This window comes from Amborella trichopoda, chromosome 3 (assembly GCF_054954075.1).
Source record: "Amborella trichopoda isolate Santa Cruz 75 chromosome 3, AtrichopodaSantaCruz75HAP2 v2.0, whole genome shotgun sequence".
Lineage (NCBI taxonomy): Eukaryota > Viridiplantae > Streptophyta > Magnoliopsida > Amborellales > Amborellaceae > Amborella > Amborella trichopoda.
The window spans coordinates 43,212,006-43,275,925 of NC_142338.1; the positions used below are offsets into that span (position 1 = coordinate 43,212,006).

General features: G+C 34.9%; 2 protein-coding genes and 2 long non-coding RNA genes across 8 annotated transcripts; 3 read left to right on the forward strand and 1 right to left on the reverse strand.

The window, feature by feature from the left end:
- The first annotated feature begins 4,158 nt into the window (after positions 1-4,158).
- On the forward strand, positions 4,159-5,452 carry LOC18422682 (late embryogenesis abundant protein). The gene has a single exon (XM_006878573.4). It carries the CDS (start codon positions 4,563-4,565, stop codon positions 5,289-5,291), a length of 729 nt encoding a protein of 242 aa, XP_006878635.3. The 5' UTR covers positions 4,159-4,562; the 3' UTR covers positions 5,292-5,452.
- An 8,626-nt stretch (positions 5,453-14,078) lies between these two features.
- Positions 14,079-18,627, forward strand: LOC105420760 (uncharacterized). The gene is made up of 3 exons (XR_016051130.1): positions 14,079-14,219; positions 14,736-14,855; positions 18,488-18,627. It is a non-coding gene; the product is annotated as an uncharacterized LOC105420760 (long non-coding RNA).
- Positions 18,628-20,545: 1,918 nt separating this feature from the next.
- Positions 20,546-23,808, reverse strand: LOC110007360 (uncharacterized). 2 transcript variants are annotated; one of them, XR_016051131.1, is made up of 5 exons: positions 23,280-23,808; positions 22,858-23,174; positions 21,637-21,699; positions 21,471-21,548; positions 20,546-20,826 (listed from the first exon to the last, which is right to left on the reverse strand). It is a non-coding gene; the product is annotated as an uncharacterized LOC110007360 (long non-coding RNA). The 2 variants fall into 2 exon arrangements; XR_002281101.2 differs by having other exon boundaries at positions 20,546-20,899.
- A 5,407-nt stretch (positions 23,809-29,215) lies between these two features.
- Positions 29,216-45,163, forward strand: LOC18422683 (coiled-coil protein). 4 transcript variants are annotated; one of them, XM_088860642.1, is made up of 4 exons: positions 29,216-29,475; positions 32,079-32,258; positions 44,530-44,590; positions 44,715-45,163. In XM_088860642.1, exons 1-4 carry the CDS (start codon positions 29,230-29,232, stop codon positions 44,732-44,734), a joined length of 507 nt encoding a protein of 168 aa, XP_088716768.1. In that variant the 5' UTR covers positions 29,216-29,229; the 3' UTR covers positions 44,735-45,163. The 4 variants fall into 4 exon arrangements, with proteins under 4 accessions (XP_088716768.1, XP_088716767.1, XP_011624416.1 ...); XM_088860641.1 differs by having other exon boundaries at positions 44,530-44,856; XM_011626114.3 differs by lacking the exons at positions 44,530-44,590; positions 44,715-45,163 and adding an exon at positions 36,362-37,469.
- The last annotated feature ends 18,757 nt before the right edge of the window (positions 45,164-63,920 follow it).

Sequence of the window (63,920 nt, forward strand, 5' to 3'; positions counted from 1 at the left end):
GTGTCAGCGATAGAAATGGATACCACGATGTGGTAATTGGGTGTGGGGATGCTACCATCACGATCCCCGCCGCTTTCCTAAATTTTTTACCAGTCTGTTGGATGCAGCAGATAACTTGCCGCCCCAAACTGCTCCACTTGGGATCAGGGTAAAACGACCTTTTGCAGTTCCACCCTTAAACCGAAAAGCAGTGTTTTATAGACATGTGTGGTCGAGCGTAGCTGTGCCTACAACTAAGGGTGGGTAAGGGGTCCTGTCGACTTGGGTCCTGATCAGGGTCTAGAAGTAGTGACCCCACATCAAGGCTTGTTGGTCCTGGGTCTAGTTGATCCAACTTGATCGGATATTTTAGATATTCTATTTATTTTACTATTTATTTTAGGGTGTGGTTTTTGTAAGGTTGCAACCTTAAACAATCCAATTAAGGTGCAGCTCCAAACTTTTTCATAACATGTATTTTGTATTTTCATATTTAATTATAAAAGTTTAAATTCAAAAAATGGTTAAAATCAGGTAGATCTATAAACATATGAAAATCTTGAAAATAGATATTCTAGATAATGTGTTGTAGGATGTATTATTTTTATGACTCAAAATCTTTCATTTTTTTTTTTTTTTCCTTTTTTTTTTTTTCATCATATATCTTGATGTCGAGATGATCAATTAAAGGGTTTTTCAATATTGAAACAACCTTTTCTGATGGATTTTTTAGGTTGATCTCTAGTTCTACATTTTAAGGTTGCAACTTTATATAAACATTTCCCTTTATTTTATTGCAATAAATTTGTATATTTACAATAATATTATATATTATATAAGAAAATTGTTTCATATTTTTATATATGCGGTCCAAAAGTGTAAAGTATCCATCTTAAAGATGGACACAAGTAGGTGTTTCATCTAAAAACAATGGAAACTAACAGTCCAAACATTTACCCCAAAAAAAAAACTAATAGTCCAAATGTTTTTTTACTAGAATTATTATTCTTAATTTTTAAAATTTATTTATTTTTTCATATTCATGATCTCCATGTTAGAGATTACATGCCCTTAAAAAGTAACTCTTAAAATCCATCTCAAAAATAGATTTGTTAAGAGGCGCACATTTCTACATATGTGGGCTTGGCCGCATAGAAACGGGTTTCTATTATATAAAGGTGCGGTTTGTATAGAACCGAGGCTCTAAACAATCAAAGTAAAGCGCGCCTTCAAATAGTGTCGAGAAATGCGGTTTTAATATTGGAAATCTTTGTGATAGTCTTAAAATATATTTTCATCGTAAATTATGAAATTTAAAGCTTAAAAAATAGTGTAGATTGAGCAGATATTTGAAAACTTCAAAATTGACGGTCCAAAAATGCATTACAAGATGCACTATTTCCGAAACTTGAAATCCATTTTTTCTCATATCCATGCATCTTGATGTCGAAATGATCAATTTTATAATATTTGAATATCAAAACAACCTCTTCTATCGAAATTTTTGATGTGGGCTCTAATTGGATTGTTTAGAGCCTCAATTTTATATAAACTTTTTCCATTATATAATCTATTGTTATTTTATTATATTTTTATACACTATGTGACATTACTTTTAATATAGTGTATTATATGTGTGGTTTGTACTGAGCTTAATCTCTTAACAATCAAATTAGAGCTTACCTTCAAATAGTGTAAAGAAATGTGGTTTCAATATTGGAAATCTTTGTGATAGCCTTAAAATATATTTTTATATTTATTTGTAAAGTTTAAAGTTTCAAAAATAGTGTAGATCGACATGAAAACTTGAAAATCTTGTAATTAACGGACGATCCAAAATGCATTACAAAATACATTATTTTAAAACTTGCAATCCATTTTTTTCTCATGTTCAGGCATCTTGATGTCGAGATGATCAATTTGAAGATATTTGGGCCTCAAAACAGCATCTTTTAATGAAAATTTTGAGATAGGCTCAAATTTGATTGTTTAGAGCCTTGGCTCAGTATAAACTTTTCTTTTATATAATAATTTATATCTAGAAGTTTAAAGGGACTCTTAAAGAGAAAGTTTCTCTTTCTTTGGACTAGTTTTTTCATTGTTAAGAATTAGAGGCATAAATAAGGAGAGAGAGAGAGATTAAAAATAAACAATGCTTAGTTCAACAAGATCCAGGTTGGGTTTGGGTACAATTGACTTTGACTGAGTCCGCGTCTAGCTTGAATCATAATGGGTCGGGTGGGTCGGACCTTACCCAATGGGTGGGTGGGTCTAGGTTCAATTGACTTGTACCAGAACCGGGTTTGTGTCTAACTTAGACTTAGTCAGGTCGGGGTCCGACCTGACCGGTTCCCACCCCTACCTACAGCTCCTCAACAAACCCGAATAGAATGGGCTCACATGTACGAAGTAATGGTGCCATGTGCCATCGCTATCCTTGGATATTATATCAAGCATAATTACCAAGCCAGCGTTTAAAACGTGATTTTTTAAAAAATACTGATTTTTTTTCAAAATCGTATAAAACTGCAACTTTTTGAAAAGATCGGAAAAAATATGTATTTTTTCATATAAACGTTTAAAATGCGTCTTATTGATATTTATAAAAAAATCAGTCCAAAAAAACTTTGCCTTTTTACCTGCATTTTTTTTCTTTTAAATGATGAAAACTCTTTTCCTGTTTTATGTAATTGTTATTTCCATGCTTTTTAAAAAAGTATATTATTTCCATACAAAAAAAAAATACTTCCCTAAAAAATAAATTTTTATCCCCAAGTATATTGTTAGGGTTTATTATCTTAGGGTCTCAAATCCATTGAATCAAACTAGAATAAAATACCATAAAAACCATTAAATAAAAAATCCTCAAATTTCGACTTGGCGAAATTCCACCAAAAAGCATCCAAATTAGGGTTGAAAGACCCAGATTATCACAATTTGTACATTTTAAACCCCTAAAACAAAAGCTTAAAAAAAAAAAAAAAAAAAAAAAAAAGACCAATCCCCAAACCAAATTCATGATTGAAAATCTTGGATTAATAAATCCATAAAAAAAAAAGGTTAAAAAAAAATATATTAGGGCTCAATCCTCAAATCTAATTCATTACTGAAAATCTTGGATTGGGGTTTATGTCCATCGTGTTCTTCATCTTCTCTGAAATTTTATGTTCATCTTGTTTCTATGTGCCTATGCATGCTCTCTCTCTCTCACTCTGAGTTTCTTTATGGAAGATTTTGTGTTTGCTTCTCTCTCACTTTGCATAATGCTCGTCTTCTTGTTCTGTGTTTCTTGGTGGTCTACTGTGTTTGTTGCTCGTCTAACCAAAAAATGTATACATCTTCCCATTGCTTAACTATGGTTATAAACGGACGGTCACCATACAGAGAGAGAAATGAATATATCAAACTCAATTCTACTTATCTCACATTGCCTTTTTTTTTTTTTGCATTATGTACTAAGTATATGTGATGTTTGTTAACGTATTTAATGAGAAAATTCATATCGTGTTTTTGTCAACAACTTATTATGTTATTTTTTTATTTCAACTTATTTTTTCTTTAGTTTCTACTTAATTTTATTTTAAACATGTTTGTTTTTTTCACTCCGATTTTTAGAGCCTAGTCCGATATATTTGAGATATTTTTACATAAAGTATTTTTGCCGATCCATATTATTGACTCGATTTTTTCATTCGACTTTTTAAAATAAAAATGATTTATTTCTGATTTTATGGTGAGCCGATATATTAATCTTCCTCGACTTGCTAACTATGTATGAAGCACGGATCAAGAAGATTAACCAGGAATATGATGGGGCTAGTTGTGCAAGAACTGTTTGCGAAATAAAGTTAAATGGAGTTCTTGAGAGTAAATCAATGCAGAAAACAATCCCAAAGCCTCTAACATGATATTGTTTCCGTTGCCACTTATTAGCAGAAGAGAAGTTAATGAAACCTTGAATTTGAAGGTTCGAACAAAGGGTAAAGGAAAGTATGTATAGCCTTATGTAAAATTTGAAAATCTTGTCCAATGGGGGGGGGGGGGGGGGGGGGTGGTGGTACATCACCACCCAACTTGAGGGTTTGAATGCATTGTAAAGGCAGGCATACCAGTCGAATGGAACAATTGAAGTCATTGCCCAATGGTGCTAGCCCGGCCATTGTCCCCATAGGGCTGAAGCGGGCCGGTCTGGGCGAGGCCGGCACCGGCCATCGGGCCACAATTTGTGATCGGTGCCCTACTCTTTTTGGGCGGGGCTGTATGCCAATTGCCAGCCCAGCCCAACAGGGTCATCACTGTAGAATGGGGACCTACTGGTACCCGACATGAACCGAACAGAAGATTCCCGAGAAAACAAGACTTGAACTTAACAGGGTCCTAGAAGCTTTTGTTTGTTGGGTAACATAGGTTTTGTAAATGGTATTGACAGAGAGGCATATTCGACCAGGAGCCTAGCCTTCTCCTTTGGTTTAGTATGGAATAGAATTGGCTTGGCACATGAGCAAAGAAGATACCTAACCTTATGATAACCTCACCATGTTACCTCTTTCCCTTGCATTGGTATAATTTCACCCAAGCAAACTATGCTCCCTCCTCCCCTCTCTAAAGCCCCACCACCATTCTTCTATGATGATGTTTCTCTCTCTCTCTCTCTCTCTCTCTCTCTCTCTCTCTCTCTCTCTCTCTCCATGCCTTACGAAGAGAACCCCAAGAAACCCTTTTACATTCCAAAAAAGGCCACCAACCCCTTCTTCTGGCTTGCTGCCATAGCTTGCAGCATACTTGCAAGCGCAGTGATCATAACATGCCTTGTTGTCTTCATAGGCTACATGGTCTACAAGCCTCGAATCCCGAGCATCGCGGTCACATACGCGCACCTGGATCGACTAGACTATGATCAATACAGCCAACTCCAAACCCAAATCACCCTAATTGTCACAGCTGAGAACGACAATCGTAGGGCCCATGCCAGATTCTCAGACTTAAGGTTTCTTCTCTACTTTCAGGGGCTTCCCATAGCCGATTTGAGGGCAGCTTCTTTTGATGTGCCAAAGAATAGTAGCCTTCCATTGCACTATGTAGTCCAATCTGCCCCAGTTCCATTAGGAGGAGGAGCAATGGAGGAAATCAACAGTGGTTTGCAAAACAACAAAATTCCTTTCACCTTGAAGGGATCGGTACGTACCAGATGGAGATTGGGGGGAGTGGGGTCGGTCAAGTTCACCTCGCACTTATATTGTTACCTCGAATTCTTTCCTCCATTTATCAATGGGAGTAGCATTTCAAAAGCTTGTGGCACCAAGTCTCAGTGATTAAGGGAAGCAGGTAGTCATAAGCCTTCGACATTTTTCTTTGCCGGTGGGGAGACCCAACGAATTTTCAATAACATATTATGTACATTTATTGCTAAATTTTTACATATATCCATAGATACTACATAATTTTAGATTCAAGTGGAGTGATATTGATGGATGAATCTTCATAGTTTCATTCACTGAGTATGAATGAATGCATACATAGTGATGAATGGCATTCATGTACTTCTTCTTGCTTTTATTTTTTTTCTTTTTTTGGGGCATTTGCAGGAAAGGTTCAAATCTAAGAGTTCGCATTTCGAACCGGGTGTCCCACCGGCATGGTTTCTATTCATGTAAATTCAACAGAGATATTTTGCAAAAACATATGGGTGGACATGGATCGCTTCCTTGAGAGCAAATCATACACTTTCTTGACCAGCAAGAACACACCTATTGAACGAGAATTCATTTTTATCTCAAAATTTCAAAAATATCTTTGATTTAGTGGATGGAAAAAATTAGAAAAGTAAAATGAAATTTGATTTTGAGTTCTTAAAAGTATATATCTAAATAAAATCTATCGAATGTCGGGTTTGGGTTCACTGTTGGAGCAAAATTCATTCAGACCAATTTTAAGCTACGATTTCTTTCTTTTCTCTTTTATTTACCATTCACAGTTGAGATGCAAAGGTCAAACAAATCTCTTACAATACGCTCCTGCAAGAATGCAAAACATATTCCCTGATCACATTAGGGACATGTACGATTTGATGGGTGCGAAAAGCTTCAACATAGGGTAGGATATGGAGTCGATTATTCACCTCCAATCCAATGTATATAGTTGAGAGCAACACAAAATGAGTGTGAGTGGCCTAGACTACTTATCCAAATAGTCATTTGGGCATATTGAGGTGTGGGCAAGCTTTCTATGTTTTCCCTACAACATAAAATTTATATATTTCCCCTTGTCCAACTATCCGTTCTGAATGGAGGGCTAAGATTGCTCCAATCACAATGTCACATCTCTATACTATTTTATTTTTAATTATTTTTCTATAAACCATCTTAAAACCAAAATTTGTACGTTCAATCCTCTATTAAACTCGCACTAGTGAAAAATATAAAAAAAAATATTTCTGACAAAAAAATAACCAAAATACCCCTAAAAAGTTTTAGGGGTATTTTGGTCATTAAATTTTATCAAAATATTTTTTTTAATATTGTTTATAGGTGCACCCCAATGAGAAGATGGCACGTACCAAATTTCATATTCATATAATTTGTATAAAAAATATTAAAAAAAAAATACTTTGAGACGTCAAATCTAATATCACACGATAAGTGGCTCTTTTGATGAAAATTGGACGGCTGGATGGTAGGGGAAGCATAAAAACCTTTTCCTTGAGGTATTGTGTGTCTGTTGTTTTAGTTTACAAGGAAATAAGTAAGTACCTTGAGGATAGGAGAGTGTAAGTTAATTAAAAATAGGAGAATGGGGCATATTTTTGAGATGCTAACTACTCCAGCAGGAGCATATTGTGCAGTTAGTTGTGTTTGCTCCCTCAAATAAACTCAAGCTTGGATCAAATTATTTTATTTTATTTATTATTTATTTATTTATTATTTTTAATTTTGGGGTGTAACCTCTAGAACTTAAAAACTAATCACAAAGAAAAAGGACACATATCGTATTCTTTATGTGCGTCAAAAAAAAAAAAATAGTGTCCCAAGATTGATCAAGAACCGTCCAATATTTGGTGGACAAGATATAGGTGATCAAGAAATCAAACAGTCAAACTCAATTTTTTCGTAAAAATGATCATTTGATATCTAGATCGATCTAAATATTTGGATAAAAATTCCTCCCATGTAGCTCTTTGCCCGAGGGAATTGTTGTATAGTATGCTCCCATAAGAGCATGCTATATGCGCCTGAGAGATATGTTTGGAAAGCAAATATTATTTTATAATACTTAAGGTCCCGTTTGGGTCATTGGATTCAAATTTATCGGAGTCACTCTTCTTGGAAAAGTTAGGCCTATCGTGTTTGGTTTGCTTAGAATTGACATTTCCGTCGGAATTGAGATTTCAGTGGGATTCCTGAATGGACATTTTAAGCCTAAATTTGGAAATATCAATTCCACAAAAAATGACCTATTTTGTTGTTAAAGAACATAAAAATATCAATATTTTAGAGAGGGAAACTATATCAAATTTTAGAAGGAGAAAACATATTAAAATTCTAGAGAGGAAAACTATATCAAATTTTAGAAAGAAAGTATACAAAATTTTTTAGAGAGAGAAAATATATGATTTTTTTAGAGAGAGAAACTATCTTAAATTTTTAGAGAAAAAAACTCTATCAAATCTTAAGTTTTAGAGATAGAAAGTATCATAAAATTTTAGAGAGAGAAACTACATTAAGTTTTTGAGAAGTGAACTGCTTCAAATTTTTTAGAGAGAAACATCGCAAAACATTTAGGGAGGGAAATTATCTCAAATTTTAAGTTTTAGAGACGGAGCATATTAAAATTTTAAAGATTAGAAACTACATCAAATTTTAGATAGAGAAACTACCTGAAAATTTTTGATAGAGAAACTATATCAAATTTTAAGTTTTAAAGAGAAAAAATATCTTAAAACTTTAGAGAAACAAACTATATCAAATTTTAGATAGAGAAAGTACTTAGAATTTTTAGAGGGAGAAACTATTTAAAAAACAATTTAGATATAGAAACTATCTCAAATTTTAAGTTTTAGAGAGAGAAAGTATATTAAAATTTTAGAGAGAGAAGCTACATGAAAAATTTAAAGAGATGAAGTATCTCAAAATTTAAGCTCTAGATAGAGAAAGTACCTTAAAATTTTAGAGAGAGAATCTATATCATATTTTAGAGAGAGAAACTATCTGAAATTATTTAGAGAGAGAATCTATTTGAAATTATTTAAAGAGAGAAACTATATAAAATTATTTAGAGAGAGAAACTATCTCAAAATTTTTATAGAGAGAAACTATTTGAAATTTTAAGTTTTAGAGAGAGAAGTATCTCAAAATTTTAGAGAGAAAAGTATATCAAAATTTAGAGAGAGAGAGTATATAAAATTTTTAGAGATAAAAACTATCTCAAAATAGAGACTATTTCAAATTTTAAGTTTTTGAAAGACTGTATTAAAATTTTAGAGAGAAAAACCGTCTCAAAATTTTTAGAGAGGAAGAGATAAAGGATTTGAATATCCAAAAAAAAGATATTCCAGGCAATCCAAATAGAGAGTTTGTATTTTCTTGATTTCTATCGGATGAGATCCAAACAGCATATACAATATTTCAGAAAATGTTAACCCTAGTAAATCTCACTTCCAAGATTGATTTTTCCCGGGGCTGAAAAACCTATGGATCCGCCCTAACGATTTTTGGAGAGAGGTTCTAGAAATCATTGGTTTTAGTTTGGAAGTCAAGTGACATGCAAGCCAGGAAGCCTTGATGTTGTTGGGCTTGGAGTTTGGTAGAGGAGATGCCAGACATTAGACAGGTGATTTAGGGAGTGACATTAACAACACATGAGAAAGAGAGATGTTAGTTTTAAATGGTTTTAAAGTTAGATTGTATAATGTTTTAAGCCAACTTAAACAATGTATTTTTTTTATTTTTTTGGCGTTTAGGTTCTTAAACAATGTTGTTCAATGATGTGGTTGTATCATTATAGATGAATGTTTGAATGCATCTTCTTGGTAACTAAACAATAAGTAGCTGCTAGTTAGAACTGTTTAAAGGAAAAATTTTGCACCTAAAATTCACTGGGTATTGTTAGAACGACCAAAATGTCGCTAACAAGTTGCGGTTAAGAATGAGCTTGCGCAGATTCGCATGGTTTGCTCTAGTTTTGTTTTTTTTTGTTTGGTAATTTAGTGGGAAAGAGGGGGAACTACCCATTTTTTCATATAGATTAGGGAATTAGCTTTTTTTGAAAGTGTCAATAGGTGTTGTCTTGAAAACACAACATCGTAACTAAGTATGGGGTGCTACCACCACAACTCAGGCCCTTTCCTAGGTTTGTTGTGGTCGTGCTCTTAATCTCCAAACTACTTTTAGTTCCTTGAAATATCGCATTATCCTTTCCAATCGCTCTTACTTGCTCCATCATAGCTACAGTAAAGGGAGAATGAACTCTGATATCTACTATTGGTAGAAAAACGGGCGATCTAACCACTAACCGCCCGGTTAGATCGTAACTAGCCAGTGGCTGGTTCTGGTTTTGAGTGATTTTGGTGATCGACTGGTATTTAAAATAAAAAAAATAAAAAAACATATATATAAGTTTTTAATAATAAGGAATTTGGTTTGTAATGCATCTTTTAATATTCTTTACATTATGGTAAAGATGAAAAATTATTTTTGTCGTTAATACTCACTTTAATTCAAAAATTGATTTGAGAAAATCTATTTTTTTTCATTAATTTTGATTGTTGTTTTTCATATTTTACTTCTTTTTTTTTTGTATCTTTTTTATTTTTTCAATACTTTTTTGACCGCCCAGGACTTGTCCGATTAGAACGGTCGAAACGGCAGGTTTACCAGTTAGGCCAATTAAACCGCTTCCTAGCCCAAGTCTGATTAACCGTTCCGGTTCGATTTTACGAACACTGATATCTACAAATAACTCATTTTTCATATTGAAGATATCATGAAAATTTACTTTCAGTATTCGTTGGATTTTTTAGGAAGGCGTTTTTTTACAATATAAGGTTGCAACATGTATGAGCTTTTCCTAAAGAAAAATATTCATAATCATATAAACCCTCATATATTATAAAGTTTTAACATATAATATTGAATTAGAAGCCGTTGTTTCACATCTTACATGCAGATACTTTTTTTTTTTTGTCAAACTAATCCCAATCGGGTACTTGAAGTACTAGATCCCATGTAAGACTTTCTCTTTCAAAACTCGATCTGGCACTCGAAGATTGGATTGCCTCTACAGTATTGTTTGTCAAACACTTCTAGTACTAGACCAAAATTTTCTATCTTTCAAGCTAGTCTGGCACTCCAAGTACCAAACTAGCTTCTAACCAAAAATATAGCAAGGTTGGTACTTCTAGTATCAAACTGTAATTTTTACCCACTAGCTTATCATTCTCGTTTGGTACTTCAAGCACCAGACCCAGTTTTGGAAGAAAATATCTTACATGTGGTCTGGTAGATCAAGCACCAGACCAAGGTTACTTTGGAGAAATTGTAAAAAAGACAAAAAAAGGAAATTATGCATTTTACCTGAAATAGATTCAAACAATTGAACAACCATCAAACTGAATAACATTTGTCATCTCATGGGCGCTAAAAAAAATCCCGGGGAAAAAAAGAGGTATGCGAGTAAAAAAGAAAAATCAGCAAAGATTTCTTTGATAATGCTAATTTTGGGGACATTGGGGTAAATTTATCTATAAACTAACACGTCATAAACTCAAACTAGATAAAAGTCATCACATAATATAGAAACATATAAAATCAATAAATCATCATACCATCAAAGTGTGTATCCAATCCTTGAAATACATCTAAGGATATACTCACTTTTAGATTACAAGCTGGAAAATCTTCAGTATTTTTTTTTTTTTTTTTCAGTGGGAGATAGTAGTTTTCGAATGAGTAAGTAGGAATGGAAACTAGACCAATACTTGAGACTTAAGCTATTACCACGACCTCAACCCCATTCCCTCCCGATCTTTAGTGCTTCTTAGAATTGAAGAAGATGCTCTCACATTATCACCTGCCTATGAAGATGATTCAGCCCCCTTAGAATAAGCTCAAAAACATCATCATGAACGAAGGTCCATCGGGTACATTTCTTCTTGGGGAGAGGGAAGGGGATGGTCAGACTGCTTACCTAAAGAATTGGCAATGTATTATTCGACATGGGCATAACTTATGCAAATCTAATCAAATGTAAATTGTACAGATTTTGATGAAGGTAAAGCACATATACATATAAACATATAACTCACAAACATGCTCATGAATTTTATAGTTTAGGATCTAGGAATAAAGCTAAGTTTTAGGGTTTAGGGTCCGAGATCTAGAGCTTGTGACGATGCAGGTTAGGAACCAGAGACCATGGTCTAAGTCTATGTTTTAGGGTCATGGTCTAAGGTCTAGGGTCTAGGGTCAAGGTTTAGAGTTAGGGCTTATGATTTAGGGTTATGGTCAAAGTTCTAAGGCCTAGGGTTTATGATTTAGGGTCATGGGCTAGAGTTTAGGCCTGGCGGTTACTGTATAGGTCTAGGTTCGAGAGTTAGGACATAGGGTCTAGAGTCTAGGGTTTAACATTATAAAAGTTTGTGATTAGTGTCTATAAGTGGGCGAGTTCAGAGGGTATCCGAACCCATTTGCCACTTAAAAAGAAATAACTGAGTTCCGACATCTGGTGTACGAATTGTGGGTAGTTTTGGGGATAAAAGAAAATTAGGACCTTTGCGTAATATCTATAATAGGATCTTTATCTTAATATAGATCTACAAAAGGAATTTATCTATAAATTTCCCCAAAAGCCATATACAAAAAGCTAACAAAGGGCTGTAAAAAGTTTCATATACAGATTTCAACATTCTCTCTCAGTATGGAGATGAAGCTCTATGAATAGGCACATGTTCATATCATGTAACGTATATAATTATATTTATTGCCTTACATTATATAATGGGAAAAGTTTATATATAGTGGAGGCTCTAAACAATCAAATTGGAGCCTATTACAAAAATTTCACTAGAAGAGGCTTTTTTTATGTCCAAATATTCTCAAATTGATCATTTCGACATCAAGATGCATGAACATGAGAAAAAAATAGATTTCAAGTTTTGGAAATAATATATTTTGTGACGCATTTTTGGACCGTCAATTTTCAAGATTTACAATTTTTCATAGATCTATCAATCTACACTATTTTTTAAGCTTTAAACTTTATAAATAAAAGTGAAAATTATTTTAAGGCTATCAAAAAGATTTCTAATGTTGAAACCACATTTCTTGACACTATTTGAAGGTAGACTCTAATTTGATTGTTTAGAGCCTAGGATCTATACAAACCCCACCCATAATGGGAAAATTTCTTATTCATCAACCCTTTCTTAGACCCAGGTATAATGAGAGTCGTCACAAATATTGAAGAATTTTCATCCAAGGAAAATTCTGGCGTAAGAAATATTTGCTTAATGAATGAAAGGTATATCATATCGTTATTTTGCATATTAATCATAAGTCACTTAGACAAATCAAAAGAAATATTATAGAATTTCTACCAAAAAAGAGTAGTTGGTATGATAGGTGAAAATATTGTTCCAAAACTGTATTCCAAACAGCAAAGGAGAATTCATTTTCACATTTTGCCAAACAACAAATGAAAAACAAGTTAAAAAATATGATAACTACCAAATACTACTTTATTACATTAAATATTTTTAAAATCATATATAAGTAAATTATTTTGCATTTGTTACAGATATCCTTCTCGAAGATGAGGAACATTCCTTTCTAAGAGCCACATTTTTCAATATGAAGTTCAACAAATTACAGAGAAGTTACCTTTTTTTTTTTTTTTTTTTCTTTTCTTTCCCTTTACGCATTCAGTTTTACCTTATTTTAATTTATGATTCCCTAACCATAATATACAAAAATGAACACACAATCAAAAGCTTTCTTGATAGATTGAAATACTAGAGAACTGAATGTGTCCTCACAATTTGCATGCCATCATGTAAAGTGAGCACAATAATACCTGAAAGTCTTATAGTTGAACTAATCACCATGGACAACATTGCATAAACCAGTATTTAACTTTACCATATTGAACTTTCCCTTTGTCTAAGATTCAGAGTTGTTATAAATCAATATAGGTCTAAGTAACATGACTGTTTATCAAACACCTATATATCATTTTGGGAGGTAAGACATTTGAATTTATACATATTGATTGTAGTTTATTTTTTAATATCAATGTCTTGGTATCTCATTTTGAGAAAAACAATTTGGATTTCTTACATGTTTTTAGAATTGGGAAAAGTTTATATAGAACTGATGTTCTAAACAATCAAATTAGAGCCTACCTCAAAAATTTCACTATAAGAGTTTGTTTTGATGCTCAAAGATCCTCAAATTGATCATCTCGACATCAAGATGCATGGACATGAGAAAAAAACATATTTCAAGTTTTGGAAATAAGGTATTTTGTAACGTATTTTTGGATTGCCAAATTTTAAAATTTTCAAGTTTTCATAGATCTCTCGATCTACACTATTTTTGAAACTTCAAACTTTATAAATAAAAATAAAAATATATTTTAAAGCTATCACAAAAATTCTTCACATTTCTTGATACTATTTGAAAGTAGGCTCGGTACAAACCGAACCCGAATTGAATTTTTTAATTACACTATTCTAAAAACACGTGCAGTTTGGGATTTTAGGGAAACAATGACCCATACCATTCCAGAAAGTGTGGTCACGACTGATTCTTATTCGGATCAAAACACTAACTGAGCTAAATACATTTCGCACGGATCCAATATTTGGAACACCGATGGGACATTGCTTCCCCGATCTCTGAATCTTTGGAGTTTTAGTCAATTGGTGAGAGAAAATGGCAATGGAGTGAGCCCCGTCATTCTCCATTCCGTTTAGAGAGAGAGGAAGAGATGGCATTCTGGGTAATGAGCAAACTGGTGCGCCCCCTCCTCGGAGCCACCTTACCTCGTCGTCATACGCCTTCCCCCCTCTCTCTCCCCTCTTTTCTTCCACCTCCTCTTCCTCTTCTTCTTCTCTCCACCTTTCATCCTCTTTTGGTTTTCGGCCCGTTTTCTCGATGATGGGCCTTCACAGCTTAACGGACACGCGTTTCCCGAAGAGAAGGCCCGGCCTCAAGGTCGCAGGAAGAGAGCCAGTCTCAAGCCTCTAGGTTTGTATGCCTTCAATCTCCATCCCTTACTAGGGTTTCTTTATCTCCCTTGATCCGTGATAGAGGAACTAGGGCTTTCCCTGCCTTGAATTTGTGGGGGACCTGTTTTTGCTCAGTAATGGTGTTTTTGTGCTTGAAAGAATGCTGAAATTAGGGTTGTGATCTTTCTCTTTTCTCTATCTCTTGAGAAAGTCTAGTGGACCTCGTTTTTTGCCAGTGTCGTTGATTGTGTGCCTGAAATTTTTTTACAATTTAGGGTTTTTATTCTCAGTTGCCTCTTTGCTGGGTGAACCTTGGCATTGTTGATTGTGTATGTTTTGAAAGAATGCTAGAATCTCTCTCTCACACACACACACATACACACACAAGTTTTCCTGGTTGACCTATTTTTGCTCGATATGGTGTTTGTGTCTTGCGGGAAAGAATTGCTGGAATCTCCCTCTCTCTCTCATCTCTCTCTGTGTTTGATGTGTAGTGCTTGTTAATGGTGATTTTATGTAAATGGCAAGAGTGCAGGGCCATACACATGGATACAGTATGTACCTGGTGAGCCCATTCCTAGGAGCCGACCCAATGAAGGGAGTGTGCAGGCCGGAACCGAAGGAAGCGTGCCAAACAGAGGGTTGCCTTTAATTGGTGTGATTCTCTTCTTACTTTGAACGCGATTCTTCTTCTTTTCATTTGATGTCTACATATTGTTTTGAGGGGGGGGGGGGGGATTCATTGTTGCTATTCGAAAATTTATAAATTCCATTGGCTTTTATTGCGAGACACAAACTTGTGCTTTTCTCGTGCTTCGGTTATTTCTTTTTCATTTTATTTGAATGTAACTGTTGTTTTAATGATACATTAACTGGTAGCCTATGTTGATATCTGATATGTTGGTTTTAACCCCCCCATCCCCAAAAAAAAGAAAAACTAATATGTTGGTATTATGGATGTTTTCTTCTTTTCAATTTGGTCATGAGTTGGTTGCATTTTTGTTCCTATGAAGATGAATTGGTTCCTTTTCTCTATGTTGTAGGGCATGATACTTGGTTAGTTTTCTCTATTTTGTTCCATAACATGATTCAGTGTTATGGACAAAAAATAGAAAGTGCTTCAATCGAATTCTTGGTTAGTTTTGTCTATGTTGTAGGGCATGATTCTTGGTTCCTTTTCTCTATTTTGTTCCATAACATGATTCAGTGTTGTGGACAAAAAATAGAAAGTACTTCAATCGAATTCATTTATGGTGATCTCTAGTGTCAACTTCTTGGCTCAAGGCATCATTCAAGGCTAGCTTATAAATTCATTACTTTTAGGGTTTAGGGTTTATGAATTTGATATAGAAATGGGTGTTAGAAACAAGCGGGCCACTATATTTTTACCATATCATTTACATTTGGTTGAAGCAAGCAAGGGAGCTTTCTTGGTATTTGTTTACAAGTTTTCTTTTGTGTGAAATTAAGAGCAAGGTATCAAGCGGCAGCATTTTCCAAGTGCATACACACCGAAATGAGCCCAAAAAGTGGTATTTAAAGGAGCTACTGACATGCGTTCTAGCTACTAGCTCAAAAGTAATATAGCTGAGGTTTTTTTATTCTTTTATTTTATTATGCCTTTTTAGGATATTAAAATTAGGGCTATTTTATCTTTTATTTTTTTAAGTTTCTTATTTTTTTAAGTCTCTTAGGGTATTCATGTCATTTTTTTCATAGTAGAGAATTGAGCGGTAGAATTGAAAATTTAATCTTGAAAAGGTGAAGGACTAGGATTTGACAGTGATTAGGATCTCTTATTGAGCAATTTAGATTTTTTTCTCTATAAATATGTACATGTTGCCCAAGATTATAGATAGAGAAGAGGAATTCATTTTTGGGTCTTGTGAAAAGATCTTTTTTGGTATGGATTCCCTTGCCGGCCTAGATAGAGGGCCAAATCTCCCAAAGAGTAGGCATATTGTCTCACCTTTCTTTTTTGTTTTTTTCAATTTTTATTGCTTGTTTATTTTCTTCCTCCATGACTTCTTACATCAAGTTGTATCATAGCAGCATAGGATCCATCATGATACCTCTCAAACCTGCTATTGCGGTCAAGGATATATTGCCACAAATCATGGAGGTTGTGTATCATCAAACTAAAGAGTATTGAATCCAGCAATGAAAGATTTTCAAGTTTTGATGGGCAAAATTCGAAGAGAAATTGGTGAAAATAATCAATGATTGCAATGATTAGAAAGTACTGATTGGTGAGAAAAGGGTGTGCGCAATCTAGTAGATCCCCCATCAAATCTCAACCTAGGGATGAATCGAGCTCTACTACCGACTTTGGGTGTTGCTCCCATTCAAGATGAGCAAATATTGAGCGAAGAACCATGAATTATGGAGCGTCTTCGAGATCTTGCTATCAAGGTTGATCTCCCTGAGTTTCATAGTAAGCTCCTCATGAGTATTTTATTGACTGATTGCATTCGGGACAATATTTTATTGAATGTAATCAATCGTTGAAGGAGCTTGAAAGAGAAATCAAGATAATACTCAATATCCTTGAGTTCTGCTATAAGTTACAAATTAACTGGGAATTCAACTTTGAAAATATGAAGTGCTAGAATTTAATAACGATTAGGGTTTCTTGCGGAGCTCATTAGGTTTTTAGGTTCATTTATTTATGTTTTTTATTTTTCTTTGAATATGTTAAGTGCTGGACAAGAATATAGATAGCGAAGAAGAATTGATTTATTTTGGGTCATCGGAAAAATGTCTCTTTTGGGGTGGACCCCGTTGTAGCCTAGAGAGGGCCAAATCTCTCAATCTTTACGGTAGACTTCCTTGCAGACGCCCATAGAGCGTATTCTCTCTTCTCTTTTTTCTTGATTTGTTTATTATTATTCAACTTTGAAAATATGAAGTGCTAGAATTTAATAACGATTAGGGTTTCTTGTGGAGCTCATTAGGTTTTTAGGTTCATTTATTTATGTTTTTTATTTTTCTTTGAATATGTTAAGTGCTGGACAAGAATATAGATAGTGAAGAAGAATTGTTTTATTTTGGGTCATCAGAAAATGTCTCTTTTGGGGTGGACCCCGTTGTAGCCTAGAGAGGGCCAAATCTCTCAATCTTTACGGTAGACTTCTTTGCAGACGCCCATAGAGAGTATTCTCTCTTCTCTTTTTTCTTGATTTGTTTATTATTATTCAACTTTGAAAATATGAAGTGCTAGAATTTAATAACGATTAGGGTTTCTTGTGGAGCTCATTAGGTTCTTTGGGTTCATTTATTTATGTTTTTTATTTTTCTTTGAATATGTTTTGTGTTGGACAAGAATATAGATAGTGAAGAAGAATTGACTTATTTTGGGTCATCGGAAAAAGGTCTTTTTTGGGGTGGACCAGCCTAGAAAGGGCGAAATCTCTCAATCTTTAGGTTGGACTCCCTTGCAGACGCCCATAGAGGGTATTCTCTCTTCTCTTTTTTCTTGATTTGTTTATTATTGTTATTATTATTAGTATCTTTTAATATGTTCTTATTTTTTTTATATTCTTTACATCACAAATATGCCCTACAAGCGTCACAACACATTTAAAAAGTGGCTTCCAGAGGAGGGCCCCCTAAATCTCCATCGGCCATCTACATTTATCTGATTTAAAATCGATTTATTCGCACCTAGAGTTATTGCAGTTGTCATTTTCAACTGTGATATGGTTGTACCCAACCATTGTTCTAGGCTACTCTAAGGCTTGTTTCTTATATTTCTCTAGCACCTTATAATAAAATCTTTCCAAATATGATTGTTTAGAGCCAAGTAGAACTATTCTCAATTCATACATCCTTTGATGCTCCCTTCATCCATTAAAATAGGTCCTTTCCATTATCTTTATATGTTTGATTTAAGAATCCGGTTATGTTCTTTGGCTTCTTCATAGTTATGTCCGCTTTCTCCAAAGAACTTGATGTAGCCTTTTATTTTATATCCTTGGATTCAGAGATATGTGGCTTCCAAACCATTATAAGGGTTTGATCTTTCTAGATGATGAAGTAGTGACGGAGCTCATGGTGTTAATGGTGTGTATATGAATGGTAGAATAGATGAAGAGAGCAGTGTAGAGCTTGGAATCTTAAAAAACTTCTTGCCATGATCTTTCTGCTTTTGGGTACATTGCTCGTTGGCAAATTAAACCTGAAAGAAGGTTTGTCATAGAGTATTGGCATTTAATTCATTGAGTTTCCGGAATAAAATTCATCTTATTTAATGGTTTTCCTTGTGTTTGTCCTATATTACTTCTGTAGGAAGTTGGTTGATGAATGTGCTTATATATACTTGGGAGGATGTGGGGCCTTTAATGAGCTGGAGCCTCTATCAGAGGGGCTTTCAAAGAAGTTAAACTTTGGCTTCTACTGTATAAGCTTTCCATTTGGTGTTTTATGCCCAAATGTGCTTTACATGTCGCTTATTTATTTATTGTGAAGTTTGGATAGTTCAAATATGCTATGCCATTACGCTTGCTGGATAGAATAAACTTGCTACTCCTATTTACTCCTTTTTCTTGTTACCATTTTTCATATTAATTAACTTCACCTCTCCCTTTCAACCTTGAATTTGGAGTAGTGAGTATTAATTTATGGGGTACCTATCCCTGATCATAAACATGTTGTAATCTGTAAACATCAACGGCATTGATTCAATGGCTTTCCCTTGTGTTCATTCTCGTTATGAAGTTTCTATAAATAGCATTCTACTTTTCCAAATGTTGCTCACCAACTGTATATAGATGTTACCACGATCTTTTATGACACAATTGCTGCTCAAGAGATAAGTGGTTTTAGAGTTGGTGATGGATGCGTGAGAATTTGTTTTCTTTTTTTTCGTTAGTGTGTCAGGGTATGAGAAAGGCTATTTTAGAGCATTCATAATACAATTTTTGGGCGTGGTCAGTGATTACATCGGGCTGTTCATCTATCTGTGGATCATTACTTTAGATAGTTGACTATAAAGAGGATTTTGTTGTCGCTGATAATCATCTCTAGCATAGGGATTTTCACATTCCGAACTTTTGCATGATGAGCTCCTTTTAATTTGAACAATAACCAAAATCATAGTTGACTGTGAATCCTAAGGTAATTTTGGTTAATACATTTGAACAATAATTTGCACTGGAACTTACCTAGTTTTTTAAGGGTTTGTTTGATAACCGGAAGCAAGTTCATGAACCGTAAATTGGAAGTTCTTGAAGAACGGCAAATTAGAAGTTACGTAAGAAGTTCTTGGTTTCTGTATGTGATAACTTCGTTGGGAAGTCAAGAAGCTCTTGGTTTCTGTGTTTCTTATCTGGGAAGTTAAGACTTCCCTAGGAAGTTAAGAAGTTCTTGGTTTCTATGTTTGATAACTGAGAAGTTAAGAAGTTCCTAGTTTTTATGTTTGACAACCTTAACTTCCCGGTTTCTGTGTTTGATAACTTCCTGGGAAGTTAAAGTTAAAGAAGTATTGGGTATCTGTATTGGATTAGTTCTAAGTAATAGGCAAGATGTAAAAAGTTAAAATCGAGACCTAGATATTATTTATTTTTTATTAATTTGTAGAATATTATTTTTTGGGATACAATATCAATTGATTTTTTTTATTAATTTATTGAATATTATTTTTTGAGATACAATATCAATTAAAAGTAAAGTACGTTGGAAACGTTGGATTGAGAGAGAATTTGTAGAATATTGTTTTTTGGGATACAATATCAATTGAAAGTAAAGTACTTTGGATTAAGAGAGAAAGAAAGAGTGTTATGAGATATTTTTATTGATGAGTGAGAGAAGCATCCTAAAGAGAGAAATATTTGTACATCAATTGAAGCAGATGTTGCATGATAAATTTCATTGCACCTCAAACTTGAAGCAGCCTGTTGACAATGTCAAACACAACCTCAATTCAATATTATGTACCAAATAACTAGTTTTCTAATCGAATTTTTCAAAATAAAAATCAATATATTTTCTTAATTATTGTGGGTATACAATTTGTTCAGTCTTTTTACAAATATGAAGTGGAATAGGTATTTAAATTTCATTAGTAAATTGTCGATGACTTTCTTCATAAACTGATTACAAACTCTCTCGCTCTCTCGCTATTCTTCACACATACACATGCACACTCATATCTATTGACGGCCATGGCAATTGTAGATTTGGTTTCCAGTATTCTATTGGATTGTGCTATTATAGCTTCAGCACAACATACAAACACGCATTCGCAAATGAATCCATATGCAGACAATAAGAAACCAGCCCATTCAATAATAACTTGTAATAGCCTGAACTCTACTTAGACATACATTCACCATTGATGCATCCATATCCCAACTTCAAAAATATATCTCATTCAACAATAAAACAACATTGTTATTTGTCCCACAATGTTCCCAACATTAAAAAAAGAAAAAGAAAAGATTTAGACAACAATTAGAACTTTAATGAAAGGAAAGACTAGATGCTTAGGAAGACACTCTTGAGATGCCGAGATCCCTTGAGGAAGACATTGACACTTATTTCTTCCCACTTTCACATGGCTTCAATCCAAAGCATCTGTGTTAAATATCTTCTCTAATTCGTTGAAGTATATAAGTAAAGACTTGTCTCTGTACTTTGTCACATAAGTAAACTCCTGTAAGAAGAATGCGCCTATGTATAGAATTTGTGTGAACATTGCACCTAAACTTGCAAAACAAATTGCAGTTGAGTACCTTATCAATATACCCAAAAAGCTTATGAGGTGTATTACTCACCATCAATCCATGCATAATACAGGCAAACGGGCATTATTCATAGAAGACCAACTAAATGGCCCTTTGAACCCTTCAAAATAGATAGTCATATGAACACATGCACACCTCTACCCCAGAACAGTCCTGAGCTGCGTTTGGATGCATGTGCTACAATAACAGTCTATGGTAGCAAAATGCATGCTCAAACCAAATTGAGCCTTTCATTTTGCTTTGTTCCATTTTGTTTAAATGCTGAAGCATGTAATTGACAGCATCACTTTGAATGCCTTCTTGAACTACAAGACATTCAAAATGCTGAACGTTTGTGCATTTTTATAAAAGACATAATCTAAAGAAGAAAATTTCACTAACTAAATGAGATCACCCACACACTCGCCCAAGATGGAAGAAAAAAAAGGTGTACGATGCAAAACACCTGAAGAATCTAAATCATGAAAATAACATTTCCTCAAAATTTCTAGGTGTAAAATCAAATAAACTAGGGAACCTTGACATACCCGTTTATCAACCAATTGCTTTGCAAGCTTCCAATTTGTTGTGGTCTCTTCATCAGATCGTGACAAAAACATAATGACCTTGCATGGTACCAAAATCAAATTTTAGTCCCACTACTTCCATTTACAGACTACAAAGATCTGTGAAAAAGGCTAGTCGGTAGCAAACCTTCCCCAAGCCACTTTTTTTAAGTTGTTTTTTCTTGTCAAACTGCTCCACATCAATCAGCAACTATATCGTACATGCAACACAAGCATGTATCAATCAGATCAGATGCATATAGAACTAGAACTGAAGACCTCTATTTCAAACAAATACAACTAAACCTCACATCAAAGCAATCCAATGAATGAAGTTTAAGCATGATGAGGTGCAACAAGTGCATACATCAGTTAAGATATTCAGTAAAGCAGTTCGGAACATTGATATTGGGCAAACATCCATCTGGCAGGGGCTGTAGCCAATTTTTTAGTATAGATAGCACACTGCGATCTAAAAACTCTTGTTGGAGCCGCCGTCTATAGAAACAGGCCAAATTTTGAGAAAGAACTCAAACTAGATTTAGGATATCCATAATAAAAATAATGAATAATGTAAATGCATTTTTTTTTTTGGAAGGAAAAACTCAAGTAATTTTAGTGTAGGGTATTAATCAGATTAAAGTTACAATGAAGCAATGAAAGATGTCTGGCAATTTGACATTTGTCCTTTTGGAATGCTTATTGGGATGGAAGGGGAGGTCTCTAAGCCAACATGTTTGGAGCATTCCCGAAACCACCCGAAATATCACATCTTGTTGACTCAGTATCAACAAATAATGCATCAAGGGGAATCCAATTCCCCAATAAGAGTTCCGAAACTTGTGTTTTATGTCCATAAAAGATGAGGAGATTTGGATTATTGCAATGCCTTTTCACATGGTGGATCCAATAGTTTTTCTTTGCCAATTCTGGGTGATTCAGATAACATTAGGGGCCTGGGGCGGTAGGCAGTAGCCATCTTTATTTCTTACCGTTGGTCGTGGTCAGTAGATGATGTGCATAAATTTTTAATGTAATTATGCACCAGAAAGATATGCATTTCAAATAACTAAAACCTATACTCCTATCATAAATTCAGCCATGAAACCATGATTCAAGTGCATAAACACCAAAGGTACTCAATTCCATCCTTAATTTACACAGATATCCAAGAGTTTCAATGTGACCATATTTCACTCGAAACGATAAGTCAAATTCCAACATTATTCAAAACCCCAATTCTTCGTTTATCTAAAATATCCAACGATTAACAAAATCAATCAATCTAACTTTGTAGTATTGACAATAATTTATCGCCAAACACTAACCCCAAAAAGTGTAAAAATAAACCCAACTCCAAATTCTTTACCTTTTGAACTTTTGCCAAGCCTTCTCTCTCAAGACTTTGCTCTAATTTTCTTCTTCCTTTGGTTTCCTCTTCTTGCTCGATCCTTCTTTCCCTTCAACTTTCCAGCTGAAAAATCCTCATTTTCCTGAACTTCATCAGCCAAAAAAGCTTTCCTTGTTACTCTTCTTTTTGAGCCTCTTTCTAGGTTTAGCTTTAGGCTCATCGTCGTCACCAGAATTCATGACTGGCGTGGGTGATCGCTCCGTTCCCAATCTTCTTCTTCTGGTTCTGAACCCGTGTCCGGATCCATCAATGGCTCTCCATCCTCATCGCGGTGACTAAATTGAAAAAAAAAAAAAGAAAAGAATAATTATTATGGAAATTCACACTGAAAAAAATGGCAAAAAAGAATTGGGAAAATCAGTGAAATGAATTGAGCTCACCGATCATCTTCATATGCCATGACTAAGAACTTGAATTGTGGAAGAAAGATGGATCACTGGCTTCGCAGGGAAGAGAAGGGATTTTCTAGGGTTTTTAGAACGAAAATCTTTATCCGGTGGAAAATCTATGAACGAACAGAGGGATGCTCAGTGGGGTGGGTGCTCAACGGGGAAAAAGAGAAAAGAGGCTAAGGATATCGAAGGAGAGCAAGTTACAAACTTCCAATTTTGAAGGTCGGAACTTTTTTTACAAAGGGACTGAAAAAGATGAACAGTAAATTGGAGTTCTGATTTGAAGTTATCATTTTTTTTGTCAAACACGAAAGTTGTAAGAAATTCTCGACTTCCACAAAAACACTTCCCGTTATCAAACACGCTCTAAATGTTGGATGTAGTTCACACTTCAAATGTACTGCACATTGAAATTTGTTTACTCTCATCCTAATGTTTAAATGCCCAAGTTGTTTGATTCTGGGTAAGGCAAAGTTAAAAGTGTGCATTATGGTTGGCAGTCTGAAGCCAAGAAACGCAAAGCCGGATTTGATTCCCATTCGCTAATAAAGTGGTGAAACGATAGTCGGCTCATCTTGAAGCATCTGTTTTGGATATCGAAAGTTCCATTTCTCTCGGTGAGTTTGTGTAGTTAAATATTTTGGATTGGCAAATCTAGTTAGTTAGTGTTCATGGGTGGAATTTAAGTTATGCCTATACATACAATTATTTATTGCGAGATTTTTTTTACAGTTTTGTTTTTGAAATTAAACCCAAAGGTTTCTTCTCATATTAACTATATTAGTCTAGTGCACATGCTTTAAATGTGATTTGCTTAAGATAAATCAAAAAGTTTAATTAAGAATGAGAATAGATGGTCTTAGAAAAAGCTCAAAATAGTAAAACAACTAATGTAAAATTAAAATATCATATTAATATGATCTTTCATATGAAATTCATGATTTAAGACTATGTATACAACCCCAGACTATGCGTACGCTAGTTAATGTATGTTGAGAAGACTTAACGTCCATGAAGTATTCATCCAAACTTTGGGGATCTGTTGACAGTGTAAAGCTAATTTACTTGCTACGATTTTTATTCAAATGTATATCTATTTTATGTATGAAATGGGAGAAGGGCCTTGCCAATTATTTTCACTTCTTTTTTTTTTTTTTCCCAATTTTATTGTTTTAAATTTTGAAAGGTGAGATTTAAATGTTCGATAACTCAAAATTTAATTTATTTTCTTTTAAATATGTGATTTTTGGGATGTCATAGAAAAAGTTTATATCTAGGCTCTAAACAATCAAATTAGAACCTACTTAAAAAATTTTACTAGAAGAGGTTTTGATGTCCAAGTATCATCAAATTAATCATCTCGACATCAAGATGCATGTACATGAGAAAAAAAATGGATTTCAAGTTTTGAAAATAATGCATCTTGTAATGCATTTTTAGGCCTTCAATTTTCAAGTTTTCATAGATCTGCTCGATCTACGAAGCTTTAAATTTTATAATTAAAAATAAATACATTTTTTAAGGCTATCGCAAAGATTTCAAGTATTGAACCACATTTCCCAATACTATTTGAAGGTGTGCTTTACTTGATTATTTAGAACCTCGGCTCTATACAAACCGCACCCAAAAAATATTTCAATGGTAAATCTTTTACTCTAGGGAGTAAATATACTATACAATCCCCTAGGAGTATATCAATGGGCAAATGACTAGTTTTACTACTTCAATTTATTTCATTTGATTGGATCCTTGAAAGCCCTTTCTCAAGGCTCAACAACTTCTGCAAAGAGAGAATGAGGTTATTGGATCCTTGAAAGCCCATTCTCAAGACTTAACCATTTCCGCAGAGAGAGAATGAGGGGCGAATGACACGCCTGTGGAAATTGGGAAATGATAAAAATGAAGCAAAGAGAGAAATGAGGCGCGAGGACTGAGAATTGCCAAAAGATATTCTACTTATGCATGTGTAGAATGTACATCTACTCTCTCGGCTAAAACTTCACTTTAAATTATTTTTGGGATCTTAAATTTTGGGGATATAACCTCATCAACCGATGGATTACAATAAAAAATTTTCCAATTGTGCCCTCTATACACATGAAAAAAATAATGTCTTGAGATTGAATGGAGACCATCAAAATTTTAGATGGTAAGATCCCAAGTGTTCAAAAACTTAAATTTTATATTTTTTAATATTAAAGTAGTTCTTAAATTTTAAATTAAAGAAAAATGGTTTGATAGAGCTGCATTCTAATTAAAATAAGTAAAGCCTCAAAGATTTACTCGATCTACACTATATAAACTAAATATATTTTTATCTTTAACTATAAAATTTAAAGCTTCAGAAATAGTGTAGGTCGAGCAAATCTATGAAAACTTGAAAAAAAAGTGTAGGTTGAGCAGATTTATGAAAACTTGAAATTCTTGAAAATTGATTGTCCAAAAATAGATTAAAAGTTCATTCCAAAGGAAAAATCTTCCTAATGCCTATAGGCGAAAATAAACAGTGATTATTCATATGCTCATCACAGTCCAAAGTTCATTGCATGGTCATGATTATCCGATAATATTTTATTTTTTATTTTTTATTATAAATCAGAATGATCTGAAATTTGAAGCTTGTGTAAATCTTAGTGAGGAGCACCTAAAAAAAAAATGAAAAAATATTTCGTAAAATATAAATTGACCAAAATAACCCCATAAAATTTCAGGGGTATTTTGATTAATTTATATTTTACGAATTATTTTTTATTAGATTCTCGTATTCTTGATAAACACATGCTCCGAATTTCAGATCATTCTGATTTGTAAAAAAAGAATGAAAATTGAAACACTATTGGACAATTATAGCCATACAATGAACTTTAAACGGTGATGAACATAGACAAAACCAATATACATTTCCGGCTATAGATGTTGCATAGTATTTTTCATTTTCAAAACTAAAAATCTATTTTATTTTTTGTTATCTCCATCCATCTTATGTCGAGACCAGATATTTGGGTATCAAAAGAACTTCAAGTAAAATCTCTTTGATGGGCTCTAATTTGATTGTTTAGAACCTGGAACTTTTTTCAAATGTGAAAGGCTTTTCACACCGTGTGAAATGGTAAATGAAAATTCGTTTAGCTCCGTCTTCCCGCCATATGGAGCGCCACGTTGGTCCTTTGTCTGTCTACAGATGTTCGTTTTTCTCAGTCCTCTGTCCAACTCTAACGTGTCACCATGAAAATTGGAACGCCTGAAAACGTGTGCCCTTCAACGATCCTTCTTAAAGTCCAACTCCTATCCATTGCTCTCCCTGTCCCCTTCGTAGCCACGGAAGTATGAGTCCCTTTGATATAGGCATTTCTCTCTCTTCGTTATCTTGTAACTGTATTTCTAGGGCTTCGTGTTGAATAGCTCTTGAAATCCGAGACCGGATGGCTTCATGGTTGAGGATCATCAAAGAGGTCAGGTCACTGAGAGTCTGATTTGCTAGGGCTTTCCCTGCACTGGTTATGGGTCTTGCTTGTGTTTTTTGGTTGGGAATTCTGCGTTTCATCTTACTTGAAGTGTATTTTGCGGTTTGCTGTTAAGAAGCCCTAGAAGATGGAGTTCTCATGCACTTGAATTCTTGAGCTGCATCTCCCTGTGACTAACTTTTCAGGCTTTATTCTTGAAAAGATCCTCTAAAAATTAGTATTTCCAAGAATATGATGGATTTGTCATCCCTGGATTTTTTATTCTTTTGTAATAGATGCTGATTTTATTGGAATTTTATGCCCGTTTTATGTTGATGGGATATTCATTGGATAGGTTGTTAAAGTTTGTTGTGCGTCTATTGAGACAGGGTAAAACTGTTAATTGCTTTTCTTTTTGGTAATTCTCTAGTCACCCCCTTCAAACTAACTTTACGGTAAACCCTAGAAGTCAGAAAATCTAGAATCTTGACAATTTACTGTTCTTAATGTTTGGTTTTGCTTAGTGGAAGTTGTGATGAGGCTTCATGGTTTTTTTGGTTTTGATTTTCGGGGTTTCTTGGGTTCACAAATTATGGTTTTTTCTCGTAGTAGCTGCTATTATGTGTGGTTTTATGAAAAAATAGAAGAAGAGAGGGAAATAAATTGTTTAAAATTAAATAATAGGATGCTAAAGGAAAATTGTGGAAACAAACAATGAACAGAAACACAACTGGAAAGTAAGATGAAAGAAAAATAAAAAGCCTGCAAAATAAATGGGGTGAAAACACTATGTAAATTATTAAAAAGGCAAAAAATGGAATAACTGGTGCAGGAATTGAACTGAAGAAGCATCCAAAAAGGCAAAGAAAAGTATAAAACCAAGAAGATGGACCAAGGAGGGAGATGTGGTTTACTAAATGAAAAAAAAAAGACCATAGTAAAAAATAGTTATGCTGGAGGAAAACTCTGTGCCATTTTATAAATCTGAAAATTTGAAAACATAGGAGAGGTTAGGAACATTTAGTTTTGAGATTTTAAAGGAGAGAAAGGTTCTACCAAAGGTGATATGACCAAGATGGTAATACATAAGAAGATTATTTGTGTATCAGAAGGATCATATATTTTCGTTTTTTGATTTGTAGAGGGTCCTATCATGTGAGGCGTAAGTAGAAAGGTGAGAATATTGAGAGAAGTATCTCGGAAATGGCGGTTGTCTGTTGTTGAATAGGATGTATATACACTTCATCAAGCTGACTAACAGTGGCATTGAAAAGGTGAGAATATTGAGAGAAGTATCTCGGAAATGGCGGTCGTCTGTTGTTGAATAGGATGTATATACACTTCATCAAGCTGACTAACAGTGGCATTGAAAAACATGGCAGTGGGCCCAAAGAAAATGGGGGACTCTGATCCAATCGATTTTGAGATTTTCGCCTGCCTATGTGATGATTTGGTCCGTCGATCATCTCTGTCGAAGCTTCGCTTAGGTTACATAATTTCTGACCTGAACGGTCAATACGTTCGGAAAATCACATGTCAGTTACTAACTTGTTATTTGTAATTAATTTTTATACTGATCTTGGCTGGCCTTATATTTTGGGTGCTGCATACAGATCGTTCTTTATATTTGATGGCTTAATAGACTTTCTTCGAGATGCTTATGATTCTGGTCTATACGCCCATACTCACAGCTAGTGCTTGACACACTTGGGGCTCCAGTGGTGATCTGCCAGCATAAGGAACATATGTGACAGTTGCATTCTGAGTGAAAAGTTACATTGTCTTGACTCCCTCACACTTTGTGCTAATTATGCTTGAACACACTTGCTAGAATATGTACCGAGTTGATAATCTCGTTGGTAAAAATACTAGGTTTGCAACTCTTGATGACAAATTACCTGGTCCCTGTCTTGTATATTGTTGGACTGTAGAAGTTAAAGTATTTTTACACTAGGTTTTCTGATACAAGAAATAATACATGTTTTATTTGAACGGGCGCAATTAATGCTGGTGTGCTTACAGATAGTTTGCTGATAGAGGTAGAGGTAGCGTAAATCAGTCTCTGAGATGCGGCCATAACATGTTTATGTATATAACTATTGTATTGATAAAGTAGTGGTCCTAACATCTCTTAGGCTTTTGTATCTTGCTTTTTGGCCTTGTACTCTATTTTATATATTGACGCAATGTTTCTTATATCACCAACTTTTTTTTTTTTTTGGAATGAAATTGAATTATTCTCTGCAGGTGATGCCGTGTTTTATTTTACAAGGCTGATGGATATGCTTCTCGTTCATCAATCTTAGTTTGTCCCGATGAAGACTGGCATATTAACTTCATAGGTTTTCATATAACAAGTATTCACTTTCATAAAGGGGATAACATATCCATAATATGGTTACCTCTGTATTGATCACTGGTCATCTTCTTATCTGTTATGCACCTCAAACTGGAGGGGAGAGAGCGGAAGGTGATATCAGCAACCGGTGTTCGGCATGATGGGCCTCCTATTTGAACTTCTAGCAAATGTAGTCATATTGATTACAAAGCCATTCTCTATTATCAAACTTTCATGGCAGTTAGGCGCTGAAATAGTTGGCTTTTTAACTATAACATGGATGCGAGTTGTGAAGCTTCTTCTCAACTTATACATAGCCATGTGCTGGAGGATTATTATTTGGACAGTTTCAATCATTTCTTTGCCTTTTCGGATTCTTACAGCAATACAGAGGGAAAGGCTGGTCAGTATACTGTTGCTGTTGCCTGCAATACATGTCAATAATTGCTGTACTTAATTTAGTTCACTGTATGCTAATAAACAATTTTATTTTAAAACAAATTTATGGGCCACACCATTTTTGGCATCAAATGCTTATTTACTTTGTCATCATTAATACATATTTTTCAGTGATGCCTTGTGTTCAATACTTCTAACTTTACATGTGCGGCTACATTAGTCCTATCCAACATAAATAGCTATTGGGTTCAGATTCCTGATTGAACATGTTAATACGTGGCTGTTCATGTTGATGAGGAGCTTTGGTATTATACCTGCATTGCGGGATCTTAGAGAAGAGAACCTCCATCTCAATGAAATAAACTTGAAAACCCTTTGGAAACCCAAGCCTCATCTTATCTCAAAAAATAGGTGCCTTGGCATTGGTCGGAGGCATGTAGTTTCACTCTTGACATCTCCCTTTTCTAGTGCCTTCGTCCAATTCCTACACTGCTGGTTGGTTGGATTTATAGGACCGTATAATTGTTAGGACCTATACAGTGCAAAGCTTCAAGATATGAAGATTGCGGACACCATTGAACACATTTGGAAGATCCTGTCACATGACTGCAAACATGATCAACAACTGAACGGTCCTTTGCACTGTGCAAACCTTTGCTATATACAGTCTCCTTTTCTCTCTCTATAACATTAACATCATTAGTGCTTCTACCATTGTTATTACATGAGCTTGTGATTGTGGATGATTCAGAAAGGAGGTGGCTTTATGCTGGAGGGTTATGTTCTCATTTCCTATCGAGAATCATTTTGAAGGGTTCATAAGCGAGAAGACGTTCCCTGAAATTTAGCCATTGTGAATACAGAAGTGGTTTGGATGATTCATCTCAGTTATTTTATATCTTTGAAGTGTGTTGAGTCATAAACTTTCTGGAATTTGAATCTTTTCATTGCGCTCATCTAGGCTTGGTTTCAGTTTAATATTTTGGGGATTGAATCTTGAGCAAGTGACAGATTGAACCTTGAGCAACTGATTGTTCTGTTGGCAAAGATTTTGATTTTTCAATACTTTTATAAGATTTAGATCAAAGAATTCGCTTTGAGCTGGAGTCAAGGTTTTAATAATGCATGTTGAAGTTCTTCTTGAATTCAAGCACCCGTTAGATTCTAAAGTTGTTTATTAAATAATCCTAAATTCTCCCTCTAACTCGTCCTTCATTGCTTCCTAAGAATCATGTGTAAGTCTAGATTACTGATCATCGCCCCCCCCCCCCCCCCCCCGCCCCCCGTCCTTCAAGAATAAGCTGCAGATCTCGTCCACTGCCACCTAAACATCCTCAAGAAATTTAAGCACAAGCACATTTCTCGTCCTTTTTCTCCCATCCCTTATGTATATGTCTCATTTCATGTACTCTTGTGTGGAACTTGATGTTAACTAATCCCTGTTAGCACCAAAATGTAGATAGTAAATTAGCACAAGCACATCTCCCTACACCATGCATCTCCCCAGTCATCATTCCTGTTCTCCATCCAACCCCCATACGTGGTACTCCCTTAAAATGTTATTTTTCCCTCCTTACCGTTTGTTTTCCACAGCCTTGAAATCATATGTGGCCTCATATGCAGCACCCACTCATCAATTGTTGAACTCAAAAGATGTATACTACCCTGAATGATAATACCCGTCTCTTCAGCAAACCTCTGACGCATGTATCCGACAAGGTTTGTAGAGGCCCCGCATTCCTCTAATGCATGAACCAAATTTTCCCCGACTTCAGAGGCATCGGTAAGCTTATATGCAACCTAAATTTCTTTGCAGAACCAGTTGTATCATCTGAGAATAAAACCTAAGATTATTTGCCTGGGAAGTGAAGCATCACAGAGAATATATTTTTCCTGATCAGTGGCTGCACTGTACTTGCACTGAAGTCTAGTAATCTGTTTATTGCCGATATTGAAATTCATCATTATCATGGGTATCTCTATTGAAATGTTCTTTGGAAGCCACTTCAACAATTTATAATAGACAATTCCTTGTTTTCTCTTCCTTGCATAAATTTTAAAAATGAATCATTTCCTGTTTCATGTTTCCTTTCTAAATTTGATTTGTATACAAACAAGCCAAAGAAATTCAATTCTTGTTAATATCATCATTATCCTGATATGCTAGTCTGGGTGTTCATAATGACAAATATCTCCTCCTTATAGAAACTACTGGTTTCTTTTTTGATAGTTCAAAAGTAGAAAACTGAGAGCGTTTAGGCGTTTAATGGATTCCCAAAAGAAACTCCCCCCATTCTTCAGATATCTTGCAGATCTTTTTCATTTGATTACAGTTGCACTGTTACACTGTTTTCATGTTGATGTGATTGAACACTTTGTTGTTGGCTTACTTTCCTGGAACTAAAACATCCATTGTTGTGAATTATTTAATTCATTGATATTTTCCTAGCAAGTAATGTTGTGAAATAAAACCCTATAAACTACGTGTAAAAAGGTGAAATAGTGAGAAATGCATTTTTAAAATGTTCTATGTTCTATTATTTACTAAGCCAGCAATTTCATTGTTCCCTTTGCTGATTGGCAAGATTGTGTATGGATTGCATGCAGCTAGAAACTCACCTTCTTGAAATGCAAGCCCAGCTGGAGATGTCTGTATGGCAGAAGAAAGAACTTGAAGAGAGGTTAACGGTGGCTGTTAAACAACATAAAATTGTAGAGTCCATATTAGCGGAGGTTGAGGAGGAGCATGATAAAGCTATTACAAAGATTGAGGTTTTGGAAAATGAGGTAATGAGATTTTAATAAATGGTTTCCTCAATTTTTATGTGTCCTTAAAAGGATCAATCTGGTACTACTTGTAGGAAAAGGCCAAGTGTCCAAATGTATTTTTTGTGGTGGTTCTAATTGTTTCTCTTTATTATCTAAGATTTGTTCTACACTTTTCCTGGCATCCTCCTTTGGATTAAGGTCCATGGGGCTTGCAGATGCCAATTAGGTGCTTAGGTAGGCTCATGAGCTTTAGGTTGGTAGTGATATGCAAAAGAATAACAAATAACGTTAAATTAAAATAATTATCTTCAGGAACTGTATATTGGTTAAAAAAAAATGTCTTCATCAAATATATAGTGGTAATATGGCATGATTAATTCCAACTTCTATGGTAATTTTTTATGAGAAACATATCATCGAATTACCCATGAGAGATGAACAAATTAACACTTTATCCTATATTTTGATTTAATTTCAAAATACCCATAAAATGTCACATGGTCTTGAGAATAGTTGCAAATAGGCAAAATATTAAATAATCAATCTCTGATGGGTATTTTGATGAATTCCAATTTTATTAACAACAAATCTATTCAATTATCTAGTTTCTAGTTATATATCTGTATCAAAAGTGCTCCCATAAGGAAGAAAACGTTTTCTTGGACAATTGAATAAATGATGAAATACGTAATGAACTAATGCAAATCAATGGGTCATTTTAATTAAAGGTAAGTATTTTAATAAAAGACAAACTTCAACATCATCATCATCATCCGAGCCTTATCCCAACTATATATATATTCTAAAAAATTTTGAGAAATAAAGATCAAGTACTAAACGACGATCAAGTTCTCAACAAAAAAAAATCTCATGGGGCCTATTTATCATTTTAATAAATTTCAAATGTTTCAGGAACTTAGGCATCGTTTTGGGTTGTTATTAGATTTTGGGTGTAATGAAGTAGTGGCAGCAGCAGCATTTCACACCATGCAATATTCAAATATATAGGGGAGAGGATTTTAAACACTTGTTTAATTTATCACTTTTTTTCTAATAACCCCATCATGGAATGGGATATATTCAAGCTTCTTTAATTCGTGCACTAAAATGTTATCAACAATAAGAATGACTTGTTTTTGTTTATCAAAAAAAAAAAAACAAGAATGACTTGTTTGTTCTGTTAGCATTACCCAATGCGTATGCGACTGCACGCTCCTGTGCATGATAGTTACAGATGTCATGTACTAATAAACAAATCAACAAATTGAACAGATCAAACCTGTAAAACAAGTAAGTTGATAGAGAAGTTTGTGACAATTAGCAGACTATCTAGGTAGCATTTAGAGCCTCTAGCAGGTTTGTTCATCTTTCAGTAACCAGGGGAAAAAATACCAACTTTCTGTGTCATATTAGATTGAAAAGAATTGAGTATAAGAAGTCTTTAGGTGGGATATAAACATGTCCAAAGCCTTTCCTCACAAATGGGGAAAGTGTCTGCAAGGTGGAGATATAAACCCGTGTTCTTGTCTTGCCATGGGTGCACAAGGCCTGCTATGAGCCTTGGCTCATGAAGACAAGTGGGGTCGTTGGTGCTCTGCCGGCCACTTATGACTTCAAATATTTCAATCATGTCAAATAATGCCTCCATATGCTTTATGAAGGATATTAGTGGGGAAATTTCTTTCTGTAGCATCAGGCGTTGAAAGCAAAATAATTGCATTACTTTTCTATTGGTAACATGCTTTAAAATCGTGTATAAAATTGTGACAACTGAAGGGCGAACCATTTGCCTGTTGCCTTCGATGTTTTTGTGAAAGCAAAGGAGACGGCCAAATAGTATGGCTATTTTGGGTTGTTTGGATTGTTGGCCATCCCACCCTTCTATTTTGAGACTCCTTTGGTTTGCCCTAGGGCTATTTTACAATGACACTTGTATGAGTGTCAGCATCTGAGGAAGAACATTATGAAATTGGCTTTTCAGAGACTATATACCCATTCGTCAATTGGAGGAAATTAGTGGGTGTAATGAGATTCTAGTGAAAAGGTCAAATGTGAGTGTTGTGTCTATACTATATTGATACACTCCCAGAACACTGGACATGCATGTCCAAGTTACATATCCTCAGGGAATGCTTCCTCAGTATTGTCTGTTTATCCTTGTTTTCTTATGTCTTTCACATGTCCGTCCCTGCGCTTGCATGTTCTCAATAGAAAAAGTAAAAACAAGGGGAATGAGAGCCATTAGCATCCACCACTAGGTTCTGCTTTCCTAGGATTTGCTGGCCTGCCCAAACTATGGCATACCCGAGATGCTGAAATATGGTAACGAAAGATAAATTCCTTATGACTTTGGTAAAAGCTGGCAAACAAAGCTTGAGCTTACAATTAAATAAATAAGAACACTAAGACTAGCGAACTTTCTTACTTGTGTACACGATATTCACTTTTTCGAATTTCTAGTATCCCAAGACCCATAACTCATCAGCATCATCATTATCATCATTAAGGCTTTTTCCCAACTATTTGGGATCGGCTACAGGAATCCAGGTACACTATTCTGCTCTATCAAGGGCCTAAATTCAGTGAGGCCATAGTCGCTGTATCTTTCTCACTACTTCCAATAATGTCCTTTTGGGCCTATCCATTGTCTTTTTTTAGCCTTCCATATGAATCAACTCGCTCCTCCTAACAAGCGCTCTATTGGGTCTATACTGCATATGGCCATCCCACTTAAGTCTATTTTCTCTCATCTTATCACCTATTTGAGCCACGTTTATGTTCCCTAAGTGTATTCATTTCTAAATTATCCCTTCTTGTCATCCCAAGACCCATTACTCTGTAGCCTAAATTTGTCACCTCACAATTTAGAGGGTGAAAGGCACTATCCTCTCCAAACCTTTTGCACATAAGTTTGTGTGGCCTCCCCAGCTGCACCATGTCTCTTACTGGCATATAGAGAAAAGCCATGCTGTCAACAATAAATACTTGAAAAGTGACCTTAATAATCTTCCAGAAAAAGATAATTTCCCTTCTAAGTTTCATTTCCTCTTTTTGTTGGATATCCCAGAATCTGGTGGGGTTTAGTGTTTGAGCTACACAAGTAGTGTCTTGTTGGTTGGAAAATAGGTGTTTTTTCAATAGCTAGTTGTATTGTCGATTAGCAAGGAGTAGAGTGGCTATGATAGGTTTCCTTGAGGTTGTTTCTTTCCTTTTGCAAGTGGAGCCCTTGTCCTTCACTTCAAGTAAAGCCAGTTTAAAAGCAGAAGCACTCGAATAGGTCTGCGACCCTCTTGCTCTTGAAATTGGAACCTTTATCTGAATATTAAAAAATGTCGCATGGCACGCAACGTAAATGCATCCAAGCGAGCGATGAACTGAGACTAAATGCTTATTTCAAAGACGCTATGAAGAGATGGAGGAAGGCACCCTGCAACGAGATTGAAGGAGACGGCAAACCAAAGGCAGGAGTCTCCTATTCCCATACTGACCGCTTGATTAGCCTAAGCGATGAAAAAGTTTCAAAAAGGGAAAAGAAGAATCTGGCCAGATCCTTCATCACTTCATGATTCCCTAGTTAAAATTGTGCTCTGAAGTCATTCATTGCATCTTAGAATGCATGTTATTGTGACATTTATCAGTATTTTACTACAGATTTATACTTTAATTTTCAAAAATAAAGTTGCATTTAGACACTGCTAGTACTTGGATGCTTAAAAGAATTAAATATAATACAACATTGCATTCACTAGGGAAACAAAATTAATATAAAAATAGTAGTAATATAGTCCATGGAATAATTTATTGTGGTTGCTTTTGTAATTTTTATACAAGAATGAGTCACAAAAATGATACTAAATTATAACAAAATGCACATATGCGTATTGTATAATTTATTTTAGGACTTTGTCTCTCCTACAAGTTCTATTTTCCACTTTGTTATTTTTTAGAACATTTTGCCACGGTACAACTTTCCAATTGTATTATTTTTAAGTGTAGAACAGTTAGCATCTACAATCTTTCTCACCAGAACATATGTTACATCATTGCATCTATGATCTTTGTCCTATACTTCGTTGTTGGGGATTTCTACCCTCCACTAAGTGCCCACTTATACCTAACAGTTACAGGATCTTAGAGAAGAGAATATCCGCCTAAAAGAAATTCATTTCAAACACCTTTGGAAACCCAGGCCTGGAGACCCAACTCTAAAATACGAGCACCCACGAGAAGAGTATGGGACAGCAGTCTCATGGGATCCAGGCCTTGACGGGAGCAATTTGGTGCTAAAAGACCTCATGCAAGGCACCGCTTCTCATCAAGGGCAGTGTAGGACAAGCCTGCCTCCATTCGGGCAGAGGCCAATCTTGCAATTTCATAGACCCGACGAAGTTGTGGCTGGAAGGAGGGGTTTGGCCCTTAAGCAAAGCCTCTTTAGTGCCTTCTTGTCTTTGTTGGTTGGGACTATAGTTTGGGAGGCCGAGGACCCATGTGGGCCCCTTGTAGCTGCATTATTTTCAGTTGTGGGCATGTCTTTGAAGAGTGTTGTGAGCTTCTTCTCCACACTCGAGAATAGGGCAGCATCTGATGCTGTGGCCTTGTTGAGCCTCAATTGCTTCATCTTGGGAACTTTGACAGCCCCCACCTTGCCAAGTATCGCACGCCTATCGACACCACCGGTGATTTGGCTGGCTTGTAGGGCAGGTGGATGGTTTGCTTTTGCTTGTTAGAGGGGTGAGAGTATTTGTTCCTGATGCGTTGTTTGTCTTGTTGAGAATAACGTTTGTCTATGTGGGATTGTTTTGTTGGAGTGTATATTGGCTTTTTGGGGAAAGAGAGAGGTGGCCTGGCCTGTTGGGTCATTGTTGACTCACTTGTCTTGGTCTTGTAGGCACGCACGCGTGAGAGATACTGTATGTGATTGTGTTGGATCAGTCGATTTTGGGGTTCCGTATTTGGTTTTGTATGAATGTAAATATGACAGACGATGGAGAGTGAGAGTGGCTGGTGTTTTGGTTGGTTTTAGAGAAGGGGCTGCGCTTCTTGTTTGGCCTTCTGATTTTGCAACCTGTAAAACAATTCCTGAGAAGTGTTAGCAGAACGTCTTTGTTCTTGTGGATGCGATTGGCTGTTAGGCCTCGACGTATTTCAATCTGTAAGAGAATATTTTGAAGAGTTTTTTAACATTGAAATATCACCATTCCTATTAGTTTATTATCAGTTTCTCTCAAATTTATTTGTTGTCTCTCTCTCGATGTATATCTTTGTGAATTCTCACTGTATGCATGAATTACTGTTTTGAGTTTATTGGTATGACATTATCTGTTCTTCAATGTGGGACTGGAAAAAGAAACGTTTTGGATCTTGTACCATTCTTAATGAAATTTTTCAAATTAATGAAAACATCAAAGTGCTATACACCTTTCACCTCTTTCATGACTCAAAACCAACTCCACAGTGATAGAATAATTTTATAGTTAACTCTCTCCAAATCCAATACCACACCTTTCAAAGTTCCCTTATTTCTCTCTTTCCATAATCGCATAAAATAGCCTCACTACCAATTATTAGGAAGTGTGATGATAATTCAACCCATTGGGTTGTTATGAATGGATACAACCAATATGAGTTGTTTATTATTAAATATTCTCTCTTAGCTCTTTAGAGAGGGAGAGATATGAACGAAAAAATCTCTTCCCACATAAAATGAATAACTACTATATGAGAGGGGGTAGAGATTTTGTGGGAAACAAAATCTCACCCCATATAAAATGGAAACCTCACATAGAGGCTAATGTGGTCTCTCCCTAAAGTTTTAACAAGTGCCTCTTAGTGGTGCATATCTTCTCTTTTACACAGAGAGGTATAAAGAGGGGGTAGAGATTTTGTGGGAATCCCTTATAAAATAGAAACCTCACACAGAGGCTATGGTGGTCTCTCCCCAAAGTTTTAAGAAGTGCCACTTATTGGTGCATATCTTCTCTTTTACACAGAGGTATAAAGAGGCTTCTCTTAGAGAGAAGAAGAAGAGAGATAGAGAAGTTTATTAGAGAGAAAAGGAAGAAGGAATATGAGAGAGAATAACCTCTAGAAGAAGGCACAAAGCCCAAGAAAGCTTCTTGGATGAGTTGGTAGCCAGTATTTTTAATAGTGAATTTTATCTCTTTTTCCTATGAACATAGTTTGAAAAGATGAACTACATAAATCTCGGCGGTAATAATTTATTAATTATTTTATTTGTTTTATTGTTGTTATTTTTCACTCGTACACACGCACAAATTTGGTGATTCTCTCTCATAAATCTGGTTCCACTGAGCGCACTCATATTCGTGCTAGAGCGCTCGACTGGGTGAGCCCAACAAGTGGTATTAGGTCGTATTTCTCTTGACTCTTGAGACACCGCTCGGTCTTCCCGGTCATTGTTGCCTATGTAATGAGTCCAACGATCATAAGACAAGTAAGGAAGAAAACCTCATTATAAGTTGGATCCTATTTGACCAACGAACAAAGCGGTTGGGATACATTGTTGGTTAGAGACCATCAATGAGTGGCCACTGTGGAAAGAAGATCTTGACCTACAGATCATTGGTTACGACTGTGACCAACAGTGGATCACTTTGACTGCAACTAACTTATATTTACTAAAGGTGACACCATGACAACTAGTGAGTGCTTGACCACCGACGGATGCTTGATCACCCATAGAACCTGATCATCGATGAATTGACAACTGGTGGGAGCTCGACCACCATTGAGTTGGTAGATGGTGGGAGCCTGACCAGCGATGTATCCTTAACAGTCAATGGATCCCTAACAGCCAACAAATCCTTGACAACTGACAGATCCTTGACCGTCCCCAAAACCTTAATCAATAGTGGGAGCTTGATAGACGATGAATCTCCCTGGCTGCTAGTGAAAATAAGAGAGGGGTATGGAAGGTTGTGTGTATGGATTTAATATGGATTCTAGTACTAGGAGCAAGATGATATCACTCAATATGAATAATTAGATCATCTGAAAGCCAAAGATGGAAGATTTTCTATATTGTAGGGACCTGTGCATGACCATTGAAGGGATAGAATATGCCCATTGAAGGGATAGAACACAAGCTCGTAGGTATGACAGACAATACGCGAAAGAAGTTGGACTGAAGGGATAGAATGCAAGCCCGTAGGTTGACAGACAATATGCGAAAGAAGTTGGACTGAAGGGCTCTCAAAACTATCTGACAATAGTTGAAAGAAAATGTGTTCTACCATGTGCCAATGGAAACATTTACTAAATCATTGTGGGATAAGTTTCATAACTTGTACAAGAGAAAGGCAACAAGAATAAGGCATTATTTATCCAAAAAATGGTTAACATGATATTCCAAGATGGGGGATCCATTGCAGAACACTTAAATGAGATGCAAATCATTGTTAACTAACTCGTAATAATGGAGTTGTTCTTATAAGATGAGCTGCAAGGTCTATTTTTGTTTGATTCATAACTGGCATGGATGTCATTTGAGCATCTGATGGATCTGTAATGGAGAACCTCCCTCATGTTAGGAGATTGTTAGGTGTCATGTCCCATGAGAGAGGAGCACCGGTGAAATTCCCCTAATATTAGGGGTGTGGTGATAATACAACATGTTGTTATGAGTAGATAATAAATCATATAAGTTATTATTAAATATCTTTCTTTTATAGAGAGGGATACAAAGAGCCTTATCTTAGAGAGAAAAAGAAAAAAAATAAAAAAGTCTATTAGAGAGATAGAAAGAGAAGAAAGCCTCTGTGAAAGGGAAGAACCTCATAGAAAAAAATCCTAGAGAAGAACAGAGCCTCTAGAAGAAGTTAGAGAGTCCAAGAGAGCTCGCTTCTTGAATGATTTTGTAGCCATTATTTTTAATAGTGGATATGATCTCTTTCTCATGTGGACATAGCCTGAAAAGGTGAACCACTTAAATCTTTGAGCTAATAAATTATTAATTATTTTATTTACTTTACTTTTGTTATTTTTTTTACTCATACACACACGTACATATTTGGTATTTTTGTCCCATATATCTAAGTTTCGTTACGCACATCCACATTCGTGCAAGAGAGCTCGACTAGATAAGCCCAACAGTAATATCCCATTTGAAAAACAATAAGAAACAAAGAAAATGAAGCTTAAGGGAGTAATCCATTATGCAAATAAAAATATGGGTCTATCTTTTTCATTTTTTTATTGGATTTTTAGGTAGGTTGGGGGCAATGAATGTTTATATATAGGATTGCCTATAAAGATACCATTTACTTTTTGTACAAGGAACTCACAATCATTTTTGTCACGTAGAATTCAAAATGGGTGGTTGTAAGAGTATCATTGTTTAAAGACAAAGTTCTCAAAAAAAAAAAATATCGGATTTCATGACTTATCCCAAGCCATCTAATTTAACATCTAATGAGTTCGAATGATTGTGACCTCCATGTACAACAGATAAATAGTGTCTTTATAGATAATCTCTATATATGTGTATAGTTTTGTGTGTGTGTGATTATATGTTTAGGTTGGGTCAACCTGAACCCAAACCCGACTTGTCGGATCCAAAACTTGGGGGGTAGAGAGTTGTGGGTTTCTTGTTGTATTTTATTTATTATTGTCCCTTTTAATTTATATTTACAAAGGAATGAAATCCCTTTTCAGGAGGAGGTTATTTTTGAGGGAGTAAAGAAATTGTTTTTTTTCTTGTAAGAGATCTTTGAGGTGGACTCCCTTACAAATTCTGAGACATGATATATTCTCTCAGCTCTTTATTATTATTTTTATTTTATTTACTTTTTTTCTATTCTCCCTCTATCTTCTCTGCCCAACTCCCACTTGCCCAAAAGGAGACACAAGAGTTGGGCATGTGGCCAGAGGTGAGAAAGCTTGGGGCCAAAATTTGGCCATCTCTATCTCATCCCCTCACCTATCCCATTTCACTAATTGTAGAGAAAGACGGATTTCACAATCCCGAAACTATCCACATCTCAATTAGTTTAATAATGTTACACTGGCCAAAGACTCACAAGCAAAAAGAAAGAAGAAGAAGAAGAATCAAAATGAGGTGGAAGAAAAACTAATATTTCATTCAAAGATTAAAAATGGGGTACACAAAGGCTTTACAATCCTGACACCCAAGATTAACCTCAACAAATGTGAGCCAATTTTATTACGACACACCCCTCTTTAAATAGAGGCACTTACGACTGTATGTACTGCAATAACTCCTCACTCACAACAATAACTACTGACTACCTAGTAGTTCCATTATTTCTTATTTCACAAAACTATAAATTTTAACTCACTGCATCACTCATAATAAAATAAAATAAAAATTAATATAATTTCTAAATAATACGCTTTAGCAATTTTAACACTCCATTTTAAAATGATTTTCTAGAAAAGAAGCTATGCATACGCGATCACCCCATCATTTCCCGAAATTGAAAGTGTCAAATCTCGCATATATAGCCCTCTTTCTCTCTCATAAGTAGATTCACACCTCCCATTCTCTTCTACCTCTTTTCATCTGAGAGTTGCACCCCTCGCTCTTTCTCTCTCTCATATCTAGACTTCTCCTTTCCCGTCTTCCTTTATGTGGGTCATTTTCCTCCCCCGTTTACCCAAAAAGGGTGTCTCTGCATAGAGAGAGAGAGAGAGAGAGAGAAGTTTTAATTCACACAAGGAAACTTGAGGTAACTAGGCTAGCCAACCGGACGAGTCTGAGTAACTTTGCTTCAGCCAAGAGGACTCGGCCGAGTCATAAATGCTCTTTTAGTATCTTAAAAATAGCTATATTTGTTCGAAACCGATTGGGTACTTTAAGACTTCTCTAATTTTCATTGGTTATCATGAGGTTTTTTATAGAGAAATTTACATGTATATCTCATTTAATAATTTAAATTTCTAAAAATCCCCCTTGATTTTTTTATATTACGTGCATATCTATTTTGTCCATTTTTTTATTTCCTATTTTACTGATCTCCAAAGATTGGATATCGGAAGTTACAAATAATTTAGATTTTTAATATACATAATCATATTATTTTTTAAGCCATTTTTAACAACAAAATCGAATTATTTGGACATTGAAATTATGTAATCACTCTCAACTTTAGATTTTTAATATCCGAAGTTGTATTGTAATTGAGATTTTCATGCAACTCTGGATATTCAAAGTCTGAAGTTAAGAGTGGCTTTAGATTTTCAATATTTAAAGTAAAAAATCCTTTTTTTTTTAAGAAAAAAAGATAACTAATTACTCCAGATGTTCAACATCCGCGGTGAAGATAAAATTAAAAAGCAAAAAAAGAGAGAAAGAGATGGAAGTGAATGATAGACTAAATAAATACGTAGGTAATATGCAAAAAACTTTAGAGAGATTTTCATAATTACAATTCTTAAATAAGATATAAAGTGAAATTTTTTTTTTTTTTTTTTTTTTCTATATCGTTATTTTTAATGTAAATGACATACATGACTCAGCATAGTATTTAAGACCTTATGTAGAGTATGAACAGGTATACGTCCCACTTTCCCAAACGCCCGAACCGCTTCGCTCCCAATGTTGTAGTCTCAAAGAGGGTTGGAAATATGCAGAAGCATATTTTCTCGAGGATTATTTCTCCCACCACTAGAACCGATCTGTGAACCGCGTTGCTCCCACTGTTGTAATCTCAGAAAGGGTGAGAATATCTTAAACATTAAAATTTGCAGTGACATTTTCCTCAAGGATTCTCTTCTCCCGCCGCCAAAACCGATTAGTGCTTTTCCCTTATGCTATTATTTTTCCCTCCTTTGCAATTCTCTCCTTTTATATATATATATATATATATATATATATAAAAGAGTGAATATTGTCATCACACGGTTTTATTATTATAGTGTCAGCCAATGGTTCAGATTCAATCTGGGTTGATTTAATGGTTACAATCTCATTTCATATTTGAATATTTATATTTTTCTACAAATCCAAATCACTTGAAATTTTAGACGTTCATTCTTCTCATCAAGACGCACTTAATAAAAATATAAAACAAATAATTCGAAAAATATAAATTAATAAAAATAATCTCGAAATGTTTCGGAGGTATTTTGGTCAATTTATATTTTATGATTTTTTAATTAAATTATTTTATTTTTGAAAAATAGACGTTCTAAATTTTAAACAATTTGGATTTGTAGAAACAAAATAATAATTCAAACATAAAATAAGATCATAACCGTCAAATTGACCTATATTCAATTTGAACTATTAGCTAACACTAGCTATCGGTCCCCATAAAATCTTATATATATATATATATATATATATATATATAGTAAAGGATGCCTTACATAGCTCGAGTAAGAAATGCCTTACACAGGGATGCCCTACATAGCTCGAGTAGGAAATGCCCTACACAGCTGGTGTAGGAGGATGCTCCTTGCGGCAGATGCACGTAAGAAAATGAACTGTATGAATTCAAATGGAAAGCCACCCTTACATTTTTCATTAAAAAAAACATGCCCATCTGAGATCTGTCTGGAAAACACGGAAGTTGCTGAGCATCCTATCTCTCTCTACAGGAAACTCATTCTCTCTCCTCACAGCACAAACCCTCTAATTGCAAAAGCCATTTGTCACATAAAAACCCTATCTCTCTCCTCGCAACCCAACCCATCTCTCCTCAGAGAACCCTTATCTCTCTCTTCTCGCAGCCCAACCCACCTCTCCCTCTATACAAAACAACAATTTCTCTCTCACACACAGAAGCCCTCTCTCTCCTCATGCAACAACCCTCTCCCTCTATCCATTTCTCTCCCTCACCCCGAGAATGCATTTCTCTCACAGTAGAAACACCCAAAATCGCAGAAGAAGAAGCAGCAACAGCAGAGCCCTCTCTCACACAGTATAAACACCCAAAATCGCATAAATAAGTATGGGAAGCTCCATTTTTTGTTAGGGTTCTTTATTGTTTTTGTTTCTTAGTCAGATGTTTTATTTGTTGTGCTCGCTTTTGATTTTTTATTTTTTACTGTGATTTTGATTTCATTGGTGTGTTTATTAGGATTATGTATGAGTTTTGCATTTTGGGTGTTATTGGGTTCTTGTATTACAGCTCTGCTGCTGCTGCTGCTGTTTCTGTGTTTCTTGTTTTATGTAGATATCTTTTGTGTTCTGTGGGACACTATGCAACCCATATCTTTCTAACAAGATATGATGTTATAATATATGGACTAATTCAATCTTTCTTCATATGCAATGTCATTTTGGATGGACGACCACGCAACACAGGAACGCAATAGGGATTTAATCATGATATGGGTTTGGCTGCTGGCTTGGCGGATGCATAAAGGTTTATGTCTTATTCTTTGTGCCCTTCCTTAATTTCATCTACTAGCATTGTATCACTTCACGCCTGAGTTTCTGTGGCTAAATATCTCCTAATGTGGTGTTGAATTCTTTGGCTTCTTTTGTAGCCGACTTGAAACCTCAGTAGATGCTTCGCAGTCCTTTAACTATGGCTCTTACAGTCATTTCATGAAAGAATGCCCCAAACTTCATGATATTGTTGCTGTAAAACATGCTCGCAAGAAATACAATATTTCTTTTTTTCTTTAATATCATTTCTGACGTGTTGTTTTCTATATATTGGATGCTCATCGGTAATTTGCAGAGCCTTATCTCCGTATTCTGTTTTATGAAAAAGTCTGGAAAATGTTTTTATAGGTCTGCATTTGAGTTGCTAGTTTGTGACATTTATGGATGGGAAGCAAACATGCTTTTTTGTAATGGAATTTGTATACAAATACTTGTGTTTAAAGGGAGCTTCAGTCACAGTGAGCAAACTTTAAGATTCAAACAATTGTATTGAACTTGTTGAAATCGTTGAAGAAATATTATGAGTCTGGCAAATTGTCATATGCAATATATCTTGTTTGCTTCCGTTGTGATTTTGTTGGAGGAGCTCGCCATAGCCAATCACTCTTTTATTTTTTTTCAAAAGTTCTCTTTTCATTGCTACAATTTTTTTTTTTTATCTTAGTAACTTTTTATTTTTTATTTAAGAAAAAGAAATTGGAAAAGAGAACTTTTGTTAGCTATCATCCTTTATTGCGAAGATGTTCAATGATGGGTGTTGTTTACTTACTCTGCTCTTTTCTTTCATATGCACCGAAGTTACCTGAATTTTCATTTTGCAATGGTTATTTCCCTACTTTGAAAGTCTCATTACACACGGGGTCCATCTCTATAGCATGCCATGATATAATCTTGCAACTGGTTACAAATAAACAGTGATAAAATCTCGCAACTTGTTATGTCCTATATTAAGTCAAACTGCACTCCTCCCCTCTCCCTGTTGACACTGAACAATATATGATTTGCTTCCTCTATTTTGTAATAACTGGAAATTATTGAAGTTGCACAAATGCATGTGAGTACCTCATTGAATGAATTTCTTTTTTCTTTCTTGCTCTTCATCAGTAATTACCAAATCTAAAAAAAAAATTCCGGGAAGAGAGAGAGAGACCAGATGCCTCGTTGAAGATGGTGGCATTTAGAGCATGAGAATACAAAACCTTATTAAAAAAAGGAGATTTCTAAGAGAAATTCATTTCCTTGGTTTCTTTTTTATGAAAATGGGATGCAAGTCTAAACCTTTGAACTAGATAGTATTTCATCAGTTTCCACAAATGCTGGGGGGATATCCATGGCGAACCTATCCACAGTACAACTTACAATGCAACTTTAAGTACATCAAGCTCCCTAACTAACCCTGGAAGAAAGTACTACCAGTGTCCAAATTGCGGCGGCTGTTGTTAAGGGGCGTAATACTCATTTCTTTTCTATACTGAAAAAAGAAACCGCACCCATTGTAAAAGAACTACAAGTGCAGATTACTACTTTTCATGAAACAATCCACATTCACCCCACAAATCCGCAAATTCCCTCTATAATTAACATCGGGACTTCAAACATTGTGCTTACATATTCCTGTATTTACTCTTGAATCATTTCCATACAACACAATCACCACATCCACCACACATATATCCATTACAATATTGCATTTTACCAAAAAATAATTCTTTAGTGTCCCCATTTCCATACAACACAATCACTAGGTTCACCACACATGTCCATTACAAAACTTCATTTTACCAAAAAATTGACTCTGTATTGCCCCATTTCCATACAACACAATCACCACATTCACCACAACTATGGAATGTTTAACAAAAAATAGCTCTTGAACTATAAAAATGAGCGTTTAACAAAAAATGGCTCTTGAATCTTTTGCAAGAATAAGAATAGTTTTGATCTATTACACACTGAAATAGAGGAGAATAGTCTTAATATTTTACCAAATTGCATAAAGATAACAGCATGGAACACATGGGGAGAGACTGAAGAGCATCTTTGTTGGCTTAAAGGAACACTAACTATTTGTGAACTTGAGGGAAGAGACCCATAATTGGGAATTTAGTAGAGAGAGAGAATCAAATTTGTGTCTTTAATCTCTACAATGATTAAATTCTCCGCTACTATTTTGTTGCACCAAGGGAGACATGATGAGAGAGAAAACCTTAGAGAGAAAGAGAGATGTCAAACAGAAAGGTTGAAATTCTTAGGAATGAGAGACATGCAACAGACAGCATGCACATGCATCCATATATACAACATGCCAGCATACATGAGTACATAAAATATTTCATACATAGATGCATAATACATAATGCTGCTTACCATCAATGCTCATGTCCCACGTTCTTACGGGACCGAATCTTACTGTGGACATTGAAAATAACCATGTAGTAATGCTCATGTCCCACGTTTTTACGGGACCGAATCTTACTGTGGACATTGAAAATAACCATGTAGTAAGAAAAGAAATTGCAATATTAGCATTTCATAATGCATTCACATTGAGTAATATCATATGAAAATTCGAATACATCTAGATTGAAAAGCTTATACAATTACAATTCAAAAGAATCTAAAGGTATGGATTACTACTTTTCACAAATGAATGACGGACAATTTCTTCTGTCATGCCCATTGCCCTGGTAAACTGCACATTTCCTAGACTTTTCCACTGGCTTCCATCCCTCTTATTTGAGCTTTTTTTATTGTATTTGTCGGTCATCCCTTTGCCCATGCTCGTGGAGGATCAAGGACATTTTGGCAATTGTAACTTCCATTTGGTGTGTCACTACAACTAGTAGCACTCATCTCATCATTGACATGGCTCATGGTGTCAACCTGCGGACATCGCTTACAACCGAATTTATTATCAACGTCTATGATATCATCGTGTATTAAAGACATTATAAATTCATGAACCTCAGCACTTTCTAACGCATGCTTAGCGAGGTATCGAACAGCCTGCAACACATCGTTATATTGAATGGAGCGTGGTAGTGTAGATGTATCATGAAGTTGTTTGTCACTTACATCAACAAATCCCCCCCTCCGCCCCCCCCCCCCCCCCCCCCACCCCCCCACTTTACGTCCTTTGACCAACGCCTCATTATGTATTGTGGAGAGATTTCAAATATATTTTTCATCATAAAAATCTTCAACACATGCCTGCAAAGAATGCCCATCCTCTCATATAAGTAACAATTACAAGAAGTCATCGTCTCATGAGGATTGAATTCCATCAGATATGATCTAGATCCAGTTCCCATATCTGCCAACTTAAAAGTAACAAGCTATCCATTGTCATCAACAAACTCACTCATAAAATTCATACTATTGGCAACCTCTTCCACAAATATCTTCAAAATCTTTTGAGTATAGATTTTTTATACTTGTGATTCAAATAAATAAGTTGTTCTTAAGATTGGAATAGTTGTAATGTCTTTTAAGTCGTTTTCCTTTTCTTTTCGTACCTTTTTATCTTGCACCTTTGCACATATTTCCAATAATATACATAAGCTTGTTTTGGATGTCAAGTGTATCTTGAAATGCTTATTCATCCCTTCACTTCTTTGAGTAGAAGTTATACCCGTTGTGAACCTGCCAGTCAAGTATGTATCCATCCATTGCATGCGACAACCATTAAGTTTATTTAGTTATTCATTGCTTTCCAACTCATATTTCTCAATAATAAATTTTCATCCCAATTCAAATTCTTCTACTATTGGGCTAGCGATACAACTCTTGAAGGTATCTGAAAAAGAAGGATGCATGCGCAAGACATGGCATAGTTTTTCTTTAACTTTTGAAAGTATATGCCACTTACATTAATAATGCTCACACTGGTAAAAAATTGTCTCATTATGGCTTAAATTACATGGTCTTGATCAGTGAGAATAATGCTTCTAACCAATTTTCAAATACCCAAACAAATGATTCTACATTCTCATTAAATATGAGTGCAAATCCAAAGAAGATTATATTGAAATGGTGATTTACACCAAGTATGGGTGCAAATGACATACTAAAATAGTTTGTTTTGAATGTGGTATCAAATGTAACCACATCAGAGTAGCATTGATAGAAAACTTTACATGTGGCTTCTACCCATAAGATGTTGGGAATATGATTGTCTTCATCTAATTTCAGTCTATAGAAAAAAGATGGATTCTATTCTTTCATTTTATAAAGCTACTGCATTATTAGACTCCCATATTCTCCTCTTAGTTTTCTTCTGGCACTATCAATTTCATTTTCGATGCCCTTTTGTGTACATGTGACATTTCAATCCCTCCAGCTTGCGATATAAATATGTCATGAATATATCTTGGCTTAACTATTGCCGAACTCATTGAATTTATCATCAACTTTGTGGCACTAAACAATGTTTGGTGGCTGCGAATTAGATGAGCTTTTTTTGGAATGACTAGATTGTGATTGTGATCATCAATAAACCTAGTCACAACCCACTTGTTGTTTGTTTTTCTCCCAACTTAGCCTTAAACCCACACCTTGATTCAGGGAGTTCCTTTCCACTGACCTGATCTTTCACTTCGTGAAATCCGTCCTTAGAGCAATTAATTTCTCTATCAATCATTTGACCTTTTTTGTTATGGGTAGTGCCCTTGCGGATACCAAATGCATAAGCATTATAGTAGTCAATTGCATCATCCTCTGAAGAAAACTTCATTCCTACATAGGGTACATTTGTTTTTAGGCCTTTGGTTGAGGAGTCAAGTTCTCCATCTTGCATTTATGTGAATTTTTTAGGAAGGGTTGCAAGATAAGGAACCTACTCCAGGGGCTTATTGGTGTCACACATGTTGTCTACAATTGCGCAAGTGGGAGATGACACATAGTCTAAAACGGTGTATTCCATCTATATTTTTCAACTGACCCTACATAAGAAAACAACTATATAAATATATGTATTCAAACCTTTATATAAACACAACAACACTCCTAGTAGACCAGATAGCCCATTTGTTAACTATTCAAATTTTATTGCTTCCATTATAAGATCAACCATATTCGAAGCAATTGTAAACAACAGGGGTGGCACCCTTATTAATGTGAACTTAACTCTTAAAGTAATGTGTATGAGAAAAGAGTATTATCCATTATACAAACTCTACCGACATAAACAATCCATAGTTATATACACATGATCAACATCTCAATACACAAAAAAGGCATACAATATTTAGGGCGTGTTTGATAGCAGGAAGTGTCTTTCAAGAACTTGGAACTTGGAACTTACCTAATATTGTTCATGTTTGGTGTTTGATAAAAAAATAAAAGTTAAATAGGGAACTTCACTGTTGAACTTCCCCTCTTCGTGTGTTAAAAACGTTCTGACCAAACTGTCGGAACTTGAAATGGGAAGTTTTTATAAAACTTCACCCCCGATAAAAGTTGCACTCAAATACAGTCCTCCTCTCCTCGGGTCTCTTGCCCTCATCGCCCGCTCAACCATAAGCCACTCATCCTCTCCTCCTCTCCCAGGTCTCTTGCCCTCATCGCCCCCATTGCTGCAAACTTGGAGCTCAGAGAAAACTACAGCGAGTTCTTTTTTTCCATATTTTTATATTTTTTGGAGCTCAAAGAAAAATGACTCCAGATCTTTAAGACTATGTTTGTGGTTTTGTAAGCCTCATTTCCCACTCCTTTTTGTTGCTCTCCATCCCCTTTATCTCTTCCTTCACCCCTGAAGATAAGGAGAAATAGTTGTTCAACTCTCAAGGTGAGCTTTTTTATGCTCATTTTTACTTCTTTTTTCAGGTTTTTTTCCCTTCTTATTTTGATTCTTTGACACATTTTTGTTATATCTCCATTTTCTAAGATATTCCCCCTTTTCATGCTTTTTTTTGGGTAAGATCTAGGGTTTATTTGTTCATATTAGGATTTGTAGTGTTTTTCAAGTGCTTTTGGGTGAAATTTTGGCAGATCTAGGTTTTATGATGATCTATTTGAAGACTAGGGTGAAGGTGCTTTTTTGGTTAATATGAATTTGAAATTTCTAGTATTTTGAAATTTTCTTTGAATCTGAAAAGGGTTAGGGTGATTCTATGTGTTAGCGGATTCACATTTAAACGTTTTCTCTAACTGTAGTAGATGATAGCCCTATAGGTTTCGGGGGTTTTGTTTATAGTTTTATGGACCCTTTCTATTGATCAGTGCTTGATTGAGGTTCTAAACTTTGCTTTTATTTTTTATTTATCTTCTTGATCTCCATTTTGTGAAAGAGTTATTTGAGGTTTTATTTTATGTTGTAATAGCAGTCCTGCTTGAATGGATTGCTTTAGTGTGTGTTTAGGGAAATTGGCTCTACTTTCTTTCACGACCTCTTGATTCCCTGATAATCTTCTTTAAATTTAGAAGGATAACTTGTTCCTTAGAAATATTGCATGATAGCCTCTGAGTTAAGGATAATGCTTTGAACTATGTTCTAGGAATTTACTGAAAATTTCATAAAATATGAAACATGTCTTGAGTATCTTGATCATGTACAATATAGTAAATACACATCTTAAAAGAGCTGGGATTCTACTCATGGTGCCACAATATTTCTTTTTTCTGGATGATCACGTTTGCCATTGCTAGTCCATCTTCTTCCACCTTGAAAACTTTCATACTTTCTTAGTTTGGAATCTTTTGCTCAAAATGTTAACTTCCAACAAGGGAAAGACAACTAATTAGAGAATTGTGGACTTTTTTGGCCAAATGTTAATACTTTTCTTAGTTTGGAATCTTTTGCTCGAAACGATAACTTTCAACAAGGAAAAGATAGTTGATAAGAGAATTGTGGACTTTTGTTGCCAAATGGTAATGCTTTTTAGTTTGGAATCTTTTGCTCGAAATGTTAACTTTCAACAAGGAAAAGACAACTGATTAGAGAATTGTGGACCTTTGTTGTCAAATTTTAATAAAACTGATTTTTTTCATGATCTATGGAAAGTAGCATATGCTTTGGGTGTTTTCCATTTAATTTTGTCTGTGTATGTATTGCAGTAATTTATGATGCCATTTGACCTTCCAATTTTTATCTATTAAGGATTTATGTGCTTGCCATTTAATATGGATCTAATTATCTCACTGATCCTTAATATGAAGTGTGTCGATGATAGCAGCATACAAACAATCTTTTTTAGAACATGGGTTGTTTTCAATAGTTTCTTTTGCTGAGAATTTTAGAGATCAGTATCTCCATGACATAATTCATACTTGTCCCTTGTAGTTGTCTTCTTTTCCTTGTCACTCTCATAGAATCTGAAGGTAATGTTTTAAAAATATTAACAGTAGCATCAAAGTTGAGAAGATTGGCATTTGTTTGTCTTTTGCTTGATTTGTTGGAGTTTCAATTGCCTTGGAAATTGCTTTTCCGGTATTTTGAACAATTGCCTAAGTTGTATACTTAGTTGCCAGAATTTTTGCTATGTGAGACTTGAAAGTGTTAATCCAATACAGATACCCAGTTCTTTTTAATAAGAAAGTATGAAAGTATGAAAGTTTGATAACCCATGCGTGTTTGAATGGGTTGATTTCTTAGTGCTTGCATTTTCAATTATGTATGTTTAAACTATAACAAGTTATTATTGAATGGGCTAGTTTTGTACATGGTTATATATGGATACATGAATTGTGAATGTTACTTGACATGCATCACAAATGCCTTAATAGATAACATATAATTGTTGTGTGTCATTATAATCTTAGAGAGAGAGAGAGAGACGGAACACACAAATGTTTTAAGGGACAAGTTTATTGTTGAATGACGTATATTTTTTAGGTTGGGATATAGATACATCAGTGGTGAATGTAAGTAGTGCTCAAGTTATTACAGGTGATTGTTGAATGGGTTGCTTTCTTATTGTTTGTATTGTGCATGTACGTTTGAATAGGCAGATTTCTTCGTGCTTGCATTTTCAATTATATATGTTTAAACTATTACAAGTTATTGTTGAATGGCGAATGTTTTTTAATTATGAATGACGTATATTTTTTAGTTTGGGATATGGATACATCAGTGGTAAATATAATAGTGCTCAAGTTATTACAAAAAAATAATATTGTACTTTACTTTCAATTGATATTGTATTTCAAAAATAATATTCTACAAATTAATAAAAAAATAAATAATATCTATGTCTCAATTTTAATATTTACATCTTGCCTATTGCTGAAGCTAATCCAATACAGATACCCAGTTCTTTTTAATTTCCCATGAGGTTATCAAACACAGAAACCATGAACTTTTTAACTTCCCAGGGATGTTATCAAACACATAAATCATGAACTTCTTCAGGAATCACTAATTTATAATTCTTCAGTAACTTCCAATTTTCCAGTATATATTCTTGCTTCCAGTTATCAAACATGCCCTTAACATATCAAAATGTGCTCACAATGATACATGGATGATAAGGTAGCAATTTGACATATCAAAATTTTCTTGCAATAGCATGCGGATAATAAAGCATGCAAACATGAAAATTGGAGGGCAAAAATACATCAGTAGAAGGATTCAATAGGGCAATGTTGATTCCATTTAAAATACCCAACTACTTAGAAAAGAAAAAAAACCATTTTCAAATTTTAAAAGCCATTTAAAATACCCAAGTACCTGAATGGTGAACTTTTGTATAATTTGAACTAGCAAAACATAGCATCTATGTCACCTTGTCTATGTAGCATATTTTGTACCTCTATGTAATGCTTCTCAATAACAAAATAGCTTAAAAAAGTAAGTTCCAGACTTCCAGATAAGAAACATAGGTCATTGATAATTTTCCATAAGAACAATTAATAATTCCATGCGTTAATATAAGTTTGACTCGTTTCCATAAAAAAGGCATCCAATTTGATCTATAAATTGCACTTGATTGTATCTGATAGACACAATTTCATAATGCATTCACAATAAGTAAAGAATTTCCTAATACATTCTATTGATGCTTATGCAATTAAAATCCAAAAGGATATAAAGGTATGCATTATTGTTTATACATAACCCATTATGTAAAGGAAGACGATATCAACATTAGCAGATATTTAACCATAGAAACCCACGCATGAAGTAATACAATGCTAGTAGATGAAATTAAGGAAGGACACAAAGAATAAAACATAAACCTTTTTGTATCCGCTAAGCCATCTAGAATAGCCAACCCATATCATGATTAAATCCCTATTGCGTTTCTGTGTTGCTTGGTTGTCCATCCAAAATGACTTTGCCTGTGAAGAAAGATTGAATTAGTCCAAACTTAGAACATCATATCTTGTTAGAAAGATATAGATTGCATAGTGTCCCACAGAACACAAGATATCTACATAAAAGAAGAAACACAGAAGCAACAGCAGCTGATCTGAAACATAAAACCCAATAACACCCAAAATGCAAAACTCATACATAATCCTAATAAACACACCAATGAAATCAAAATCACAGTAAAAACTCAAAAATCAAAAGAAAGCATAACAAATAGAATATCTAACTAAGAAACAAAAACAATAAAGAACCAAAAAAAAAACCCTAACAAAAAATGGAGCTTCCCATACTTATTTCTACTATTTTTTGTGTTTATACTGTGAGAGAGTGGGCTATACTGTTGCTGCTTCTTCTTCTGCGATTATGGGTGTTTCTACTGTGAGAGAGAGGGATTCTCGAGGTGAGGGAGAGAAATGGATAGAGCAAGAGGGTTGTTGCATGAGGAGAGAGAGGGCTTCAATGTGTGTGAGAGAGAGAAATGGCTTGGCCTGAGAGACAGAGAAATGGCTTCTGTGAGGAGAGGTGGGTTGGATTGCGAGGAGAAAGAGATGGTTTCTGTGTGAAAATGGCTTTTGTGTTTAGAGGGGTAGGGCTACAAGGAGAGAGAGAATGGGTTTTGTGTAGAGAGAGATTGGATGCTCTGCAACTTCCGTGTCTTTTCCCAAGCAGATGTCAAATGGACATATATATATTTTTTTGACAATGTTCAGAAGCTTTTATTGATAAATTGTTGCAAGAGCATGAAATTACAATGCTGGAATTAGGGGAACAGAAATAGAAAGGGAGGAAAGAGAAACACCAAGCTTAGCTAAGCGGTCAGCAGCATCATTTGCTTCTCGATAAACATAAAAAAAAGGAAACCCAATAGCCAAGTGAAACACAAATATCAAGCATCTTCAGCCAGAAGACATGAAGGGACCAAGAGATTCTTTGCTCTTGATTACACTATTTGATAACATTTAGAAAGTCTCCTTCAATCAGAATAACGCCTTGAATATTTCTGTTCGAAAGTCTCCTTCAAGAAGAATAATGACCTGAATATCTCTGCTAACAATGATTTGTAGGCCCTAAAGGTTATTTTGGAACATAAGAGAAGGCTGAGAGGTTTAAATTAATAAAGATATATGCCCTTGAAATTCCTCTCGAAATAGAGTACCAGTTCTATAAGGTCTGCAAAATTTTATCTGTAATGTTTGCAAGATCGAAAGACCTCCCTTCAAAAGTACGTTTGTTCCGCTCTAGCCAGATCTGTCATAAAATAAACACTTTTGAAGATATTCCAAATAATTGTTCTTGTTTTGAGCAAAGATAAAGATAAGAAGTTGAGATGATTAATAACTGAATTAAGATCTGCTACATGATAAGAGTGAGACCCAAAAGACTAAAAACTCACTTCCAAATATCATATGCAAAGGAGCAATGCAAGAAAAGGTGGCAACAATTTTCTTCATTATTCTTGATTTTCCCCCTCTTTCAAAGATTGTCCTATTACATTTATCAAGGCATCCAAAGGAAAGCCTTAATCCTCATAGGGATGTGTCATTTCCATATTACAAAAAGATAGTCCTTGGACCACCCTAGACGGTCATAAAAAAGTAATCGATATGCAGATTTAACAGAAAATACCCCGTCACTTTCACTTTCCCATATAACATTGTCCTCACCTATATGCGAGATATAAACATCCTGAATGATAGATAATAAATTCTGAAATTGTGAAATAACTTGGTCCAATATTATGTTATAGCTACATTCAACATTCCATATGGAGGAACCTGAAAGTGAGCGAGCGAATAAGTCTAAAAATTTTGCCGCCGAAGAGGTTACTCTTGCAAAGAGATCTGGAATAAGAAGGTATAGGGGCTGATCCTCGTGCCACTTAGTAAACCAGAAGAAAATCTCATTACCATTACCAATAAGCCAGCGAGAATTACCGAGCACCGCATTTTTACAACTATAAATTTTCCTTCCAGATTGGTGAAGCAAATTTACCTCATCTTCATTTTTTAATCAAATGAGTGAAAGGTTCAAAACCATACTTTGCTACTAAGACATCTTTCCATAGCTGACTGGGGCCTTGAATGATTCTCCACCACCATTTAGACATAAGAGCCCAATTCATATATTTAAGCTTTTGAATACCTAGGCTACCCATTTTCATTGGAGTGCAAATTTTATCCCATGCTACCAAATGGAATTTTCTGTGGTCATCATCGAAAGAACCCCATATGAAGTTGCGCATAAACCTTTCAATGATTTTAATAACGTCACTTGGCATTTGTAGAATAGACATGAGATAGATGGGTCCCACGGCCCAGATTGAATCTGGGCCAATCTAAAATTTGGAGCGTGTGTACATCTTAGTGAGACGCACCTAATAAAAATATGTAAAAAATAATTTAATATATATAAATTGACCAAAATACCCCCATAAATTTTTGGAGTATTTTGATCAATTTATATTTTAAAAATTATTTTTTTTATATTTTTATTAGATTATCCTTTTTTTGATGAATAAACGCTCCAAATTTCAGATCATTCCGATTTATAATAAAAAATAAAAAATAAAATATTATTAGACAACTGTGACCGTACGATGAACTTTGAATGATGATAAGCATAAACGAAATCACTGCTCATTTTCGAAAGAAATTCTTTGTTAGGATTTGATGGTAAAGTTACTTTATATTCCACAATTCCTCACTTATCTTTCTTCTTCTTCTATTTACATATTCCTTTCGTATCGTTTTGTTCTTCTTATTTTTCTATCACCTGACACCCGCTTCTTTATGTCACTGATCCTAAAATACTCTCGTCTACTATTCCTAACTTTGCTTTCAATCAAATAAAAAAATCTCTTCTATCCTCCTTTATTCTAAAACACTCACAAAATTTCTTTTCGAAAATTGCACTTCTTGCTCTTTCTCGAATCACCATAAAATTTATTCTTAATTTTTCCATTTTATCATTTCTTTCTCTCTTTTTTTTCCTTTTTTTTTTTTCTTTCACCTCAACTCCTTTTTCATTTGACAACTTTCCTCCCCCTTTCCGTTGCCTTGTGTAGTGTATCTTCTTTTTCCATCGTTGTCTTCTAAAGTTATTATTTCTTTTGTAGTATGTCTTGTCTTTAGTGCAAGGCACTTTACCACAAACAAACAAAGCCCACATAATCAACTTTTCCTAATACATTTAGTGTTACATCTTTTGCCTATTTTATTATTTTCGATTGTATCATTGTAAAGTATTAATCTTATTTAGTTATTCTTTTGGTATTTTACATTTTGGAAAAGGTACATTTTGGAAAAGGTTTACTTAATGTTACAACTTTAAACTATAGGATTAAGGTGCACAACAAAAATCCTTTAAAAAAAATGCTGCTTTGATCCTGGTCGGTGCAATAATGTGTTTTGCAATATATTATCTAGGTTGTCAATTCTCAAGATTTTTATGTATTTATAGATCTACTTGATTTGAACTAGTTTTGGAGTGTAAAATTTTATAACTAGAAAGTAAAATTGATTCTCAAAGCATCCTAATAATTGTTTACCCTAAAATTGCATCTTGTGATAGAGGTGTACCTTATTTTGATTGTTTAAAGTTGCAACCTCGTGAAAACCACATCCTTTACAATTTCCTAACTTTTGAAGCATTTTGTTTGGGTGTGGTTTATATAAGGTTGAAGCTCTAATAATCAAAGTAAGGTGCACCTTCAAATAGGGTCGAAAGACCTTGATTCCATACTTAAAATTTTTGTAATAGCCTGAAAATTTATTTTCATCTCTAATTATAAAATTTAAAGCTTCAAAAATAGTGTACATCGAGCAGATCTATGAACAATTGAAAATTATGAAAATTGACGGTCCAAAAAATGCATTATAAGATGCACTATTTCCAATACTCGAAATCCATTTTTTCTGAAGTCCATACATTTTGAGGTCGAGATGATCAAATTGAGAGTATTTCAGCATCAAAATAGCCTCTTCTAATAAAATTTCGAGGTGCGTCTTAATTTGATTGTTTAGCGCCTCACCTTTATATGAACTTTTTCGGTTTTGTTTTCCTATGTGCATTTAGATCTTAACCGTCGTTGCAACATCTCAAAAGTTGATGCTCCATTTTTTTAATCTTCACTCTTCAAACTTTTCTTGTTTGTAATAAGCCAAATAAAACAAAATAAATAAATGCTAAAATAGTTTTTAGAAAATTTAAAACTCATTCTCTCTCTTTAGAAACCAAACGCTCTTTTTCTCTCTAAAAACCCATTTTCTCTCTAAAAACTCAATCTCTTCCCTCTCTAAAAACCCAATCTTTCTTTTTTAAAAAACTCAATCTCTCTTTCTCTCTCTAAAAACTCATTCTCTCTCTACTCATGCTTTCTCTCTAGAAACACAATATCTTTCTCTCTCTCTAAAATCCCAATCTCTCTTTCCATCTCTAAAAACATACTCTCTCTAAAAACCCAATCTCTCTTTATCTCTCTAAAAACCTATTCTCTCCCTCTCTCTAGACACTCCACCTCTCATTCTCTCTAAAAACCTATTCTCTCTCTAGAAACCAAATCCCTCTCTAAAACGCATTCTCTCTCTAGAAACTCAATCTCTTTTTTTCTATCTAAAAACTCATTCTCTCTCTAGAGATCCAATCTCTCTCTAAAAACCGAACCTCTCTTACTATATCTAAAAACCCATTCTCTCTTTAGAAACCCAATATCTCATTCTCTTTTTAAAAACCCAATATTTGTCTCCAAAACCCATTTTCTCTATAGAAATCCAATGTCTCTTTCTCTTTCTAAAAAATATTTTAGCATCTTTTTTTTTTTTTGGCTTACTTCCAAGAAGAGTATGAAGAGTGAGATTAAAAATAAAAAGAGAGAGAGACTTCCTAATGGCCAGGCTGTAGGATTTTTCGGAACCCCTAACTTGCGGAACTGGGAATCCCAAATACCGGGATCCCACCCAAGATCATGTACATATTGGCTAAATACAAAGTAAATTAATACAACTATAAATCGAGTGCAAAAAATAAATCAAACATAAAAATCACACCACAACAACACACGACTTACGTGGTTCACCCCGTAGGGTTACATCCACGACGTTGGCAACTGGAAATCCATTATCACAATGAAGACTACAGTTTTGGGTTACAAGACATAGTATATATCTCTAAACATTGGTAAAAGACTATCACCGATCTTCCTTTCTAAACCCACTCTCCCCATCAAGCAACACCGTCGATCAACATCTTTTCTACCGTAATACCGTTATCGGAAAGAAAACCTTGAGAGCAACCGAGAGACTTTCTCTCTCTAGAAGTGAAAGTTAACCAACCTAAAATTCATAAGAATATTGTCTCTCTCTCGATGTCATGTCTCTCTCTCTTAGAGACCCATCTCCATATTAGAAATCCATTCCCATAACCCCCAAAGGCGTGACCTTCAAAGGATGGGTATTATGTCATCCTTCACTTTCTTATAAAGATATCACTTTTTTGCTTCCCAAGAAAGTCAATTTTCTATTTCCCATACTACTCTAATCTTTAGAAGAAAATATGGGTATGGTGATAACCCAATATAGGCTTGGGCCTAACCTAGCCCAATAAAGTCTCAACGGACCGGCTGGGCCGGGGCTGGGCCTTATTGTTACATTTCTGGGCTGGCCGGGGCTTTTGTGGGGCTTTTTTCTGGCCGAGCCTGGACAATTTTGGGCATTACCTGACGTTGGGCCAGCCCGGGCCTAGCTGCTGGCAACCCTAGTACTAATGGCTCATATATTTGCTAGTGCTACAACTATTCCAATAATAATAAATTCTGTTCAGAGTCATCACTACTCTTGCCCATACTAGAAGCGTGGGGCCGCATAGGAGTGACGAAAGTAACACAAGACCGAAAGGCTTGGTCGTAAGGACCAACTTGTAATGCCAGATTTGTCATGGTAGTGAGTCTTGAATTAGTTTTTAGTGAGATATTGTTGGGTTAATTTTGTTCCGTATTTTTAAATAAGTCAAAAATTTAGATGAGCAATTAAATAGTAAGTTGATATAGATTATCTTATTTACTTGGTTAAGAATAGATCTGAAGCACTAATAACAGGTTGTAGAAAACTTGATCATGGATATTATGGGCACGTTTGGATGACACTTAATTTTATTAAAATATATTATCTTATCTAAAATTAATATACTCTGGATAATGTTATTTTTTAGTTGTTTGATATGTACGTCGCATCATGTATTCCATTGTTTTAAGTTTTTCACTGAATTCTAACTATTTTTAACAATTTTTGGCGAAGAAGATGTGATGTTCAGTAAATTATTTTGATAACGCAAAACACCTTTGTAAAAAGACAAAATTATATGTAATAATGCCTACAAGTTCATCTTAGATATTTTTTTTGGCGGACATAGACAAACAATGAATAGACGGGCATAGGCAAACAATGAATAAAGGGTTAATTTTATTGAGATAGTGAATATCAATGATAACGAGTACATCGAAACAAGCTCATATATTTTATTATGTATCTAGTAAGATGAAGCAATGGTATGTAATTTACATTTATTTTGTGTTCCTTCATCTTTATGCAATTAGGGGAGGTCCATGGACTGTAAAGTGTGAGTCATCCTAAGTAAAATTAAAGCTCACTGTTGTCTTGGTGTGCATCACGTCTCTCTCTCTCAAGTTCTACAGTGTTTCTTCGTCTAGAGCCTCGTATCGAGGTTCGGATGGTTGCTTATTTACAAGCAGTTTCGGTGTTTAATTGATGAAGAGGTTTCAAGAGCATCAAACAAGAGATCGTCGACAATTTTTGTGTTTTCCTTGTGCAAAGCTCACAACTATCACTAACAGTCCTTATAAACAAATGGCTTTAGTTCCCTTTGCTTATGTGAATGGGAAAAGGATTTTGGCCACGAGATTCTACTCAATTTGAAAGAAGCAGTCCTCGAGTAATTTTTTCAGTTTGGCCCTCAAATTCAAGATCTAAGATCCAATTGAAGGAAGCTTAGCCTGCGAATGATTTTTTCGACTTTGATTGATACCTCCTGAGATTAGAAATATGAGATTTGATTGGAATGAAGATAGCCTCCGAATGATTCGTCACTTCGGTTGATACTTATTGAATTCCAAGATTGTAGATTCGATTTAAGGAGACCTTCACTTCCTTTTTTTTTTTTTTTTTTTTTTCCACCTTTGTTGAGACTTTTTGAAATTTGAATATTGAGATTTGTAAGAATCTAAGGAAACACAACGACATGGCAGAAATGAACTTGATGATCGGAATAGGGAAGCTCGAGAACCACAATTCCATTGATTTTTATCTTGCTTAGAGTCGTATCTACGGTTGCATGATCTATAGAAGACGGTGAATTGCAATGACACTGTAGCATTGGCAATGGAAGTGTTTTAATGTTGAGGCTTTGTGGAAGTGAAAGATTTGAGCTGAGGGTGGGGTGTGGGGGTGCGTGGATGGGGTGTCGGCATGGGGCGTGGGGCGTGGGGAGGAGTGACGGGTGTAGTGCAGTGAGAGAGAGAGGGGATGTGGAGAGAGATGAGAGATCTTTTAGACTCTAGAGCAAATGACATATCTAGAGAAAACTTGTTGAATTGCAACAAGCTAGTCTATGTAGAGAGAAGCATAAAGCATTAAAACCAAAGTGCAGATTTACTAGTCCAAACCTTCAACAGGTGAGTCTCATCAAACCATCTGGTTACTGTTAGAGTCTGTCTCTGTATTAGATTCATTGACCAATGGTGGGGTGGGGTGGGGTGGGGTGGGTGTTGAAAAACTTGAGAGAAGAGATGGACCCACTCCTAGGATTAGGGGCAGTGTCGTCAGACTATTGATCTTAAAGATTAGGCTTTTGCCAAAACTATGAGAACTCTGTAAATTTCTGTATGTCTCTCCATGGCCATGAAACCCTTTTTAAAGAGGGATGGAGGAGGTCGTTCTCCAACGTTCGACTTTCTCCTGAAATCTTTGAGAAAACGTGGCCCTGTAATCTTGGGAAGTGGGTAGTTACTTTCTAGCTGTTAGATAACGGCACTTTCTCTCTCTAAGAAAGCTCCATTTTTTAGTGATAAGCATTAAATTCTAAGAGAGAGAAATATTGCACGTTTAAAGGCCTCATGGCCACACACACGTACCAACATCTCCCACTTGGCCAGATATATTGAAATATCATAAAGTATTTACCACTTAATGAATTTAACATTTATGTACATATTTTTGTCATGAAGCTTTCACGCAAGTGCGGTTATACATCTCATGACAAAAAATATCCAAAGTCATGTCATGGTTTTTCACGCTAATGCGGTTTTTCCTCTCATGACCAAGATATCAAAAAATATCCCATTTGGGAGTTCCTGACTTAAATATTTCTAAGTCACATCAAAGCTACATGCTTTGATAATATTTCTGCTCTCAATCCCTTTATTAAAGGGTCTACAATCATATCTGAAGATGGCAAATAACTTACAGTTATTTTATTCTTTCCAATAATATCATAAATATAATGATAATCAATTTCAATGTGCTTACCCTTGGAACTATAAACTCCATTTCTAATTGATCAAATAACAGTCTGATTATCACAAAAGAATTTAACAGGTCTATCGCCTATATCCAGCTTCAAATCATGTATGAAGCGTTTAATCCAGACAGCATAAGTTATAACAATGCTACAAGCAATATACTCGGCTTCTATAGTATACCGAGCTACACAACCATGTTTCTTACTAGACCAAGAAACACATCCACCTCCAAAGAGGAATACAATTTCTGATGTTATTTTCTATCATCTGGGCCTCCTGTAAAATCTGCATCAGAGCACTCAGTAACCTCTAAGTTGTCAGCTTGGAAGCACAACTTGTAATTTTTACTTTTCTGAATATATCTGAATATCCTTTTACAGCTTGCCAATGATCATCCCAAGATTACTCTGAAATCTACTTACAATACCATATGCATTACTCAAATCAGGTCTTGTACACAATATGGCATAATTTATGCATCCTATAGCTTGAGCATATATAATTCTTTCCATTTCAGCTTTGTCACTATCATTTAATGGACGCATTTTTTTTAGTAATTTCAAGCCTTTACAAACAGGTGTATCTATGGACTTACAATTTTCCATTTTAAATCTCTTTAAAACACTTTCTGAATAATTTTCTTAAAATAAACATAGAAGTCTTGAACTTCTATCTCTTGTTATCTTAATGCCCAATACATATGAGACTTCTCCCATATCTTTCATCTCAAAAGGGGAACTTAGCCATGACTTGATATGTTTAATCATGCCAATATCTTTACCAGCTATCAAAATATCATCTACATATAGTGACAATATAACAAAATCTCTTCCACTATTCCAGACATATACACAATGGTCTACTTATTAGCTACATAACCAATTTCAGTGATTGCAATATGAAAAGTAAAATACCACTACCTAAAGACTGTTTTAGACCATATAAAAATTTATTAAGTTTGTAAATTGTCTTCTTGGTCTTTAATTACATGTCCTTCTAGTTGTTTCATATATATCTTCCTTTAATTCTCTATTTAATAAAGTTATTTTAACATCCATTTGGAATAATTCTAGATTATAATATGCAACTAATGCTAGGATTATCCTAATAGAAGAAAATTTTGCTATTGAAGAATAAGTCCCTACATAATCTATATGCTTTGGATGAATCCTTGAAAGCTTAACTGGGTGCTCACCAATATGAGTCCATAATGTGGTACCCAAACTCCATGAATAGTAGCATTGTGTGCAAGATATTCCCCTTCTATGCCAAACAAAAAAAATCTTATAGGTATACAATAGTAGAGTGGTAGTTCACTACTACAAGTTTTTGTAAGTGCTCTATCACAACAATGTGAAGGTATTATTGAGAAGGTAATTCTAATCAATGTTTGACAAGAAAACAAAGATAGTCACTCACACGTATTCAAACTTTCCTTCTCTCAATTATAAATGCAAACAAGCC

Bases quoted from the DNA above. Each gene is read 5' to 3' on its own strand.
- LOC18422683 (XM_011626114.3), top strand. From the start codon at position 29,230: ATGATGGGCCTCCTATTTGAACTTCTAGCAAATGTAGTCATATTGATT. The intron at 29,476-32,078 runs GTCAGTATACTG...GATTGCATGCAG, and splicing joins CAATACAGAGGGAAAGGCTG to CTAGAAACTCACCTTCTTGA. The intron at 32,259-36,361 runs GTAATGAGATTT...TATACCTAACAG, and splicing joins TTGAGGTTTTGGAAAATGAG to TTACAGGATCTTAGAGAAGA.
- LOC18422682 (XM_006878573.4), top strand. From the start codon at position 4,563: ATGCTCCCTCCTCCCCTCTCTAAAGCCCCACCACCATTCTTCTATGAT.